The 69,140-nt window shown below is 50.6% G+C and overlaps 5 protein-coding genes and 1 pseudogene across 6 annotated transcripts in view; 5 read left to right on the forward strand and 1 right to left on the reverse strand.

The window, feature by feature from the left end:
* The first annotated feature begins 2,830 nt into the window (after positions 1-2,830).
* Positions 2,831-6,626, forward strand: LOC104342964 (keratin, type II cytoskeletal 75). Its single transcript, XM_009946724.2, has 9 exons — positions 2,831-3,325; positions 3,756-3,970; positions 4,284-4,344; positions 4,465-4,560; positions 4,824-4,988; positions 5,283-5,408; positions 5,784-6,004; positions 6,274-6,308; positions 6,415-6,626. Exons 1-9 carry the CDS (start codon positions 2,831-2,833, stop codon positions 6,624-6,626), a joined length of 1,626 nt encoding a protein of 541 aa, XP_009945026.2.
* A 431-nt stretch (positions 6,627-7,057) lies between these two features.
* LOC104342971 (keratin, type II cytoskeletal 75-like) lies at positions 7,058-15,241 on the forward strand (annotated as a pseudogene).
* A 1,921-nt stretch (positions 15,242-17,162) lies between these two features.
* On the forward strand, positions 17,163-25,317 carry LOC104342972 (keratin, type II cuticular Hb2-like). The gene is given in 11 exon segments (XM_009946732.2): positions 17,163-17,214; positions 17,626-17,680; positions 18,470-18,785; positions 18,787-18,859; positions 18,862-18,926; positions 19,524-19,701; positions 20,545-20,646; positions 20,649-20,740; positions 21,077-21,202; positions 21,586-21,797; positions 25,260-25,317. Coding segments are annotated over 11 exon segments (1,329 nt in total).
* A 293-nt stretch (positions 25,318-25,610) lies between these two features.
* LOC104342973 (keratin, type II cytoskeletal cochleal-like) lies at positions 25,611-29,163 on the forward strand. The gene is made up of 8 exons (XM_086478690.1): positions 25,611-25,934; positions 26,404-26,612; positions 27,116-27,176; positions 27,433-27,528; positions 27,801-27,965; positions 28,122-28,256; positions 28,620-28,838; positions 29,125-29,163. Exons 1-8 carry the CDS (start codon positions 25,611-25,613, stop codon positions 29,161-29,163), a joined length of 1,248 nt encoding a protein of 415 aa, XP_086334816.1.
* A 5,479-nt stretch (positions 29,164-34,642) lies between these two features.
* Positions 34,643-45,239, reverse strand: LOC104342974 (keratin, type II cytoskeletal cochleal). The gene is made up of 9 exons (XM_086478693.1): positions 44,835-45,239; positions 43,856-44,064; positions 41,233-41,293; positions 39,943-40,038; positions 39,025-39,189; positions 38,774-38,899; positions 37,309-37,529; positions 36,740-36,774; positions 34,643-35,943 (listed from the first exon to the last, which is right to left on the reverse strand). Exons 1-9 carry the CDS (start codon positions 45,231-45,233, stop codon positions 35,756-35,758), a joined length of 1,500 nt encoding a protein of 499 aa, XP_086334819.1. The 5' UTR covers positions 45,234-45,239; the 3' UTR covers positions 34,643-35,755.
* A 13,962-nt stretch (positions 45,240-59,201) lies between these two features.
* The window catches only part of LOC104344153 (keratin, type II cytoskeletal 80), a 14,796-nt gene continuing 4,857 nt past the window's right edge, over positions 59,202-69,140 (forward strand). Inside the window, exons 1-3 of one of the 2 annotated variants that reach the window (XM_086478694.1) lie at positions 59,202-59,528; positions 63,064-63,278; positions 68,476-68,536. In XM_086478694.1, the coding sequence (XP_086334820.1) occupies positions 59,202-59,528; positions 63,064-63,278; positions 68,476-68,536 (603 nt within the window). The remainder of the gene's footprint in view (positions 59,529-63,063; positions 63,279-68,475; positions 68,537-69,140) is intronic. The other variant, XM_009948216.2, reaches the window with a different exon arrangement.

Below are 69,140 nucleotides of genomic sequence, written 5' to 3' on the forward strand. Positions count from 1 at the left end.
TGTACAATGGAGACAAGATCTTCTACTGAGAAGGTGGAGAAGAATGGGAGGAGGTGTCGCAATTTTAGATGTGGTTCTGACTAATCGGGAGAAATTAATTAGAGAAGTTAAAAGCAGAGCATGAGCTGGCTGAAAGCTACGGAGTGACAGATCTCATTGCTGGAAGATCAGCTGAACAAATAGATGCGATCAGAAAAAAAAATCCCCAACCCTCACCCCACGTATTTCAATAAGCTCAAGTAATGGGTAGAGAAGCACTCCTAGGAAAATACTCAGAGAGATGGGCAAATAGAGGGAAACTGGCAGTGCCAGGATTTCCTTTGAGACCAGCACATGCCCATAATTTTCTAGGATGCTCTGAACGCTGCCTGTTCCTCTCTGTATCCCGCAGGAAACTTCTCAAAAACTTGCAGGCTTGGCTGTGGGTCTGCTGGGCTCTCCGCTCCTGCTCCACCACCTCTACCTGCTGAATATTCACAGCAGCTTCCTAAGAAGGAGGAATATCCTCACTCTGAATGGCAGCCTGGGCGAGGTTAAGTAATGGTCTTCCTCACTGCTGCCCAAACACAGTCTCTAACCAAAGAGGATGTAAGGTACATAGCCAACAGGCGCGTCGGACGGATGCCATCCGCTGCATCAACACCTGGGTCATAACGCAGAGGTTACGAAGCCCTTCAGCTAGCATGGGAAAGGCTGGGGCCAGAACATTTGTTCTCCCAGGGCACCCCTTTTTAAGCAAGATACAAAAAAAAAACGCCCTGGCAAAGGTTCGCATCTCTGGATACAGGACCAAGGTACAGCTGCCCTTGCTCCGGAGCAGAGCTCTGGTCACCACATGCGTAAGCTTCTGCATCCAGTCCTGCTGGACAAGTTAAACAGATGTAGCGATGACCTGGGGCTTATATTTCAGTGGGAGAGGACAGCCCTCGTTAATTCTAGCACAGCCCAGATTAAAAACTTAGTCAAAATGAAATGAATGGTGCCTGCACTCAGGGGCTTGAATTTGCAATGCGTGGAGGGAACTGATTGCTAATTGCTACCCATAACATTTTACAGAGTTCTTTAGGACAGACAGTTGGTGGCTTAGTCACAGAAGCTCTGCTCTCTTAAAAACTGCTGCTTGCTGTAGTGCACAGTAGGTGAAACACTCCCAGAACAGTTATTTTAGCTTCGTTCCAGGGTGTGTAATGGAAACATTAGAAGAATAGAGAGGAAAATACAAATAATAATAATAAAAAAAGCGTGGCTGAAAGGCAAAAAGAGATGACAGGCGCCTGCAAATTACTCTCCTGGGACCTTCTGGTCAGACTCACTTGACTGCCTGGCCTCCACACGTGAAATGGTGAGCACAAGCGCGCACAGGAAAGATGCATCTGCGAACACCCACTCCCCACCCCAGTGCCTGCACGTGTCTCTCTAGTGGTTGGGAAAGCGACGACTTCCCAGTGACACTCTGCAGGTGGGCTGCTACCTGCTCTGGTGAGCAGGCAGTCAGCTTGGGCATGGGCATCCCCAAAAGGGACATACCTCGGCAAACTCAAAGGGCTGCGGGGTCCGAAAGAAGCGTGTCCATCCCTGGACATCCAGACGAGACACTGTGAGTGACTTTCGAGCATCTTGCCTGCTCTAGGCTGAGTGTCCATGGGCACAGTGCTACCACACAGCATGCACAGGGCGAGTCAGGACACCGTGGGTCCTCCACCAGAGAAATGCCCTATTTGACTCTTCCTGGGTGCTACGAGGAATAAGAGTAAAGGGAGTTGTCTGTGAACAATGCTGTAAGCCTGGATCCCAAGCACTGAGTTTCCTTGTGAGTAAGAGATATCAAAGGGGGAAGACAACAGACGTGGGGAGAGCAGCCTGGGAACAGGCTTCACACTGTGTAGAGACAAGGTCACCCCATGAGTCAGGAAATAGCCCAAAAAAAAATCTGTGAAGGTGAAGCCCTGAGAAATTGCCAACTCAGGTTTCGTGTCGTCACAGACAACGGTAACTCCCTCCCAGGTCGTATTCTGATATTTCATCATTTGCTGTCAGTCTGAATCAGGATGAAACGTAGACACTTTTCATAGAAAGAAAAGGTCTGAAAATACTTTTCATAAAATTACCTTCCCACTCCCCAGCTGGTTTTTGACAGCTGACGGTGCAAGACTTCCACCAAGGCCCCATCACCACCTTGGCTTTCCCTCCATCACCTCTTTCTCCCCTCCGCATCAGTTCTGGTTTAAACGACTCTTGTTTGGGCATGAGAACAAGAGTCCAGAATTTCCAACAAGTTGGGGCCTGAGGTGCTGATGCCCCGCTGGGGGTTTACTCAAAACCACAGCAGCAGGAAAACACAGACCCGCAACAACAGATTTCTCAGACCTCGGACCACTGCACCGTGAAACAGTGTGCCTTTACGCAACGGAGGGATTGATTCATCCGTGAAACAGAGATGAGCGAGCGCTTGCCCAACACGGGGCACCATCTACTGTAGAGGTGAAAGGAGGGAGTGGGAAAAAGATGGCTGTGAACAAAGGTTGAGCCGGCAGCATTTAGTGTTTTCTCAGATATTTCGACAGCCAGATCATGACCATCACAAAAAAATGCACCTCCTGCACTTTGTGAGTGCTTGTGCTCACGCTGAACTCACCGTCCGCCTTGCTGCTGGGTGTGCCGAGCCCAGTTAATCAGTAAGATGAGCACCACGCCAGACCCATCCCCAGCCAGTAAGGGTATAAAAGGGCCAGTCTCGACCTGAGGGAGCACAGCTTCACCTTCCTGCCTTCATCCGCGTCCTCGCCGCTTCAGTCCTTCTACTGCTCTCACCCTGCTCGTATCAGCTGAGATGTCTCGCCAGTGCGCTGCGAGGAACCAGAGCAAAACCGGCTTCAGTGCTGCTTCTGCCTTCATCCCAAATGCCAGCAGCACCAGCTTCTGCTTACGTTCTGCATCCCAAGGTGGAAGCTGCGGGACCGCTGCTGGGTATGGAAGATTTGCTGGAGGTTTTGGAAGCAGGAGCCTCTACAGTCTTGGTGGATGCAAGAGGATCTCTGTAGCTGGAAGAGGTGGTGGCTTCTATGGACCTGCAGGTTTTGGTGCTGGCCCTGGGATCTCCTGTGGTTTTGCTGGTGCGGTTGGTGGTGCCTTCGTGTTTGGTGGTGGCATGGGTGGCCCTGGATTCCCTGCTGTCCCAGCTGGGGGCATCCATGAAGTCTCAGTCAACCAGAGCCTCCTGAAACCTCTCAATCTGGAGATTGACCCCAACATCCAGAGTATCCGTAAGGATGAGAAGGATCAGATTCAAACCCTCAACAACAAATTTGCCTCCTTCATCGACAAGGTGAGACATAAGATTTCTCGGTCATGCTGTGTTGATCCTTCAGTGGGGAAGCACAAACAAGGGGAAGTTGTACCTTTGGCAGCGATTTTGCTCTTCCTGCACTGCCATTTCTAACATCAGCAGCCTAGGCATAAAACCTGAGGGGTTCCAGCTTTGAGACCGTTCGTCCCTCACATTAACGCTGAGAGGAGACCAGCCAACAGGGGGAAAACAGCGATAGAGGATGTAAGGAAGCAGAGTTTGCAAAGAGAGCAGGAATGCTAACCTCAGATGTGCAATGCTTGCTCGCCGGTATAAACGGTCAGCTTTTCCCCAAGGGCCGAGAGCTCCCATCTTTCAGCAAGCGAAGCCTTGCAGGATTGTACCTTGCCTCCCTAAGGAAAACCATCCTAAAATCACTGTTTCTGAAACATCTCCTTTCTCTGTCCAGGTCCGATTCCTTGAACAACAAAACAAGGTCCTGGAGACCAAGTGGGCCCTTCTGCAAGAACAGGGGAACAAAACAGTCAGAAACAACATTGAGCCCCTCTTCGAGACCTACATCAGCAACCTCAGGAGACAGCTGAACAGCTTGCTGACAGACAAGGAGAACTTGGGAGGGGAGCTGAACAAGATGCAAAGCCTTGCTGAGGACTTCAAGAACAGGTAAGTCTATCCGTTTGCGGTCTGCCTGGAGAGCAGGGCGGGCTGCGACAGACGACAGCTCTCTGTTGCATCCGTGCCATCCAACAAGGAAAGCAGGCCTGTTTGCTGACGTCACCTGAGTCAGGCCCAGGTTAAGTTTAACACGAAACTTATTCAGCCTCACGTACCCACGGCTACAAGCCACAGGCAGAAAGTTATAGGGCTAAGAGACCAAGGTACAAAACTGCACATATGAAAAAAATAAGAGGCTGGTCCTGAAAATAAATAAGTTTTTTTTACAAGCCTAGAGCAACCCTCCATTTCCATCCCGCAGATACGAAGACGAGATCAACAAGCACACAGCTGTCGAGAACGAATTTGTGATCCTGAAGAAGGTGGGTGCACGCACACTGTGCCTCCCAGCCCTGCGCAAGCACAGCAAGAAACACATTGCCCAGCTTTTCCTCTGCTTCTCTGAAAACCACTTCATTTTTGTGATGTGCTCTCTCTTCTAGGAGGTGGACGCTGCCTACATGAACAAGACAGAGCTGCAAGCCACGCTGGACTCCCTCATGGAGGAGATAGATTTCCTCAGAGCTCTCTATGAAGCCGTAAGCACCAGCATCTACACCCTTCTCTCAGTTTTCAATGTCCTTGCCTTCCTTTCCCACTTTAGAGGCTCAGGACTGATTATTTTCCGCTTGGTTGCACTAAATAAGTTAATGTTTCTTCCATTTCACCTGCTGTCTTAACCCTGCCTGAAACTCTTGGAAAAATCACTCTGTCCACCCAGGTCTATCCTCTAACTTGGGGGGTTTTCTCCCTCTGAGCAACGTTCGTGTCTCACCCACCGAAATACCCACTGCTTTTGCAGGAACTCTCTCAGATGCAGACCCAGATCTCCGACACCTCTGTCATCCTGACCATGGACAACAACCGCAGCCTGGACATGGACAGCATCATCGCAGAGGTCAAAGCGCAGTACGAGGACATTGCCAACCGGAGCCGGGCAGAGGCTGAGTCCTGGTACCAGTCTAGGGTGAGCGTCTAGGAAGGCTTCTGCAATGGGAAAACCACACTCCCTTCACCAAATCTCCACTCCCTCCCCCAAATCTCCACTCCCTCCCCCACCCCTCCCAGAAGGTGCATCCCAGTGTGATTTTTGTAGCACAGGATGTCTTCAGATTTCACAAACCTCTAAAGTTTGGAAGCGCTAATTTGGGAGTGAGAACGTACGCATACTTCTGAGTGCAAACACCCACGGGCCCACATCCTGCTTGGCTCTAAAACCAAGGTATTTTACCTTGACTGGTTGTTCCTCTCCCTGTGACAGTACGAAGAGCTGCAGGCTACGGCAGGCCGGCACGGGGACGACCTCCGTAACACCAAGCAGGAGATCTCCGAGCTCAACCGCCACGTCCAGCGGCTGCGGTCTGAAATCGACAGCGTGAAGAAACAGGTAAAAAGCAGCATAAATGCAAAAGACTTAACTCTTGCTGTGGTCTAACCTCTCGGTTGTCCAGCCAGCTCCAGGGAACAAAAATAAACGCAGCTCAGTGAGTTCTGCTGGATCAGGAAAGAACACAACAGCCTTTATCTCAATGCAGTAACGTCACTAAAAGTAACTTCACGCAATATTAGTAAACCTAAGGAGACGCTAAGAGGTGTGGCGTTAGATGAAATCCAGGTTGTGACCTGGCACAGAACACGGATCAATTCGATGATCCCGAGGATCACACCTACAGATGTTAGCCCAAAGCATCTAGACCTCAGGGTACAAAGAACTGGTCTATGTCCTAGATGAGGAATGCCACCACTGATTTTTCCTCCACAGTGCGCCAGTTTGCAGACAGCCATTGCGGACGCCGAGCAGCGCGGGGAGCTGGCCCTCAAGGATGCCAGGGCCAAACTGGCCGAGCTGGAAGCAGCCCTGCAGAAAGCCAAGACAGACCTTGCTCGGCAGCTCCGGGAGTACCAGGAGCTCATGAACGTCAAGCTGGCCCTGGACATCGAGATCGCGACCTACAGGAAGCTGCTGGAGGGCGAGGAGTGCAGGTGGGTGCGATTTTATATCCCAATTTCCAGAGGGGCAATGGAGCCGCAGACCTTTGTCAGGTTTAGACTTCCTGCATTCAGAAGACCTGAAACCTCTTTAAAGGCAAGCGACGGCCCGTGAAGATGAGCTGTTTGGAAGACGGCAGCCTTTCGTGCAAACTTTCTGACTTCCACCAAAAATACTCCAGGGAAATTCTCCTGTCTTTTCAACCAGCTCCCATTCATGGGTTCCCCTTGAGTTCTTACTGGCTCGTTTTTCTCCCCAACAGGCTCTCTGGAGAAGGTGCTGGCGCAGTGAATATCTGTAAGTAACTTTTAAAGATAGTTGGGCAACTTTTACACTTGTTTCCCTGCTACTCAGAGCCCACTGTCTGTGGATGCTTCTAAAGAGGGTGTTCTTCCTCTTGCAGCTGTGACCAGAACTTCTGTAGGAACGGGATATGGAAGTGGAAACTGCCTCAGCTTTGGAGGCAGCAGTGGTGTTGGAGGTGGGGTCTGTGCTGGGGGAACGGGCTTCAGCTCTGGAAGCGGACAAGGCACAGCCGGGTCGTGCGTGGTCGGTGGAAGCAGTTCCAGCACGAAGTACGTCTCCACCACCTCTTCAACCAAGAGATGCTATTAAAGTCAGACATCAGCACTGCTAGCTAGTGTGTGCCGAGTTTCCTCTCGTATTGTGTGCAATCCTTACCCCTTGTTACTTGCAAAAAGATTGGGAGGTCAAAGCTGTCTGTCCTTATTTATATAAAACATGCCATGCTCCTGTTTGTTCTCTGAAATCCTCGTTTCCCAGTGTTTGTCTAATAAAAGGCACATGGAATGAATTCTGTCGCGTCCTCCTTTTAATTCTAATTACTTTATAGGACTTTGGGGATAAGAGTGGTTGACATAGCAGCATACAGCTGAAGGTAAAGAAAAGTCAGACACACAGGAGTCGTCCTTCCTCTGTACCCTCTGCAACTCCATGGACACCTCTTATATCCAACAGAAACACCACTGGATGTCCCATTGCCATTTGTGCGAGAAAACCTTTATAGCATCAGTATCTTCCACAGGATGGGCAAATATCTACTCTTCCTAGTAGGCACTAGAGAAAACCTCATTCCACCTTAATTTCTATATTACGGCATCTCAGCGTTTTCATGGCACCTTGATCGTGCCCAAACCCCTGTAATCTTTCAAGGTTTTATGTGATGAGTCATGTAGGGATATAAAGCTGATTTTTCCCAAGAAAGCAAGTACTTCAGCTCATGCTGTTCTGTACATGCAGGAGCTGCAGGGGCTAATAAAATGCCGTCACTGCTGTTACCATAATTAGAAATGGAAAATTAGAAATGGAAAAGACCCGTTAAACCCCCAAACTCACCCTCTTTTGGAAGAATAACATCCCCAGACATAGGCCGTGAGATAAAGACCCTGAGGGTAAAGAAGGTTTAGTTCCCCTTCTCTGATCTCCTGGATAGCAGTAACAAGAGACAAATTACAAAAGCCCCAAAGCTCACGTTAAGGAGAAAAAAAAAAAAATTCAATGCGCTGCGATGACCACAGCAGATTGTGCTGGTTCAGTCTCTGACACAACCCTGACGAGTGACTAAAGCGCTAGAGGTAAACGTGACGCACATTAAGCGCACGCCGACTCCTAGCCTAAAGAGAAGGCAATACAATAAACCTCAGCTTTTCATTAATCCTCCAAATCTAAGCACAGTAACACACCACTGCGAAGGAAGTGCCTTGCCCTCTTCAACACCTGCCCATCTTTCTCCGGCATCTCTGGACCATATTTCCACTGACACCAGCAGAACTGGTATTTAGTTTGTTATTTAAACAGCATCAAACAGCCATCTGATGACCTGGACTTTTATAAGTCAGGCTGTTTTCTCTCTGGGAGACCATAAGTATCTGGGGGGACTTTTAGCTATCACATCATTCAGCATTTTGCCTAAGCAAAGCACCCAGGCTCCCTTTGTAGCCAACAGAAAGGCACAGGTATCTCCCAAATCATCGTCTTTACCAGAAGCACCTCTGTGCAGATGACAAAGATGAGGAGTGCAGACCAAGACATCTAACTTCTTGCCTAGATCAGGACAGGTTGCTCCTACCCCAAGATGGCTGGCAATCGGGGAGCAAAGTCAGGTTTTTTCTTTAGCAAAGCACGTCAAACTGGCATTTTCAACATCTCTGGATTCCCTCTGGTGGCAACTTCAGGCCCATCAGCATTAAACTAAATGGGCACTGACACCACTAACCAAGTTAAAAGCAAGCCCAAAGGGAACTTCTGGATGTAAATAATCTTTTTTTCCGCACCAGTAATCCCCACTCTGAAAAACACAAGTTAGAAAATTTGGTTAGTTTTATGAGCCTGAAGGTTGCCAGCCCATTCCATTAGTGAGTCTGGTGATTAACGGGCTGGGAAAGGTGGCCACGTGCCAGCATACCAAACCGATTAGCTCAGGGCAACCGAGCTTCGGTCCTCTGCGGGCAAGCCCAGCTCTCCGAAAGGATAAAAGGCAGAGGGGACTCCTGATCCAAACTCCCAAAGATTTCTACTCATCCACTGTCTCGTCTCATTCCCCTCTGCTCTTGCCACCAGCGAGTGATTGCACAGAAGTCAGTTGGCATTAGGTCAGCAGGACTCACTGCTTCTGCCGCTATGCCGGTTAACCGAAGCAGCTCCAGCTCCACGTCCATGTCCCACAGCAGCAGTGGAGGCGTGGGACGGATCAGCGGTGGTTTTGGCAGCAGGAGTCTTCACAATCTAGGGGCAAGCAAGAGGATTTCCATAAGCAGAGGGTATTGTTCTGCTAGACATAGTTATGGGTCAGGTCATGGTGGGGTGGCATACAGAGTTGGTGGAGCTGGGTTTGGGTTTGGAGGAGGATGTGGCCCTGGAGGTACTCAAGAGGTCACGGTCAACCAACACCTCTTGGTACCTCTTCACTTGGAGATTGACCCCAACATGCAGAGGGTGCGGCAGGAGGAGAAGGACCAGATCAAATCCCTCAACAACAAATTTGCCTCCTTCATCAACAAGGTAAGACACTTCATCCTGCCTGGCATGTTTGTCATTGCCTCAGAGTAGGGTCAGGATTGCTCTCAATATCATAAATTTACTTCTAAATCCTTAATGCACAGAGTTAATGATTTTGTTCAGCTTGTTGCTGCCATATCCACACTGTCTATACAGCTCGTTTTGTCAGCGCTCTATAGACAGTCTGGATATGGTGCAAATTATTTTTCCAGGTTTCTCTGCAGCTGAATACTGCTCCTTGTTCCCAAATCTTCCTACCAATGATCTTTTGATGACATGCCCATCCAAAGCCCGCTTTAAATTACATGAAAGAAAACCAAGAACCACCTCACATTAAAGCCCCCATCTCATGAAAAGTGAGGCAGGTTTTGAGTTGATGGTGCCAAATGATTTAAACTGTTCTGATGGGTTTCAGGTCCGGTTCCTGGAGCAATAAAATAAAGTACTGGAGACCAAATGGAGCCTCCTGAAAGAACCAAAAATTGTGAAAAATAACCTTGAACCTATATTTGACGTGTACATCAGCAACATGAGGAGACAGCTCGAGGCTCTAGGAGGGGACAGGCTGCAGCTCAGCTCAGAGCTGAAGGCTATGCAGGATGCTGTTGAAGACTTCAAGATCAGGTAAGCAACACACACACAGAAAGAAACCCGTCCAGTTTTTCTTCACTCTATCTTCTACCTGGATGAGTTAGAAGACCCAAGGCAACCCCAAAGCTGTGAGACCTCAGAAACGACTGAAGTGACTCTGTTCCCCTCACTTTAGCTGCTGTATAAATGTCAGCAGCAGCACTCTCCCCCTTGCGAAACACACACAATTGTTTTGCAGGGACAGGTGAACTCTTTAAAGCTTGCAAAAGGCTCAGACAGTCAGGCATCCACAGGCGTTCAGGAGCAGCTCCTCAAAAGCTTCGTCTGCCCAGAGCTTTCCAAATGATTTCAGGTCCCGAGCAGTCATTTTAACACAGACCAGGATGAAACCCAAATCTTAACAAGACTATTGAGCACCCTGAACACTCACATTTCTTACTGATGTGGGTTCCTTTCCAGGAGAGAAAAATTGTCTAAAAAGAAACATGCATGTGCTTAAGTGTTTTTCTTTTTCTTTTTTATTATAATGTCTCTTAATATCAATGCACAGGATAGTTTTAGTACTTCTAAAAGTCAAGAGTTAGCTTCCACTCCATGGAAAGCCACTGAAAGCTTGGCGAGGGTTTCAGCTCAGCTCATTAACTCTTTCGGCCGTTCGGAGGAGGTGTTCCCTCTCTCATCCACTCACTGCACTTTGGAAAAACATCTGTCAAGCGCTAGTGTCTGCTACCGTGCCCACAAGGGATACACGGCTTAATGGACGTGAATAAGTAAGGAGCTTAAATTGTCAATCTGGAACCAGAAAAACGAGAGAGGAGAGCTAGGCGCAGGCTGCAATTCAAAACAAGGACACGCGCCTTCTGCCAAAACCCCTCTGCTCTCCCTTTCTCGGGAGATCATGTGTCTGACACTTTCTGCCACCTTTACCAACACTGCCTTGAGCCCGAAAGTGGCATCAGAACAGAAACGACTGCCTCGGGGAAGAACAATCATCATCCACGGTCTGCTCTGAGACTTCTTCTTTACGGTTCTCTGTGCCTTCAGAACAGAAACGTTTAACAGAGAAAAAAAAAATTAAAAAAAATATCGGTCCTGTGTCAGTTTAGCCAAGCAAGACCTCAGGGTCTGCTACAACGCAGCCATCTGGAATTCCTTAATTCATTTTAGGATGAGATAAATGACATTCCGGAGATAAATATCCTTTTCTCCATCCGCTACAGAAGAAACCCCAAAGAACTGAGCTTAGCCTAAACAGCCAAGTTCCAGGGAGCTGACTTCAGATGCATCCCAGCAGTAAGCACAATACTGCTACTGATTAACTGGGTCAGAGAGTGTCCTCCTCCTGTTCTCACCACAGATCTACGGTGAAAGAACTTTTAAATTTTGAAAAGTAATGCCAAACATTAGCAGAGTCTGGAGCAGCAACAGAGATTGCTCAGCTGAGAGAAGACCCTTGGGTACGCCACGACTTCTCAACTTCAGACCACAAAGCCTTTGACAACCTGGTCACATCATAGAAGAGGTTCAGACTTTAATACTTGGCCTGCGTCTGACAAAGTGGCAAATATTCCTTCTGGCTCCAGATCAGGGAATCTTTGGGCAAAAGCTCAAGTACGTCATACACGTTGCTGGGCAGGGACCATCACCTTGCATTGCGGCCACGATGCCCACACCTACCAAAAGGACGTCACTGCTTCTGGCCCCATTTCCTAGGAATTCGCTCTTCTTAGGCTTATTTATTTTAAACTTTGTGGATCCCAAAGTAACCTTCCTAATGCTTTGCTCTTCTGAGTCAAATACTAACCCATACAGCAATTAGAAGTTAGACGTACGCCAAATTAGTTTTCCTCTTCTACGTGGCTAAGAGCTGAGAGACCCACAAATCTATATACAGGCTAGGACTTCGCTTAATGGAAATGATTTTAAGGGTTGGATATTCCTGATGTGAAGAAATCTTCCCCCATGAAAGGGTCATGAAAGGCTAATGTTTTATTAGCTGCACGGACTCCTTCCTTTGAACTCCTGTCTTTCATCTCCCCCATTTAATCATTTCATTTGAGCTGGGCATCGGTCCACGGCTATTGCTGGTTTTTATCCTTTCCCAAGAACGGGACTGCGTGGTGCTGCTGATCCAGACCTTGGCTTTCCTTGCCCATGCCATCATCCTCCCTCCTCCCCGGCCATCCCCAGCCCTCCCGAAGCCACCGCGGGAGCTGGCGTCAGAGATCCCGGCTCATCTGACTAACCCGGGTGTGGCGGTGATGAGCTCAGCTACGGCTCCACCCAGCCCTCCCGGCCTGAGAAAATTTAGAGAGTACATGACTCCCATTCACAGCAAAAACTTCTGGGAGGATAAAACGTGCCTTTAATGAAGGCCTGCAGCTTTTCTACATGGCCTCCTTCCACCACCTAGCCCAAGGGTGCCGTCTTCCTATCATAATCGGCGAGATACACGTATCTAACAACGCTATGGCTAAATATTCACTGATGTAGCAAGGACGTAGCATCGTTAGGCAGCCGTTTGTGTTGTTCCCTCCAAAGCTCTATGCATCGGTGGTAAATGCCCCCCTGGAACAGACTCTTTAGTCTCTCCGCAAGCACCCTACAATGAACGCGTGGAGGAGGGATTTCCATACACTTACGGTGGACGGGGGGGTAGCAGTACCTGTACAGGGATGCTCATCTCCCCTTCCCAACAGGTATGAAGAGGAGATCAACAAGCACACGTCTGCAGAGAATGACTTTGTTTTGCTCAAGAAGGTGAGGCACCACCAACAAAGAAGGGACACACTTTTTAAAGGCAAAATGTATTTGCATGCAAATAACCCTCTTTATCCGGCAGTGCCAAGCTGGGCAAGGCATTTAGAAAACGGGTAGTCATCCCTCCTTGAAGCAGAAACACCCAGTTGTGCCAGTGTGTCAGTCCTTGGCAATAGCTTGTTCTTGTTTCAGGCCCCTCATCCAAAATTCAGGTGAGTCCTGGTCCCCCAGGTACCAGTCCAGATCTGGGTCATCCATACCTTGTCATCACTCCACTAGATGCTCTGCCATTTCTGCAGCCTTTCTGTATCCAATCCCACCTTCCACAGCCCTCCTGGTCCTCCCTGCAGGAGACACAATAAGAAACTTCCATTATTTCAAGCATTGTCCAAAATACCTGTCTGCACTGGTAAAAAAAGGGAAACTCAGTGGCTTCCGACATGTCAAAAATTGCTTAGATTTATGGACATCATCCCTCCCTCGGCCCCCTACAAAGGTGGAGGGAAGAAAACAGTTCACTCTTGGATCTGTTTAAAGGCACAGGGGTCAAGAAAGTCTTCAGCTCTGGTCTGTCTCCAAAGGTTCGTACTAAATGACAACTGGTCCTTGCACAAGGACGCAGAGAGGCAAGGTTTGGTTCACTACCTCTGTTGTCGTGGTTCCAGGATGCAGATGGCACCTACGTGAACAAGGTGAACCTGGGGACCAAGGTGGATGCACTGACAGATGAGATTAACTTCCTGCGAGCTCTCTACGAAGCAGTAAGAATCTCTCAACTTTCCCAGTTTCAGTATTTCCCCATTTTCCTGGGACCAACGGGATCAAACCAGCCTGCGAGCACTGTTCAGAGCTGCAGGTCCTCCCCATTCCTACCCCTCTACCACACATCATCGCTGGGACAAGCACAACAGTGAAACGTTTGGGGCTGAGAACGAAATTTGTTTGACTTACAGGAGCTGTCTCAGATGCAGGCCCAGATCTCCGACACCTCCGTGGTCCTGTCCACGGGCAACAACCGAAACCCGGACCTGGACAGCATCATCGCAGAGGTCAAAGCGCAGTGCGAGGACATCGCCAATCGGAGCCGGGCAGAGGCTGAGTCCTGGTACCAAAGCAAGGTGAGGATGTGAAAATTAACCACGTGAGCTAGAAAATATTTTATTTGGCATTTCACAAAGGCTATTTCATACTGGCGAGCGCAAGCAGAGAGAAGACGGGAGTAGGGTGTAAAATCAAGTCGATTTGTGTAGGATTTCGTTTAGTTTCTGGGCAAGTGAAAATGCCATTTTGACAACAAGAGATAGAGGAGCATAAGGAGATAGAGGGAGGAAGGAAATATGCTAAAGCTCATGAGGAAGAGCTTGGATTGAGTACAGAAAGAGACAAAAGACCCAGTCCAGAGAGGATCAGAGCAGGGTCAGCCTCTACCAATGAGTTCAAGCTCCCGCCCAGATCTGACTGTGCCCTGGTGTCCCATCTCCCTGAACACCTCAGTATGAGGAGCTGCAGCTCATGGCTGGCCGGTACGGGGACGACCTCCACAACACCAAGACGGAGATCTCGGAGGTGAATTGCATGATCCAGCAGCTCCACTCAGAAATTGAGAGTGTAAAGAAACAGGTACGGAGTACAGGACCCCTCCAAGCATGGGGGCACCTCCATCTCCACTGCCTTGCTGTACCCTTGCAAGGATGCCTGGAAATCAGGGTCCAAACCCACTGAGCAGTCACCAGACCTATTTCCCCTTCTGGCAGGGCACCAGTTTGCAGATGGCCATCGCAGATGCTGAGCAGAGCGGGGAGAAAAACTGGCTGGCCTGGAAGATGCTCTGCAGAAAGCCAAGGCCGACCTGGCCCAGCAGCTCCGTGAGTACCAGGAGCTCATGAACGTCAAGCTGGCCCTGGACATCGAGATCGCGACCTACAGGAAGCTGCTGGAGGGCGAGGAGACCAGGTGGGTGGCTCCCCCTGCAAACCAAATAATATCCAAACTCATAGATGTTTTCACATTTGCCTTGCAACAAGAGAGGGAAGGGCCACACAACCTTGCGTAGGATAGGGGTGTGTTTTCTCTGCAGTTACAGGTGTCATTTCAATTCCTGTCGGATGCTCATCATCAGACCTTAACGCCCCAGACCACGCTGTTATCCAGTGTCCCCAGTGCCAAGCTGTTGCTTGAAATTGTCCTGAATAACAAGCCCTTACCTCTCTGTCCTCTCTTCCAGGCTGGCTGGAGAAGGTGTTGGCGCAGTGAATATTTGTAAGTAATCTGGCGCGTAAGCAATAGATTGAGTATTCATTGAATTATTCCTTAAATGTACCTGGAACTGAGGCTGAGACAATGAAAATGAGCTACACGGCTAGTAGTTACCAGCACAAAAATTCAGCATTTGTAGTGCTCTGTGGGACTGGGGAGGCCAAAAAGCCTGATACATCTTTTCTCTGACCAGCTCTGAACTTGACAAATTTTTGTACATTGAGACTGTCCAGACATCCAAGGCTACAGGATAGGAAGAAAAGCCAGAGAATAAGATGCATGAAATACAGGCAGTGGCAGAACATCCAAGAAAAACCATGAATGTGTGAAACTAAAGGTCAAAATTTCTTTGTACTGTTCCAAAGAAACTAATCCCCTGCCCGTGGTTTCCCATCACAGCCGTGGTCTCATCCGGAAGCAGCTACGGAGGTGGGAACACGCTGGGCCTGGGGTCAGGCTTCAGCAACAGGCTCAGTGTGGGGGGAAGCGGTGCCAGCCCCAGCAACGGGAACCGCCTGGTCGGGGGATTCAGCTCCGGCGCGGGAAGCAGCTCAAGCATGAGGTTTGTACCGAAAAGCACCACCAAGAAGAGCTACCAGAGCTAAGTCATGGCAATACTCAGCTCACCCGGAGCAGAAGAGGTTGAGCACCACCTCCTGCTGCCCGCACAAACCAGAGAGTCACGCTTATCCCCTTCCCATTATGGGGAACATATTCCCAGCGCTACTTACTGGCTTGGGAGAGATGCCTCTCCAAGTCCAGTTAATTCCTCTGCGTAAAGCCTCACCCAGCTGACCAGAAGCCTAGTGCTGCTCGTCGATGAGCAATCAGTCTTCCCATTAATGGGTGCCATCGTTAGAGCTCAGCTTGCGGCTTCCCAGGGCTCCCCCTTTTGCTCCAGTGCCCTGGTGCAAACCCAGAGTCGATGCAGGGCTTAGCTTTACACCAGCGTACATGAAAGCAGAACAGAAACCGGGAGGTGCGTTGAGACCACAGCCTCTTGTGTTCCCCCCTGATCCACCCTGCTCCCTGCTGCTGGGCTTGCTCTCCCCAGAGGCTTGAAGAATTCAAAACAAAGCGTCTTTCAATACAGACACAGTTGCTCTGTTTCCCAGTTCCTCTCGCATCGCTGTCGGTTCACTCCAGGGCTCTCTAACTCTACCTACATCCAAAAAACGCCACCTTCATTTTCCATAGGTGAAAGGGATTGGCTCTCTAGAATGTCCAACTCCTCACTACATATTATTTAAGCCAAAAGACCGGGTAACCTACAGGTTGCTAGACCTTGTCTCAGCAGCAAGCCATCAGCCAGAGTGAGCTTTAAGTAGAGATAGGGGTTAAAAATACAGGAAAAACAAAAAGGAGAACAGCAGGGTTTGGTAACATAAATTTTACATAACCTGGAAAAACATCTCTGGTTTTAATGCCTTTGTTCTTAGCTTCCCCCCCCCCCCCCCCTTGTCTTTTTATGGAAGGAGGAGGGAGGCAAAGAGAAGGGATGGAAAATCATGTGCCAAAATGTAACTGGCTCATTTCTGCTCCCATTCAACTGCATGAGTTTTATGAAATTTCTTCAATAAACTGCAATCAAACTAACCGTGAGCAATGTGGGGTTTCCGTGCCGTTACACAATTCACCTAAAAGTGTAATTTTAGAATAAGGTTTAGAAGATTCGCCATAGGCACTCACTGTCACTCAGAGCCTTTCCATCTCCTCCTCCCCATCTCAGTCCCAGAGAACAGGGGGAAAATTAAGTGTATTTGAGACAGGGGTCACAGAGTGGCAATATCCAAGTGCTTTGGGAGGTTCTCCAAGTTGCACAGCCAACAGAGCAAGACCAGAAGGTTGGGCTGGTTTCACCTCGCCATAAACACCTATATCCAGGCCAGCCAAAGGACAGAAACAGTCAATTTTGGGTCAAAACATTTGTTCTCCAGTAACACCTCCCTCCCTCTGTGGGACTGAAAGCGCCCTAGGGAGTGGGCTGAAGATGTCTGCATGGCAGGAGCACTCCAAAAGGTGCTTTAAAGGAAAGATGGATCCCGCTAATCAGAGCTCAACTTCTGGAAAGGTTCATTCCAGACCTGCAGCTTGTGCAGGAAAAACGGGAGGGATTTATCTCCATCCCCTCTCCAGAGCCGTCAGGCCAAGAGCTAAACAAGGATGCGATCCCAGGGCAGGGAGATGCTCCTGAGCCGAGGTTTCTGTTGGGTCAGCAGATCGAAGCTGGGCTGGCTCAGACAAGCTGGCAGTACTGACCTCTGCTCAGGTCTGTAATTAAAAACCCAAGAGAGAGAAAGGGAGAAAAGAAGCCAACGTGACTTCTTCCATTCCACGGAAGATGCCAACTATCACATGCAGCAGCTGTTCTCCAGCATCCAGGACCCAATCATGAAAGATGCTGAGCACTCTGAACTCCTTTTAGGCCGAGTCCCAAAAAGTGCTTAGCACATACAACTCCCACACAGCTTTACCCTAAAACGTTGTGCGGCCAAATGAGGCAGGCCAGCTTTCAGGCTTGCATGCATGAACTTCTCTCTGATCCTCTTCATGGAGCAGAACATGTTCTCAGGCCGTGGTGAATGCCAAGAAAATCACATAAAAGCAAATGCACCTTCAGAAAAGGCTGGGATCTTCAGGGTTAAGCTCTCAGTGTTACGGAGGCAATAGAATTAAGAGGGTTCCCACCCATGGCACACAGCCCTTTTGACGTTTCTGCAACGACGGGACTGAAAAGTCACCTATTTCATTTCCTAGGAAAGACTTACCTGCCTTTCCTGCATCTTTGTCACTCTGAACCCGCCTCCTTTGCTGAAAAATAACCAAATAAATAGATAAATAAATAAATACAGCCCAAACTTACATTCACAGGGATTTGCCAAACAATTTCACCAGAAAGAAAAGACCAAGCTCAGTTCTCCTGTAAGCTATTCCCCATGGAGGTGTCAACCTATCCGACCAGTGTCAGTCACACTCCCCCCAAAACTAGGGAGAACAACAGACTCCCTTCTTCAGGGCATTCAGCAGAGGAGAGAAGCACACAGGTAGCTTGAGAGATCACCTCGATCTGTTAAACCTTTCCCTTTGATTTTTCTCTGGTTGGTGCAAAGGTCTGAGCTGGAAAATCTTTCATGCATTCTCCTGCTCTCGCACCCCCTTCCGCTGCGCCCGTTTTCTGCTTGTAGTGACAGACCAGCAGAGCCCTAGCACCAAGAAATACGCTCACACGGGTCCATCTCCAGTCCCAAGGGAATTAGAAAACTGTTCTTGAGGCCAACAAAATTACAGAGGTCAAATGAAAGAAAGAAAGGAGTAAATTACAGAATTAGGCTAACAAAAGGAGCAACTCTGATGAAAGGCTAACGCAGCACCAAACCAAATCAGCCCCAGTGTTTGGATGCCTAGAATATTCCCAGAGGTTTAACTCAGATTCTTCTTTTCCCACACGTAAAACAAAGCAATGGTCCTTCCCTTGCTCCCAGTGCCCTGCAAACATCAAAAGATTGGTTCTGCTTCTCTCTTTCATGTTTACTACAAAAAAAGGGAGGTTTGTAAACGCAGTTTTTATGGGACCAGGGATTCCCTCCCATTCAAATCGAGTGGGATATTACCAAACAACCTAAGCTCATAAACACCTTTTTAAATGGGTCTTTTGGGGCTGGTTGTGCAGCCAAAGCCTGTTTTCCTGGGACATAAAAAGGTGAAAGCTCTGCTTCTCATTGCAGAGGGTTTCTGGCTGGGTTAGTTCACGTGTCTCCTGCTCCTGCGTTCAGCTGCTCCCTCTGCCTTCTTTCCCTTTCGAGATGGTCTTGACATCTTGCCAATCCTACCAGAGTTGGGGGCAGGAGGAGTTTCAGCTCTTGCTCTGCTGTGATCCCCAGAAGCGTGAAGGGAGACGCTGTCAGCACCACCACATGCCAGGGAGGCGGTGGTGCGGGGTGCCCCAGGCTGGGATGCTTCGGCAGCAGAAGCCTCGGTGGCCACGCAGGCTGCAAGCCCAAGCCAGCGATCGGCGGCCGTCACCTACCGCGGTGTGGCTGCAGCCCCTCGAGGATGGGGTCGGGCTGTGGAGGTGCTGCCTTTGTCCGCAGGGTCGGTGCAGCCCTGGGGGTCTGCATAGCCATTGCCGAGGTCACAGTCAAGAAGCATCGGCTCCTCGAGCTCCTTGAAGCTCCGGCCGCTCAAGCTGGAGATGGACCCAAACCGTCAGTCGGTGAAGGAACGCTAAAGAAGCGGATCAAGACCCTCAAGAACAAATTTGCATTTTTCATTGGCAAGGCAAGAGAAGAGGTGCCCGGCTCAACGGGCGCCGCAGCTGCAGAGCCGTAACAAGGTGCCGTACGGCCCATCCGAGACAAGGAACACAAGTGCCAAACCAACAGCAGCCAAAACTCACAGCCTGACTCCGCAGGATGTTTTAGGGGTTTTGCAAGGAGGACATTTTGCACCGCCTTAAGAGTAAAAAGGCGCATTCAGTGGTAGGCAAGAAGGCATTTTCATGCTCCAAGAGCACTGCAAAGCAGTCTTATTGCAAATAACAATCAAGCTTTGCTGCTACATGCAAAGCTCATTCTCTAATGCCCCATTTTTATATCACTTCAGTAGAATTACTGCTGACTTATCCCAGTCTCCTTCGGTGCTGAGTCTAACTTGGTGCTTTCTGCATAACAACAACCAGGACATTTGTCTGAGGAACCTTCTTAGGAGAAGACGCTTCCTGACAGATCTTAAACGCTCGCCTTCTCCATTCACCTGATACCATCCTGAATGACTCACAGATTTTCTCCCTCAATTTGCCAATTCTGGGACTGTAATTGTTCATTTCTCTGTCACCAGTAGAACAAATCACTATACTTTGAATGCTTTACTTCTGGGTTTCAAGCCCAGCGCCTGGAGCAACAGAACAAGCTGCTGGAGACCAAACAGGGATTTCTATGGGAACAAAAGCGTTACAGGAGCAATATCGAGCCAATGTTTGGAACTTATACTGGCAACTTGAAGAGGCAGCTGCATGTTCTGGGAAGTGACGGAGCCAAGCTGGAAACAGAACTGAGCACCATGCAGGGTATCACGGTATCATTTCCTACAGGAAGCTGCTGGAGGGAAAAGAGAGCCAGTGGGTGCTGGTACAACCCTGCAGGATGCTCACACGGAAGATTACAAGAAACAGTAACTTTAAAAAAAGATAAAAGCTCCAAAACCAGCACTAGAACTGATCTCGTCTAATTATTGGGTGGCAACTGCTGCACGAGATGCAAGATCTCCTCCAGGTGTATATGTGTAGGACTTGCACCAGCATTGTTCTCCATGCCAAGGTTGAGCATTTGGAGGTGGTAGAGGAAGATTAGATTGATTTTCTTGCTTAAGCTGAATAACGAGGAGCAAAATGACCTTTTGTCTTCTCCTTGCAGGTATGAAGAGGAAACCCACTGGCAAACACACGCAGAGAATAAGATTACGCACGCAGAGAATGAGATTGTTATCTCAAAAAGGTTAAGAGTATTTCAAACCAGCTCAAATACTTATTCTGGGCTTTTAGAATGAAGAGCAGCCAATATCGCTGGAAAGAGAGGATGAGACTGCCTCTCACTCTCCAGAGACTCTAGAGGGACCTAAAGGCCAGCTTTTGGGAAGATTTAATTAAAAGAGTTGAATCCCACCTTAAGTGAGTCAGTTTTAGCCAAGCTTCTTCATTTGGGATGTTTGTATTCCCCAACGGGTCAACCCCCTTCTTTCTCTTTCTCTGTCTCTAGTGATTTTTTCGTCTTCTGCCCAAGAGGATAAGACAGCAAAGCAATTCAATAGCATGGTAAAATTTGTGTCCTTGAAAAGAGCAGCCCTAAACTGAGCTGGAAGCCAAGGTAGAGCGCACCACATCTCCTTGTCCCCATGCCACGGCGATCCGCAGGGAAAACGCCCCCAGTGCAGACGACCTTGCTGCTGCCCCAAGGAAATCACGCATCCCCCATGTTGGATACTTCTGTTATTGTGCAAATGGACAACGATGAAGCCCGGACGTGGATGACATCACCGATGTCAAAGCTCAACATGACGACGTCGCCAAAAGAAGCCAGAGCGAGGCAGAGTCCTGGCGCTACAGCAAGGTGAGTCACGATGGACACGCACAAAAGTAGTTAGGTCCCACTTCTGCTATGGGCTCTGCTTCTTCAGGCTTCCTAATTCGGGTTGAATAGGCTTTTTAAAGGTCTGCTTTCTTAGCCACCTGTTGTGTTTTCCCTATTGGGATACATCCTCTGCAAATGCCTTCACACACAGTGCTGCTGCTGTGTACATGAGTCATTCGTGTCCCCCAGCGACAAAGGTTTTTGCCTTAAAGCTCAAGATCCGGGACTGCGGCCCCAGAACCCCATAGCAGGTTTAATTACTGACTCATCTCCTCACTCTGGTATTTACTTTCATCGTGTTTTCTCTCTCCTTAGTATGAGGAACCGAGAGAAACCACTGGCAAACACCATGACAGCTCACGTAACACAGAGAACGAAATTGTGGAGCTGAACTGGGTGATTCAGAGACTTACTGGAGAATGTGAAAACACCAAAGCCCAGGTAAGGATGACTCAGGGGCAATAATGTGTCAATTGCAGCTCCCAGGTTGTGGCTTTCCAGAACTCCTCTGCTACAGCAAGTAGCAATAAAGCCAGTTTTGATGAAACACATGTCAGCTGCTTAAGACTTGCCTATAATCCGGAGCGCAGAGCAAACTGCTCTGTTACGACTAATGACTGAACTACCATGAGTAGAGACCTGCAGTGAGAAGACAACACATACTCAGCTAGGCAGAGAGAATCGTCCTAGAGTTAGAAGTTTACCTACGGAGCGTGGAAATACAACAAAGTGCAGGCGGATGAACACACAGACAGATTCAAGAGCTCTGAACTACTCAAAGCACATGCAAATAAGCGGCAGCAATGAAAATCTCCTACCTGCAGAGATGCAAACTGGAAGGAGCCATTGCTGAAGCCGAGGAGCACGGGGAAGCGGTTGACAAGGATGCAAAGTGCAAACTCGCTGAGCTAGAGGTATCCCTGCAGAAGGTGCAGCAGGACACGGCCTGCGAGTACCAGGAGCTCATGAACGTCAGGCTGGCCCTGGGCATTGAGATCGGGACCTACAGGAAGCTGCTGGAGGGAGAAGAGAGCCGGTGGGTGCTGGTACAACCCTGCAGGATGCTCACAAGGAGGAAACAGTACCACATCTAACCCCACAACCACCTTTCACAGTCTGCCTGATAAGCCACCACCTCTGTAAGTGCAGCAAATCCCACTGAGACCCGACGTCCTAGGGAGTGACACTTTCCAAAGCGCTTTCCAGCATTTATGGACCCAAACACATTTCAAAGTCAAAAGCTCCCAATGCACTCAGGCACTTCGGTTTTCCCCCAAATGGAAGACCTTGCGTGAATAAAGATAACATCTTGTGCAGCCTGAGGTCTTATCAAGCCAAAGGCTTGGCCACAGTCGTGCCTGGCCACCTTTGCCACCCCGGCTGAAATGACTGGGTACCTCTCCGTACGCCAGCTAATTGAGGGGACCGAGGGAAAGCCCTAGGACAGGACTTGTTCATGTGCACACACAGAGCCAAAGCAAAACCCTTCCTCTGCTCGGGAATGACACCAGGCTCAGGAAAACTTCCTCACAGGCAGAAGCCACAGTCTAGTCATGGCAGGTCCAAGGCACTTGCCTGGCCTGCCGGCCGATGCCCACATTCCCAAAGCTGCCAATTATTGGCCAGTTATAAGGACACACACTAAATATGGACTTTGGCTTTTCACATCTCCATTTTCCCCATCCCTCTAACGCTGTGTGCAGATGGTGGCTGCCCCGTGAACATTTTAAGCACCAGACAAATCCCTATCCCTCCTAGTCCCCCCGGATCTACTCTGCAGGACTGAAATACCGAGCTGCAATATTTTCTCTGCAGCTGCGTGCTGACCCCCAGGAAGAGTCATGTGCAATACTCACCCATGCTTTGGTGGCAGCTGCTCTTCCAGCAGCAGATCCCTATTCAGAAGCGGAGATCTAGAGACCAGAGGAGACTTGTGTGGCAAAAGCATCACTGATTCTGGAGACATCAGTGTTCTTTGTACCACCATGGGAGGATACAGTGCTGTGAGTGGGAAGAGCTCCAATCTCGGACTTGTGTCCTCCTAAAGTTCAAAGTACTAAAAAAACAACAAGCATTTGAGAGGAGGGCCCTCACTCCACCAGTTTGTATCAGCAGCAGGCTGCTAACAGCACACACAGAAAACACAGAGGGGATTTTAAAGCTTTCAGACCAGTCTACGTTGCTTATTCCCTGTACCATTCCCTACTGTTACAAAACTTGCTCTTTTCGGTACCTTGTGCTGTAGGTTTACAACTTGTCTCTTCCCAAAGTTTGCCCGTTCCTCCTGGGTTGCGCAGGTCTTGCAAAGCCGGGACAGCAATGCTGTTTGAAAAAGGCAGCACGCAGTCAGCACAGCATATGTGTTAAGGAACCACTTGCCTGGGAAGATAACTGGGTCAAAATCAGTAAGCGATAGAAGTTTCTGCTCCTCCAGCGGATGGACACGACCGCAAGGAAAAGCTAAAAGTCAAAGGGAGCAGAGAAGTCTTACCTAGATCATCCAATTCCTCTGTGAGGCTTGTTGTTTGCCTTTACCTGTTTTTTTTCCTATTTCTCCCCAATAAACTGACACAGTAAATCTGAGATCACATGCTATAGCTCCTCTTTTCAGAGTTACAAAACACACAGTAATGAGACAATTAAAAAAACCGAGCCCAAACTCAAATCAAGGCCGAGGCCATCTCTCATTAGAGTCCCCACAGCATCCACTGGCTTTTGGAAAATGTGGGGTGCAGAGCTGGTCCATGGGAACAGGGAGGGCGGTGAGGAGATCAGGTCCCAGCACGTCACCCACCACTCTCCTCCAGTGTCCATCATTCAGCGAACATCACACCTTGACCTAATCCCCTAAAACCAGGACAAAAGAGGTGGGGGGCAACTCCCTGGGGCCTGAAAAATCACCGTGGAATGACAGACCTGCTAGGAGTGGCTACAGCCAGGCTGCGTGAAAGCAGCTGGGGTGCAAGAGGTCACGGGAACAGGAACAAAACCAGGCGATATTTTCCTGCTCTGAAGCCTGTGGTAGGCTGGGAAAGGAGGAATTCTCCCATTAAAAAGCTTTTCCAAAACAAAAGCTTTTTTTTTTGTTTTAAAAAAATTACTATTTTTCCATTAAAACAAAAAAAAAGCAGCACTTTCTCACATCTCACTCCCAACACTCTCAACCCAATTTGAACTATTTGCCTTCACTGAGCTAGCTCAAAACATCTCAGGTTCTTTTGGAGTCCGTTCAACAACATACTCAGCTGCCTTTCCCTGTCGCACTGCAGAACCTGCAGCTTTATCCACGGCCCCTCTCTCCCTTCGGGTCAGGCTCCCGGCAAGCCCAGCCTCATGCAACCCCTGTCCTCAGATTTCTGTCCAAAAGCGCTGTACGGTTGTGTCTGGTGACAGTTGTCGCATCAAAACCAGAAAGTGTTTCCTAGGATGACAACGTGGAGAGAAGAGGTGCAGCCAGAGAGCCATAAAATACAACTACAGTCTGGAGCAGCATGGTCTGACACGTGGGGACTGAGGACAACCACAAGATTAACCCTTGATCTTCTCAGGGCCTGTTCCCCTAAGGATGTCTGTGAGCCAAAGCGTCCAAGAGCTCCCAGGTTCCCGAGCGAAGCTGGTAATTCCGGCTCGCAGTTGTAACCGACCACTGAATAGGGAAAGAAATGCAGTAAACAAACCAAAATCATTAGTTTGAAACTTCCACCCTGCCCCTATGAAACAAGCTGCCCTCCCACGCAGCGACGCGGGCGCTAACGCTATCCCCGTCCTTCCAAGGACCCACGCATGCGTGTGACCAGCAAAGCCAGGAAGAATCCCAGCCCTGACGCCGCAACGAGGGCACTTGCCCAACATAGGAGGCGAAGGACCACGCCTGGCCCTGCCCCAGACCAGGTGGGAACCCAGCCTCCAAGCTGAGGGGAGGTTGGGACACCAGTTTTCCGAGGATTTGGTCAATAAGACCGTCTGCAAAAGCTACCATGTTCCAAGCTTTGGGTTCAATTTCAACTAATCAGCAATTCCCCCCAAATAAATCACCATGTTGGAAAACACTCATATCGGCGACCTGCAGAAAAACCACCTTGAGAAATCAATTTGGCCCCACAGAGGTTTCCCTCTTACTAAAACACGATGCCTTTTTATAGGCAGAACCCACAAAACGTGGTCACTTACCACTAACCTGCCTGCAAGACTTTGTTCATTAATTCTCAGTAAATTCATGTTCGTTACTGACAGTTTTTATTAAACAGCAGGCTGAATCACGTGCTCCTTCAAAGCTCTTACTTGCAAGCTGAGGCACCAGCAAAACGTAAAGATCTTTGATAGTGAAGCATTTTATGTTTTCAAAGTCTCAGTTCCACTTCATCCAACCTATGAAAAGGGGAACGTGCAATTTTTGCCACGTCTCCTGAAGACAATTCACCCAGCACGATTCCCCTAATTTTTGTTGCTGTGACCCAGGACCTAAATATGACCCCTCTGACTTAACCGCATTCTTCAGACCTTTATGGGGCAAATATGCTGCTGCTTTCGCTGTCGGCAAGCGCAACGTATGCTAAGCAGTTCACATTCTTTGCATCATAAACATTTTGTGGAAGTTTCACGCAGCCTCGCCCCGTGTTCCACACAAATAAAAGGAAGAAGGTGCTCCTCTGAGGTCAGAGGGAACTGCACCCTGGAATCTGCTCCCAGTGCACTGCCTGTACCAATCCCTCTCCCACCAGCAACCATGGCCTGCTGCTCCTGCGGCATCAGCTCTGGCCACGCCGTCAGGAATTTCAGCTCTTCCTCTGTGGCTCTTCCCAGGAATCGATGGAGTTTCAGCGCTGTCTTGTGTCACTGGGGTGGTAGCATGGGCTACCGCGGTTTGGGTTACTTCAGCAGCAGAAGTCTTGATGGTATGGCACGCTCCAGGCCCAGAATAGCTGCTGGAAGATGTCCTCCTCCGAGACATGGCTTTGGTGCAGCTGGCACAGGGTTCGGCTACAGAGGCGCTGGCTTTGGCTACAGGGTTGGTGGAGTCTCCAGGCCACGCATCATCACACCCATCACCATCGACAAGCAACTGCTCCAACTGCTCGGACTGGAACTCGGTCCCAACACGCAACCAGTGAAGTACCAAGAGGAGGAGCAGATCAAGACCCTTAACAACAAATTTGCTTCTTTCATTGACAAGGTGAGCTGAGAACCCCTCCCCAGCTCCGGTTCGCAGGCACTGGAGTCCAAGTGAGGTGTCTACCGTGGAACCCTGGTAAGACAACTCATCTCAGACATTGAGGGCAACTTGCATTAGGGTGCCAGTTGGGCACCACGGTGTTCATGAGCCACTGGAGAAGCTTCAGTGTCCAGGCATTACTGCTCAGATCTCTAGGCCTGACTACAGGGAGGGAACAAGATAAACCAGTTTCATCAACCTTCCAGCTCCTTCCCATCCCCAATTTATTGGAAATCTCTCCTTTCTAGGAGTGCTTATGTTTTTTGTGCATTTCCACATGGGTGGCCCAGAACAGAAGCACACCGGACTAGGAGACGCCGCATTCACGCGTACCAAGAGCAGGAACGCATCTCACCGCTGTTGAATGGACAGTGGCTCTCATGAGCTTTCAATCCTCACCTCGCTTCCTATTTTGCCTTCTGGGATTCAGGTTCGATTCCTGGAACAGCAGAACAAGGCGCTGGAGAACAGGCAGAGCTTTCTGCAGGGTCAAAACCACGGCATGAATACCACCACGCCCGCGTTAGAGGCTTATATTGGTAACTTGAAGAAGCAGCTGGAAGCACTGGGGTGCCACAGAGCCCAGTTAGAAACAGACCTGACAGCAGCACAGCAGATTTTGGAAACCAACAAGAAAATGTAAGTAAAAAACAGAGAAAAGAGAATGCAGGGCTCAAAATGTTGTTCGAGATTTGTAGAGAGGCAGAGACTGAACTTTTCATGGGAGTAAATGGTTCCCAGAGAACTAGTAGGTAGATGGAGAGATCTACCAGGATCTTGGTATATAAAACAAGGTCCCAATTTACCGAGAGACGGAGGAAACAGAGGATTGTCTCTCTTCCAGGTTCTCTTTCTCTCCTTCCTAATTCAAGGAACTAACATTTAGAAATGTTCAGCAGCTGTTTGTCGTGGCAGAGGTCAAATGAGAACAGTCCTGCTGCTAATTTGCAAAGATGCAGAAACCCCTCTGAACACGTGTGCTTTCCCATGGGCTGGGAAGCAAGACCAAAGCATCCGAAAACACTGTTCGGGGAGAAGGGAAACAACTGAGGAGTTTCACTTCTTGAAAGAAGGCCTGCAGAAACCCAAACAAACGTGTAACTGTGCTGAACTGCAAGAAAATCTCCCGTTTTCCCACGCAGGTACAAGGACAAACGCAGCCAGGGGACGTGCGCAGAGAGTGAGTTTATTGCCCTGAAGAAGGTAAGCACGGGGCTGTTTGAACTCTCCTCTCCAGGCCGAGGTCTTTGGGGCGATTTATTTCCCAAAAGCATCACACAAAACAAGTACAAGCAGGAGCTGGTGCTTGGCTTTGCTTGAACTCAAATCAGCAGCAACTGCGTCATCGGGAGCTGGCGCACAGTCACGGTACCAGCACCGAAAGTCCCTCACCCCAAGGGTAGCCCTGAGTCTGCTCTCACTAACAAACTTCCTCCTTCTCTCCCCGACGCGTCTCCAGGACGCAGACTGTTTTTTCTTCAACAAAGCAGAGCTGGAAGCCAAGGTGGGAAGCCTGAAAGAAGAGGCTGAATTCCTGAGAATGTTACACAAAGAGGTAAGAAGCCTCCCTGCTGTCCAGCCATCCTTTGCATTTCCCATCTGGATTTTGAGGCTGCTTATCCCAAAGGAGAGAGGAAGAGGGGGGGTAACGCAGGGCAGCAGTCACCCCTTGTGGTGAAAGGTGAGACTCAGCAACTCACCTCTGCATGGTCACGGCAAAGGGGGGACCAAGTTGCACCATGTGGGTGACACACCAGCTTGGGGCTGGACTGGGGGCGCAGCAGGACCAGCATCTCTCCGACCAGCTTAACCCCGTGCTGCCACCAGGAAATCCACCAGCTGCAGGCCCAGATCCCAGATACTTCCGTGGTCGTACAGATGGACAACAGCAGAGATCTCGACTTGGATGGCATCATTGCGGACATCAAGGCTCAGTACAAGGACGTGGCCCACAGGAGCCAGGCAGAAGCACAGGCCTGGTGTGAAAGCAAGGTGAGAAAACCTGGCAGAGGGTGGGTTTGGGTGCAGTTTCTCTCTTCAGACCAACTTTAAACTCACAGAAACACCCCCCACTCTCCTGATTTGCTCCGATTTAACTCAAAGCCTGTGTTTTTGGGATATGCAACCATGTCTTTTGGGCTTTTTTAGTTTGAGAAGCTGCTAGTCGCTGCAGGCAGAAATGCCGACAGCCTGCGAGAGACAAAAAACAAGATAGCTGAGCTGACGTGGATAGTCAAGAGACTGAACAGCGAAGCCAGAAGCGCCAAGGACCCGGTGAGCACAGCCAGGTCTGGTTGTTTCAGCAGGGCAGAGCGCGAATTGCTGTTCCCGCGAGCTCCCACACCCAAATTAAACGGTGCTGTAGCACCTTGCAAAGAGCGTTCATGAACTTGGATTCTGCTCCAACTAGGGCTGCATTAAAGCCCAACTCGTGCAGTACCCGGAGGCAGGTGAGGTTACAGCATCCCATCCCCTGTGAGCGACACGAGGGAGCACTGAACCTGCACATCCAGCCCCCTCTGCCAGAGGGGACTGCGTGTCCATGGGCTGGAAGCGCAACCAGACCTTAAACCCATCTCTTGATAGTTTGAAGATAGCAAGGGACAGCCAAGAGTGACGGTGTCTCGCCCCTTGCAGCGCTGCCAGCTGGAAGGCGCTGTGGCCGACGCGGAGCAGCACGGGGAAACGACCGTCAAGGATGCGACGCGCAAACTCCGTGAGCTGGAGACAGCCCTGCCACAGGCCAAGGCAGACCTGACCCGGCAGCTCCACGAGTACCAGGAGCTCATGAACGTCAAGCTGGCCCTGGACACGGCGATCGTCACCTATAGGAAGCTGCTGGAGGGCGAGGAGAGCGGAGAGCAGGTGAGCGACAGACCCGAGCAGGGCTGCACAAGCTACTGTAGGCGCACGTGTTGAAAGGAAAAACCACCGGGCAGGGCTCTTTCAGAGCTGCCGTGCTGCCAGTCAAGCTGATGCGGATCAGTTCTTCCCATCAGTCCTAACCAGTGCAAACCCACCCAAACAGCCAGCCCCGCTGCCTCCAAACAGCGAGAGACAGGCTAGAGAGGGTCAGGCTCACATCTGAGGCTAAAGGGCTTCGCATCTGAAAGCGGACTGAGAACACGCAACCTTTTCCCATTCCCTGCAGGCTCTGCGCAGCAGGCGGCTTCCCCGTCAACATCTGTAAGTTGGAGTATTCACCTTGTGCCAAACTCGGGCATCTGCTGCCTTTTCTCCAGGGAATTCCCCAAGCCAAAACGCAGCTTTGCTCTGCCTTTTGCAGCCGCTTGCCCTTCGCAGGGAGGTCTCACCACCGGCCCAGAGCCCGGCTTTGCAACAGCCCCTGCGTCAGCCAACTCGTGCTGGACCAGCAGCGTGGGTGCCTGCGGCACGGCGGCGAGCAGCTGCAGGGTTAGCAGCCGGAGCACCAGGAGCTCCCACGTGAAGGTGGCGTCCGTGATCAAGTCAGCCAGGAGAAACACGCAACGAGCTACAGATCTACGGCGAGGCTGGAAACAAAGCAACACGCACACCTTTCTGCCAACACACAGCAACAGCCAAGCTGGAGCTGGTCTGCACCCAGCTCCCCCAGACCGCGTGCCCATCTTCCGTCACATGGGGATACAAAATCCAGAGAGGTCTTTTCTAGGCTCAAGAGTTTTGCTATTCCTGCTAGGGAATCTAGGAGCGAGAAGGGCTAAAATCCTCCTCATCATTCCCATCATGCAGTTAAAACAAGTGCCTTTGGTGTAGTTCCCTGGTCTTTCCACTCCTACAGACTCAAGGATTAAAATGAAGTGGGAGAGAGAGAACACCTTCTACCTCAGAGTATTTTCATTAGAGCTTTATCCGGTCCAGTTACCTTAGCAGCTCCCGCGCTGGATCAACCTACTTTTATCAGTCAGCCTTTTAGACAACACATACACCCCTGGCATGAGCAGAACTCACCCAAAAATGGCCCAGCTTGCAGCTTCCCTACACATTGCATCAATTTCATTGATTATCTGCCCCAAAGGATAGATCCCAAGGGCTGTTGCTGTTTGAAGGCAGTTTGCTTATGTACTTGCATTACCTGTTTTGAAATTGATCCTCAATTTTCCTTTTTCTTCCGGGTTTCTAATGGTCTGGCTCATCTGTTGCCATAAATACAGTCATAACTGAAGGGTCTGGGGTCCAGAGTCTGCTGTCAGGTATGAAAGGAGCTGATCCATCGATGTCTGACCCCAAGACACAAAGCTCCTCTGAGATCTTGTTCAAGGGATCCAAACCCAACCTTAAACCCATGGGACCAGCATCAATTGCCTTCCCAGGCATCCAGTACCTAGCACACCGAACTGCTAGCTCAGTCCATTAACCCTGTTTGAAGGAAAAGGAGAAGTAGTGATTGATTTCTAATGATCATGTATTTTACCAATGGCTTTTATTCTAGTTTTAGTCTTGCATCTCCAATAAATTGACATAGCAACTCAGTTACCTTCATTCAACACTTTCATTTGGGGAAAGGGGGGGTTAATTCTTGCTTCTGCTCCAGGATCTCTGTAAGCCAGAGCTTACAGGGGTCTAAAGCAGGCACAGGCCGAGCCCTCCAACTGCTGGGAGCTCTTCCTTCCTAACCCAGACACGGCACCTCAATGGTCTCCCAGAGCCCCCAACACATCTATTCTCCATGCACATGAGCAGCTATGCAAGGAGAGGGCTTCCAACCTCTCTCCAGAGCCCCACTGAGTCCAAGGCACAGCCCTCTTCTTCCTCACACCTGCACGCAAGGAGCAGACTCCATTCCACCCAAAGCTGGGTGTTTACCACACAGCTGGCTGCCAGCAAGGCACGAGAAACAGGTGCTTCCCAGGTGAGATGCCTTCATTAGGACAGGGTGGAGCCCCAAATGACTTTTCCCCCAGGAAAAACAAACAAACACAAAAATTTAGAGGGCACTGACTAAGCAAAGATGCACTAGAATTTGCATAAAGCTAACTGAAACTTTTTATTATCATCATTGATTGCTAAATCCCCTTAAAACCCTCACCAATTGCCTCGAGTTGCCTGGGAACTCCTCAAAGCCAGATACCAGGAGCTGCTGGGTGGTTTTACACCCCCTTGTCCTTCCTCTCACCCTGGAGCTCATTGCAGTGACCTCCCCCTCAGGCAAAGCAGACCCAACTCCCAGCCCGTGCTCATACCTCTTCCCAGGCTGCAACTGCTCCAGCGCAAGAGCACAAAGCCCCACCACCTCCAGCAAGAGGCTGGAGGACCTCTTTTCATCTCCACTGCATGGGGTGTTGCCCTTTATAACCTCATCAAGCCAATTAGGCTTCCCATCAAGCTAATTAGGCTTCCCAGGTGGAAGCCTTCCCAGGATAGGAGTTGTCTCCCCCCCCACCTTACTCCTCCCTGCCCAGTGGAGCTGGGGACTCAGCCCAGCCCATACTGGTTTCGTGCCCTTTAATTCCTTTTAAACCCAAGATGAACATCTTAACCAACCTTGGAGCAGGGGTTTGGCCTCAGTAATTACTGAAAAACTGATGGAAACTGAAGCAAATGCGGCTTAAATACCAGGGAACCGAACAAAGCTCCCAAACATCTGCAGCCTTCTTCCCAGGCCTGGTTGCATCCAGGTCCTTGCCCCTCCCCGGCCTCAGTTTCCCTATAGAGAAGAACAGAACCTACCTCCTTTGTAAAACCCTCTGACATCCGTGGACAGAACCATGCCGCCGATGGCCTCAGTCCTGTTATTACAGTAACACACGTCCGACCTCGCATCCCAGCTGGTGGCACCGCAGTGCCACGGGGGTAGGCGGATGGAGCAAAGCGGCCGCATCCTGCAGCGCAGCCCAGAAGGGAACACCAGGGATGGTCAGCGGGCGCACAGCAATCAGCTGGGGCACTTAACCGGAGAGAGAAAACCAGGACAACTCACTTGGATGGGAGAAATACAGAAGCCTAGAGCAAGCAGAGAAGGCAGAAACACTCAAAGAAATACTGCTTAAAGTATTAGATGAAAACTTCCAAACTGTACTTAAATATTATAAACTATAATTCCTGCGCATTTGACCCTGCACAAAGCAAGAGGCAGAAGCTGAAGCGCTCTGAGCCTGGGCAGGGATAGCTGGGCTTTACACCTGCACGGAAACCAGCAATGGTGTAAGAAGGAAGAAAAGCAGTTTCACTGCTTTACGAGCTCAGGAAGCAGCAAAACTTCCTTGTAGCGTTGGCTTGGAAAGAGGAAATACTGCTGACCACCCAGATGAAGTTACCTGGGCATCTTTACTGCCTGTGAGTAAAGCACATGCATGGAGCCACCTGCCCAGCCATTAACACACTCTCACCAGGGCAGAGCTGTTAAGGTGTTTAACTGACATGATAATAACTGAGGTGTTTCAGGGATGAAGGCAACACTTACAGTGAGGGAGCTGTACTGTGGAAGGCTGAAACCACACAGCTGAGTACAGACAGATGGATGTGCTCCTGACGGCGTAGCGTTACCTGCCTAAAAGGTAACAGGAGGGAGAACGGGGCTGGGATGTCTTGTCCTTACCCTGCCCCAAAGCATGAACAGAGCAGCGGCCCTGAGGTGGCACCAGATGGGTCAAAGGACTGGCTCATTCCAGGAGGAACTGCCCTCTGCAATTGCCTTTCGCTCTCTGCTGGGCTCCATCTTTCCCTCAACTCACATTTGCAAAGCTGAGCGACCTCCAGCTTTCCCTGAATTCTTTGAGCCCAAATTCACAGCTCCTCCATGAACCACAGGAGCTTGCCGGGTCACTCCGACATCCAGACCAGGCGCGTTCCTGGCCCCGCACCAACATGAACATCCTTTGTGTATGATTTTATGCACATTTCAGATGTTTGTTATTCTTCTTAGTCACTGCTACAAGACAGGGAGGCCAAAAAATACTGCGTTGTGGGTCGTTTGACAGCTTTTTCTACCTTTCAATACCTCCGAGGCCTGCGGGCTCCCATCATCGCTCTTTTTTGCCTCTATTCTCTCCGGCAGCGACGTCCTGCCCACCAGCACGGGAAGCTCAGCTGCTGTTCAGACGCGCAGTGGGAGGCAAAGGCTGGCACCCAGGAGACTCAGCCCAAGCGTCGAGAGCTGGGTGATGGCTCTGCCTGCTGAAAAGTGGGCGTCAGCACCGAAAGCAGCTCAGACGCTGCTCAGTCTGGCAGCGGGAGCGCTCCGCGGTGGAGGGCTCTGGAGCGGGTGGGTGCTGGGTTTCTCTGGGTCACATCCGTCTCGTTTCTCTGGAAACGCAAAAATCTCTGTTGCAAAGCTGCTGCTGAAGCTGAATTATTTCTCCTTGCAGAAATTGCACTCAACAGGAGACTCCCAGTACACCTGCTCTTACACCAACTCAGGGCACTTTGCCTTTGTAAGACCAGCATCCCCTCTGAAGCAGAGAGATTAAATCTCGACCAGCTCCACCTCACCACTCCACCTCAGACTGAGCCAAGACCGGAGTCAAAGACTGAGCAGAAAGAGCATCCGTCTCCACGGACTCACAAAGACGTTTCCCAGCATTTCCTGGAGCGTGCAGATCCCCTTTTCCCCATCACCACCGTGCAGCATATGTGGTTCTAATGCAGGAAAGCTGCAGCCCCACGGCCTGCAAGCGCCCCCTCCCCAGTCAGCGCTGTGTGCCTCCCACCTGGAACTTCAAGAAGCAGCAGCGGAGCCCTGCTGATCTCCTGGAATGCTCAGGGAGACAGACCCACAATTCATCGTGACAGCAAACAGTGGCCCCTCCTGCCAAAACCATCTGGGCAACAGCTCCCTTTTGAGCTTTTCGTTTCAATTAACTTCAGGGGATTTTTTTTTTTTTTTTTCATTTTGCTTTTTGGCCACGACATAAAAGCCATGAGCTGGGTGTGCCGGGCTGCTGATAACATGGCTCCGCTGGGCACCCTGCCTGCCCTCCCTGCCTGCCCTCCGTGCCACGTGCGTAGTAAAACCACACACAGGCTCAGCACGGCGCTTGCTCAGGCACAGGGCGCTGGGCTGTGTTGGGCACTGGAGCAACGGGGTCTGGGCAACCTCATCGCCATCCTCACCCTCGAGGAAACAGCTTTTCTCAGTGACAACAAAACCTCTGCCTGGTCCCAGGCCCGCTGGGGTGACGCCTTCAGCAACCGCAGCCCCAGCAAGGGCTTGCAAGGCCTCTGCACCGTGGCCCTACCGGAAGAACGGGAGCAAGCCCAAACCACGCTGGAGTGGGCTCTTCTAACCCCACGCTGCCCCAAAAGGAGCAGGAATGAGTTGTCCTCACGCAGCAAGGCCCACATTCACCTCTCCAAGCTTTGGCCACGTGCAAGGGAGGCGTCTCCTCCAAAGCGCAGCTCCCCTCGGCTCGGCGGAGGAGGGACCGGTCTCGGTTTCAGTCCTGAGCAGGGGCTGGGCTGAAGCCAAGTGCTCGAACAAAACCGGTCCCATCATCCCACTGCCCAGACTTGGTGCAAAGCAGGCGGGTAAAGTTCACCCAGGAATGAAAGCCTGTGCGGGCAGCAAACCCTAAGCCCTGACCATGACCACAGTGTGGCACTGCTCCAGCGGACAGAGCCAGGAGCAGGCTCTGGAGACAGGAGGAAGGGGCTAACAACGGACGTTCTTCCAGAGCTCCTGAGCATCCAGGGCAGCACCGACAAGGAACTCAGCTGGGACTGAAGCAGCATGCAATAGGGAAACTTTATTAACGGCCTCACGACAAGGTCTCAGACCACAAAGGCAGAAAACATCAACCAAAGATACGCTGCTAGGACGTGGATGAGCATGCAACACAAAAATTCTGTGCAGTTCCTTTGAGTTATTTATCTAACAATTCTTCCCACTGCGGTAACGACCCAATTATTTTCCCTGGCATGTTTACATTGAAGACACATTTTGGCAGGTACAAGCAGTTATTGTAACAACGCATCAACAAAACAGACTTTTTCCCTAGCTGTAGTAAAGGCACCAGATATCACTAGATACGCTTGGAAATATATGGTGGTAAACAGAGACAGCCAAGGATGGGGGATGTTATCTCCCATTTTACTGTGCTACTTAAAATTTTAAGCAACTTCATATCCCTTAAGGTTTGGGTAGGAGAGGGAATGGGTGGGGGAGCTTGTTTATGAGTTACTTCGCTATAAAAGGGCCTGAAAGTAAATCTGTCTGCATCGCCTTTGGTAAGAAATCAGCCTCATCCAGAGGAGAATTGCTGAATTCCATTTCTGAGCCCATTTCCAAAGAAAACAAGGAGAAACCCAAAACAGTTTCACTGTTTTCTTCTTGGTGTACTTTTAAGAAAACAAACACAGCCTGAAATCTTAACAAGGGTTAGCATTTTCTGAGGAGCCTAAGGGAATAAAAGTCTTCCAAATCATATTAACAGGGAGATAATCTTCTGGTCTCTTTTGCAAAACCACAGCAGAAACGTGGAACAGCTTGCCACTCAGATGATTGCTTTGCCCTTCAAAGGGTGAAATCCAGCCCTGAGCAGGGGGTACCAAGCGCACAAGTAACAAAAGGTTTATCCCGCCTGCTTCACTGGATAAATTTCACCCTACAGGCTTGAACCTGCTCTCAGTGGAATGGTTCCCACTAAGTTCAACAGTGCAGGATCAAGCCTTAGGCGTGATGCGGCAGGGTCAGGTACTCTGGTATGTCTTATCCCAATTCATTCATCACTGCAGAAATTTCACAGCCAATTTGTCCTATCAAAGGCAACACGAGCAACAAGACTTTTCTTTCTATGGTTTCCCTCCTCCCCTGTAACGGGTACCGCTGATCTCCTCTCTTGTAGTTACTTCCTGAGGCTTCTCCTGCTGGACGAGGTTGTGGTGATGGTGTAGGATTTGGAGCCACCCCCAGAGGAGAAGCCGAGCGCACCGCTGCCCATTCCTGCTCCCAGGCCAAGGCCTCCTCCGATTCCTCCTCCCAGAAATCCGCTGGAACCAGCATAGCCACTTCCACTGCTGGAGCTGACCACGGCTGTGGCACAGAGAGAAGGAAACCAAACATAAGCACCAGGGAACTTCAAACCCAGCCTGGCACCCTCATGAAAAGGGTATTTTTTAAATCGCAGCAACCAGATGAAAACTCTCTACCCTCTCCTGCGAACCACAGGGCCTGGGACACTCATCTCTTGTTCCACTTTGACCCAGAGCATTTATCCTCTGTGCTACGGCAGGTGCACGTGAGGGCTGAGCAGCACCACCTCCTTCTCCATCACTCAGTCTGGCTCAGGACCCCCCTGCAGCACGGAGAACCCCATACCCCACACCATTCAGCTCCTCTGAATGCACCAAAGAGGCTGGGGGCATGTTGTTCACCAGCTGTCAGCGGCAATTATGTGGATGAAGAGTAGAGCCACTGGTTTAGAGCTGTAGGCAATGTCTCTGAGACACCAGCATCTGTCCAACGTCCGGGCAAGGTGAGGACGCAATGCTTCCCAAGCTGGAAAGACACCCTCTAACGTCACCTTTGCACCAACCTCCAAACCAGGCAGTGCCTTTTCTCATGAGTACATTTTTCTCCATACAAAAAAGAGAAAAAAGCTCAGTATTTCCCCAAGTGAACTTTCATACAGGTGAGTACGAGCTGAAGTCTGCCATGGAGCCAACGGCACTTTCAACTTCTGTCTCGGGGGGGCTCCCATCTAAGAAGGGGGCTAACTGGCCAACAGGGCACTGCGAGGCCCCTGCGTGCAGACCCAGCTGGTCCCCACCTGCCTTTTCTACAGGCATATGGCTACGAGCAACGATTATAAATGACTAAATCAACTCACAGATGTTGACGTTGCCAACTCCATCACCAGCCAACCTGTCGGTGAAGAAAAACACAAAGGCAAAAAGGAAGAGGACGGGTTAGACTTTGCATTACTCAGTCTTCCCCCAGGGCCTCGGCACTGAGGATGAAGACAATGGCAGTGAGTTATTACTGCTGTTGTAAATAATTCAGACAAGATAAGTGTGCCATCCAGCGCTTTGTTCTGGCCCTACATTTACAAGCTCTGTTATCACCTAGGGGGGAAGGGGGGTGCTGAAAGAGCCCCGAAGCTCTGTCCTAATTCCCTGGGGATTTGAGCCACTTGGAAATTTTCTGCCACAGCATCAGACATATGATGGAAAACGACATTTTTCTTCTTTGCGTATTTTCACCAAAAGAATCAAATTTTCCACAGAACTTCCTGTTCTTCAGCCAAAGCATTTTCAGGACCAAAAATCAGTTTAAAACGCAAGGTTTTCTCTTCTGTATTTCCTTGCAGAAATTGGAATTGGGCCCTCACAATGTCCCCAAGTGAAGGGAACAAAGGGCTGGACTGTTCCTCGTGTAAAACCCACACCTTGCACCCACCTGCTCTCCTCGCCCTCCAGCAGCTTCCTGTAGGTCGCGATCTCGATGTCCAGGGCCAGCTTGACGTTCATGAGCTCCTGGTACTCCCGGAGCTGCCGGGCCATGTCCTGCTTCGCCTTCTGCAGAGCTGTCTCCAGCTCCTCCAGCTTTGCCTTGGCATCTTTGATAGCCAACTCACCACGCTCCTCCGCTTCAGCGATGGCTGCCTCCAGCTTGGTACGCTGCAGGGACAGAGCAGGGTACATCAGTGGGCATGTCACCTCCTTGGTGGAGGACACTAGCGCCCGTGGACTTCTGACATCTATTGGCCAGAACATCTCTGTGTATCTGCAGAGCCCTGGAGCCATCTGCTCAACTTAAATCCCCAGAAGTTCACGGCTACATATCTTTTGGGGCACTGGATGGAGATCAGCCTGCAAAGGAAGCTCATCTCATCCCAAGACACGTTCTCTCAAAAGGCAGACCCTATTTCTCTCCACCGGCTACGTTTTTGGAAGACTTTCTTCAGGTGATCCTCAACTTCTCAGCCCACCCACCCCGCACACAACATTCAGGGTTGATGCAAGCTCAGGTTTTCTCCCCTGTTATGCCCCAGAGCTTGTTCAGAGCCAGTTGGTCTCCAGCAAGCTTTGATGTGAGGCAAGCGTGGACTCGAGCAGACCTGCAGTTAACAAACAATGCAGACCTTCCCCAAAAGCATCCCTGTGTGGCCACGTCAAGCTGGCAAGTCTAACGCACCCTCAGCTGTGCCCCCTGCACCTCCAAAAGAGCCCCACGTTTGGCAGGAAGGGTTCACAATGAACATATGTGCTTTATACTCTCATTCATTATTCAAGGGAGCTGCACTGGGTCAGCTCTTTGCTTGCAAGTGTGTGTTGAAGCCTCCCTGCCCTGAAACCAAATAAACACAAATGGATGAATCACGATGGCTTATCTCCAGCTTTGTGCACCCTGGTTATTCACAGCCGGGTTTCAGCCCTGAACATGGTCTGAACCACTCACTGGTCTGGCTTTCACCAGCCGTTTGATAAAGCGATAACAGACCCTGGAGAAAGCAAACAGAACTCCCATACGGCTCAAAAATTCTTTGATGTGCCCAAACATGGTGTTCCCTTCTGCCAAAAGGGAGTGGACAAAGATCCCAGAAGCGCGAGGGCGCGAGGAATGTGCGTGGCTGGGAGGGAGGCCACCCGCAGCCTTGCCCTTTGGAAAGGACTCTGCATCACTCCCCCTTCTGCGCTCCCAGGTCGCTGGAGGACTTGTTCTCACCTACAGTTCAGCTGCCTCTCAGCATTACACTGCTCACAACGGTTTCTCCCTCCAGCAGAACGGGCATCTTTTCAGGTGAGCATGGCAGCCACCCCCAAACCGCTTCTACAGATGTTGTGTTGCGCCCAGGTCCCTGCCCCGCTTGCTGCGGCCAAATCCACTGCTCTGCAGCAGGAGAATAAGGGCAGCTCCTCACCTGGGCCTTCGCATTTTCGATTTCACCCTGCAGCCTCTGGATCACGCGGTTTATGTCCGAGATCTCGTTCTTCGTGTTGCGCAGGTCATCTCCGTGTTTCCCAGCAGTGACCTGCAGCGCCTCGTACTGTGACATAAAACAGAAGGAGCAAAGGATGGAGCCAGGCAGGCAGTCAAGGAGCTGGCTAAAATCTCTCCCACTCATAACACACAGGAGAGGCTGTAACTGCCTTTATCTCTCCCATAACTCACCTTGCTCTGGTACCAGGACTCGGCCTCTGCCCGGCTCCTGTTGGCAATCTCCTCGTACTGCGCTTTGACCTCTGCGATGATGCTGTCCAGGTCCAGGTTTCGGCTGTTATCCATAGACAGCACCACAGAGGTGTCAGAGATCTGGGCCTGCAGCTCACGAAGTTCCTGCCAGTTGCATTAAAACCAACACCATTAATCACTGACTTTTAACGGCCTCTCTTTCGGAAGCCAATTAAAGAGAGAATCTAAGAAGAAAAGGGAAAGGGAGGCAGACAAGAATTCAATCAAATCATTCATTAATTAGAAGGAAACCAACTGAGTCACATCAGCCTTGCAAAGCACAACGCAACAAACAGGAGCAGAAACGGAGCTACTTCTTACCACCCGCATTTTGACAGCAACTTTACCCCACTCGTGAGATAAGAACCCAACATGAAATGCTACTCCAAGAAGCTTGAGCATCAGCTTCACAACAAAGCGAGGGCCAAATTCCACCACCTCACCCAAGGGTGCAAATGTCCAGTTCAATCAAACTCTTATCTTCCAAATAATGGGCAAGATAAACGAGTCTGGGACAAGGAGCTTTCCTTTCTTTCTCTCACACCGCACACAAACACAAACCAGCGCTACAGCACTGGTATAAAACACGGGTTTTACTTGTTTTCACACTAACAGCGTCAAAAAAATAATGCATGCCCTGGCCACATTCGCAATAGATCCATCTCACATCCCAGATAGGGAGAAATCACTGTGACAACTCACAGGATTATTTCTGCTTATGCAAGGGAAGGCTCCATGTCTCCAACATCCTTCCCCTCTCTGGAAACACCACACTAATTTTCACCGTCACCATTCGCTGTTCTTCACCCACTGGGGGTGCCACGCTGCAGCGGCCACAAGAAGCAGGAAGGGCCTTACCGCTTCGTAGAGACCCCTCAGGAAGTTAATCTCATCCGTCAGCGCATCCACCTTGGCCTCCAGCTCCACTTTGTTCATGTAGGCGGCATCCACGTCCTAAAAACCAGTGATAATCCATTGAGATTGCCATAGCGCGGATGACTAAGTCCACCCAGCCTCTGATGGCTCCAAAAGCAGCCATGAGCCCACCAAGTTCCCCAGGCTGACTGCTCTCGGTGTCCACCTGCCCAGTGACCCACCATGTCCTAAAGACTACCTACCAGTGTACGAAATACCGCTGGTGTGCAGGATCCCACATGTTCTGTAGGGTCCCCTGGACTTGTGTTTGCAAGACAGTTGTCAGTTTGGACAGTCAGGGGAGGCCTTGGGAAGTGTCCCAAAGAAAGATACAGCCGCAATCGATGATATTCACGGGGTTCTGAGCTGTTAGAGAGTGGCGTAGGGGAAAGGGACCTGGGGGTCCTGGTGGGCAGCAGGATGACCACGAGCCAGCAATGTGCCCTCGTGGCCAAGAAGGCCAGTGGCATCCCAGGGTGGATTAGAAGGGGTGTGGTCAGTAGGTCCTCCTCCCCCTCTCCTCTGCCCTGGTGAGGCCCCATCTGGAATAGTGTGTCCAGTTCTGGGCCCCTCAGTTCAGGAAGGACGGGGAACTGCGGGAAAGAGTCCAGCGCAGAGCCACAGAGGTGATGAAGGGGGTGGAACATCTCCCTCGTGATGAACGGCTGAGGGAGGTGGGTCTCTTGAGCTTGGAGAAGAGGAGACCGAGGGGTGAACTCATCAATGGTTATAAATATGTAAAGGGCGAGTGTCAGGAGGATGGAGCCGGGCTCTTCTTGGTGATGGCCAATGACAGGACAAGGGGCAACGGGTGCAAGCTGGAGCACGGGAGGTTCCACGTGAACATAAGGAACAACTTTTTCCCTGTGAGGGTGACAGAGCCCTGGAACAGGCTGCCCAGGGCAGGTTGAGGGGGTCTCCTTCTCTGGAGACATTTAAAACCCGTCTGGACGCGTTCCTGGGTGACCTCTGGCAGGGGGATTGGACCAGATGATCTCCAGAGGTCCCTTCCAACCCCTAACATTCTGTGATTCTGTGATCTGGCACTCCTTCCCCGCTTCCTACAGAGACTTCAGAGCCTACACTGAGGCAGCCTTTAGCCAGAAATGAGAGCTGTAATTCTCGCCTGCAGGTCTGCGGGCACAGCGGTGGCAAACACGAGTATAGGGGCAAAAGGGGCAGAAGGGCTGCAAACAGGTACGATCAGTCCCAGCTAATGTCCCCGGCACGCACCTTTTTGAGCACCACAAACTCGTTCTCCGCTGCCGTGCGCTTGTTGATTTCATCTTCATACCTGCCAGGAAAAAAGGGATTGGTGTGAACTTAGAGCCTGGGTAAAAGGAAAAAATGTCACAGCGAAGAGTTACCCTAATTCCCTTCTCGCTCCCTCCATCTCCCTCCTTGTGAACCACCTCAGCAAAGCCCACAAGTCCCCCAGGCAAGCCAGCCACAGGCGGAGGTTCGCTGCACCACTGCAGCACGTGTGTTACTTGCACAAGAGGCAGCAGCTGTATGCCACAGTTCCAGGGTACTGTCTGGATGAACCGATGCTGTTCTGGTCCACACCGCCATGACCACTAACCTGGAAAGCATTCCTCACCCATGCTTTCCCACATTCATTAAAATTCACTGCACTTAAGAAGATTTCTGCTCCTTGTCCTCACTTATAGACAGCGGCAGGATGGCAGTCTAGGTCCTGAGGCTCTCGGCTTTTTCACTAGTCCCTTGAGAGAGCAAATACAAATGCAGAAGAGACGCAAGGAGATTCAACAAATTCCTCTATGCTGTTCAAAGCACCCGCTAACGCTGCTTTTGCTGTGCACTTCCTTATTACAGACATTCGGGGACATTTTGCAGGTGTCAATCACATGCCACTGTCCTGTTAAGAGCGGAGTAGAATTATTCTCATGCTGGACAAAGTGGCTATGCTTCAAAGTCACACCAGCTTCCAATATTGGCTACATCCCTTCCTTAGGTGTTCACCTTTGGATGTAATGAGCAGATAAAAACCACGCTCTGGTGACTTTCTAGGAGTTCCCTGACTTGTACCACTTGCAAGCCTGGATCTCAGAGCCTGCCTTACAGCACTCTGCGTACAGCCAGCCTGCTGAAACAACCCGCTGCATGAATCCTGAAAGTCACCCAAGGAACAGAGCAGGAACCACTTTTTTCTGGCTGTCTGGGAATTGCTGTCGCCAAAGTTAGAGCACTGCTCCGTTTATTTACACAGGCCCTGCATGGCTAGCACTGTCATCTGCTTTCCAAAGCACGAGCTACTTGACTTCCAACAGCCTTCATGTTCCTCCCCTTCTGCTCCGCGCTGGAAGCTTGCCCATCCACACCGGCATAAAGGGACGTTGTCCCTGCCGAGGTCACCGAGCTGCATTCTGTCGCTACTGCAGAGTCATATGTGACCTGGGAATTGCGCGCTCGTGCTGCGTACGTACAGCCGCCGGTGCAGAACGGATAATCAGAGACAGGTAAAAAGACTGAATTATTCTACAACGGTTTGTCAGATTCCTCATTTCCTGGGGGAAGCTCCACCAAGCTGGATGACGAACCGGCAAACCATTCGACACTCTCCATTAACTCCTGAGGCGCCTGGGGAAGCCCAGTGCACCGTCACACCGCGGCGTGCCCTGCACCCAGCCACGTGGGCAGTGCGAGCGCAGCCTGCTCCTACCCTGGCTTACCCTGAACCACACCCTCAGTCAACGCAGCTACTGAACAAGGGACTGAATCTCATCCCCTGGAGCCTCGTGCATATAAATCTCCTCCCCTACCCCAGATGTAAACTGAGAATTGCTGCGTCAATTGAGCATATGAAAAGAGGCAACAGACACGTCCCGAGCTAGTCGTGTTTCAGGGACTCTGCTTAGAAGGTGAGGGGTTTTTTTCATGTAAATGGGGAGAAGCAGGTTCTGAACTCCAGTCACTACATCCTCGCTCCCTCTGCTGCGCTAGCATCTTCGGCTCCTAATTCCTGCTTCCCTTCTCTTAGCACCTAGAGGGTTTGGCTTTACGTGGACCTGTAAAGCTGGAGGAATAAATCATGAACCTGTGCACCCTGCATTCACGTGGGGGACACTAAAACGAGGGCTGTAATTCCTCTGGGTGCAAACCAGCTCCTTGCTGCTGCCTTGCAGAGGTGCAAAGTGCAACTGTGGATGAGCCCAGAGTAGAAATAACTGAGCAGGGTTGGGGGAAACATCCTTCCCATGCCCTTCCTTGGGAATCACTGGCTATTGACTTTCACTAACCACACCCTGGGCATTATCAGATCTGTTTGTTTTCAGTTCCTGCTTGATCCAGTCTGCCAGCAACCTCTTTTCTTTCTTTCCTTTTTTTTTTTTTTTTTATTTCTTCACTAAAGGCATTCCCCTGTAGAGCTGGGTTGGGCACAGGCTGGGACAAAGGCTACTTTCTTCATAGGACTCCTCCCAAGCAACACAATTTGGACTGAAAAGTTGCTTAAAAATTGTAGGTCACCTGCTCCATTACCCACCCACAAAACCAGCAGCAGTTCGCCCACTGCCCACCAACCTGCTGAGCTCCCATGGGGTTCCTACAGACCCAAACTGGCACGTCCAACCCAAAGTACAAAGCCATCCCTGAGGAGGCCCCAAAGCAAAGCCAAGGGGATGGAGCCACTGAAGACCATGTGGGAACAAGGTGCCAGGAGCAATGAGCAATCCAGGCAAGAAAAATCCAGGCAGCTTCCCTGGGCTAGACACCAAACTCATGGCTGGGAAAAAAAAATCTCCCTCCCTAGCAGAAAAGCTGGGGACATCTCTGCCAAGTTACTGACCAGCCTGCCAGCTCAACTACACCGTTAGATGGGAAGATTATACGTTACTTGGTCTTGAAATCCTCAACAAGATCCTGCATGTTCTTCAGTTCCCCCTCCAAACGCCCTTTGTCATTCAACAACCCATCCAGCTGATGTCGCAGGTTGTTGATGTACATCTCAAACATGGGAGCAATGTTATTCCGAGTGGTCTTCTGGTCCTGGAGGAGGCTCCATTTGGTCTCCAGCATTTTGTTTTGCTGCTCCAGTAACCGGACCTGGAAAGCAACCAAGGGGTCATTTGTGAAAGCAGGAGGAAGGGGGAGCTGACACTACAGAGTTTGGATCCTGGGGGAAGGATGGCTGCGGATGGCATCTCAAGAATTTAGATTGCTCACAGGAAGCACCTAAACTCTGGAGGGTGATAAAGACCACGAGGGAGCACTGCTACTCTGGGGCTTGGCTTATGACTTTAAGGCTTTGTATGAATTAAAGATAAGCAGATTCTGCTTGCTGACCCTTGACAGAAGCCATCCATAGACCTCAAAGTCAGCCAATTACTCAAACTCCAGGTCTGGATTCCTCGCGTTTTGAGGATGCCAGAGCTGAAGTTTACAGAGGACGTGGGATTAATTAGTGCAAGACAGTAAAGCTAGAGGTTCAGGGCAGTGCAAACAAACACAGCAAGCTCTGATTTATGCGAAGATCTGTTCTGCTGGGACGATTACTCTCCAAGAGGCCCCCTCCTCCCTGAATTTGGTGGTGGTGTGCTTGGGTGCAGATCTGATCTTTAAAGCCTGCGCCCACATCATGGGCAATACCAGCTAAACGGTGCAAAGCCGGCCTAAGCAGCACAAAACACCTTACTGATGGCACCGCAAGCAGAGCTCTGATAAGAGTTAGTGGATTGCAGTGGGGAAATCACACGATGCTCTTAAGGACCTGATCCCGAGCCCATTTGTGAATCCCCCACAGGATTAAGCAAGCTTTGGGTCAGACCTGCTTTTAAGCAGTGTCCACAGAGCTATCAGTCTTTCCAACATCTCACCTTGTCAATGAAGGAGGCGAATCTGTTGTTGAGCGTCTTGATCTGCTCCTTCTCCTCCTTGCGCACCCGCTGGATGCTGGGGTCAATCTCCAGATTCAGGGGTGTCAGGAGGTTCTGGTTGATGGTGACCTCCTGAATGCCCCCAGGGCTGACAGCCCCACCGAATCCCATGCCTCCATAGCTGTACCCAGAGCGAGCGCTGTAGGAGCTGCCACCTCCAAAGGAGATCCGCTTGTTGGCAGAGCCGAGGTTGTAGAGGCTGGAGCTGCCAAAGCCACCTGCCCTGCCTAAGCCGACACCCCCTCCTACTCCACGGGTCGAGGAGACGGTGCTGACCCGCACTTGGTTGATCCCTGGGACGGCCACAGAGCGAGAGCTGAAACTCACAGACCGGGACATGGCTGCTCCGAGGGTGCTTTCAGTATCCACCACCCTTCAAAAGCTCAGGAAAGCTGTGCTGGAGACAGAGGAAGTGAGCGAGTTCTCCTGACTGCTTCTCCTTTTATCCGTTAGAAAAGCTGGGCTTGGCCCAAGGGCAAAAGAAGGATCATTTTACTGCCTGGGAGAGCTGGGTGTGCCTGGCTGCCTTCCCACCCTCTGTCAACCTGCAGAATCGGAGCAGGCGAGAAGGGAAGGGACAGGACACACCTGGCGCCGTGTCCCCACACTTTGTTCTGCGCCTCCTTTCTCCTCTGCCGCATGGGCAGCCGCGGGACGCGAAGCACGGGCTCTTCTGGGCTCCTGTGGCAGAGAGTTGTAACAGGACAGGTCCAATCCCCGTTTCCTCAAGGCTTCTCCATTCCTCCCCGCTTGCCTAAATGGATGTTGAAACGAGGAGAGGGGGAATACGCGTTAATTTTTAACTCTATGGCAGAGCAGGTAGCTCTCCTGTGCAACAGCAGAAAGGAGACGAGGGGCCTCAGCTTAGCGCCAGGTCCAGCCTAGTTTAATGTAAACCAAAGCCAGCTACAGCCTTGGGGATATACACACTGAACTGCACCAGCAGCACCCAGGGAGCCTGCACCGTGCAGGTGAGCGAGGCTGGCAGATGAGAGATGCCGCAGCTGCCCCTGGACACCACGGTTTTGCCTTCTCTCTCCTGTTAGCACTAAAATAAAGGTGGTTTAGGTGGGTTGCGCCTAAATTGGGAAATACCCAACACGCCAGTCCACACTCCAAATGAGACAGGACAGGTTTCTGCTTAAATTTCTAGGTTCCTATGCAGAAGAGGCATAGACAAAAATTAGTTTTAGGGGCTTTCTGCGTTTTCAAATAGCCTTGGAGGGACAGATCTGTACTATCAGGTCGTAAATCCTCCATGAGATTTCAAAGTCTGGCCTGAATGTGTCACCCTTCAGCTCTTCCCCTCATCAGGACAGCAAGATAGCGCTGCCTACATACTCTGGCCACAGCCTATCCAAAATATGTACTTCCTTCTTTGCGGGAAGAATACAAGCTGGCTGGAGATCCCAGCTAGTAAAAGGAAATTCTCTTGCTGAAGGAGCAAAACGAGGAGATTGAGCCAGACAGAGACATATGAGGCAAGATTCCTCCCTGCCCTGCAAGCTGGCCCGGCTTCCACCAGCAAAAAAAATAATCCATTGAGTGTAAAGCAAACTCGCATGTTATGCACAGCCAGCTATACCCGGCGTGACGGCTGATGTGGACGAGCTAGGGATCATTTCGTCCATCCATAGCCAGCAACACGGCAGAAGCCTCCAGCAGCTTCACAGAGCTCCAGGTCCTTCCAGTTCACAGAGACAGGCTGCCCTCTCGCAACTCCTCTGGGTTGTCTTGAGAAGTCAGGGATTGAATCTGAATGGGTGGGTTAGAGTCCTACAGTCAGGCCACCACTGTAAGCCCCAGCTGCTGGATTTTATCAGGTTGCATTCCAGCCTCAACTCCTTTGTATCAGCAGACAGGGATTTTTTGCATGACACAACACAAACCAGAAAGCAATCCAGCCAGGTAAAATACAAGCGGGCTGTCAGATAAACTACCATAAAGGCAAAGCTGTTCTCAGCAGCCTCGGCAGAAACACCAGTTCAGCAGTAAGAGAACTGAACTTCACCCTGGTTTGCGCTATCAAGGGCCAGATCAATGAAAAGCCATTTTATAATCTTAATTACTGCCATGCAGCACCACTGATTTTAACTAAGGATAAGTCCATCTTCCATTCAAAGTTCAAGCTTTCTTTTCGGTACCATTAGCAACCCGGCCAACGCAGGAGAGACTCAGGAAAGCCTCATCTACCTTGCTGCTAAACGCTGCCCAGCTCCCAGTGTCGCAGCTAGTCACTTTAGATCCCTTGCATCCTGCAAAGTGAACATTCCCCGTTTGAAAGCGGTTTCAATTCAGGTTAAGTCACAGCAGGATGCAGAGATGCAGAGAGCAGAGTTTGCCTGTGTTGTTGGGATGCCATGGTAACACCACATAGTTTCACAAGGACTGGTACATACTTCCAAGCCCATGCGAATGACCCCCAGGGATTCAGGTTTGGTAACACAGAAGGCACTGTCCTGGCTGGTTAAACACCCTCTTGGGCAAGCGAATGCTTTCACGTTGCGACTGTTGTGCTTGGTGTCACCACAAGCCAGCCCAGCCCCTGCACACGCAGGAACAGCCCACCACTGTGCACTGATGCTCACAAAGCCAAGGAGAGAATCACAAATGACAAATCCCTCCAGAAACCCTTGGGAAAACAAACCAAGCTCTCAATTCCAGCCCAGAAAGTGAGGGGAAAAACTTTAAAAAAAAAAAAAAATCAAAGATGGTCTTGCCCTAATGGAAGATGAAGAAATCTTCGGAGGCGAGCAAAGCCGTGCGTTACGAACATATCATTACACTAATCAGCGTCTGCCTCTTGTTTCCACATCTTCTGTTGATATCCTCTGGGCTATCTCTTGCTGTGTGTTTAGATTGCAATGTTTAGACTGAAAGCTTTGTGGAGCAGGGAGTGCCCTTAGGTTTTGTGTTTGCACACTGCGGTCCTAGCTTGTGATTACTGCTCCCAAGCGCCTTGGAAGTGAGTCATAAATTAACTAGTGTCCTCACGACAAGCAGCGTCTTGGTGGGCTCACGACTGGGGCACCACAAGAGCACAACAGGGCACTCACAGGGCTGTCAGAGCGACGCTGTCAGGCTGTTATTCTTGTTAACACCCAAACGCAATGCCAACACAGCGGCACTTCCACCGCCGCCTGCAGCCAGAGAACTGCTGTGCTGAAGACCGACACCCCCCCCAAACCCCCATGCAGCGATCACAGCTCCCCCTTTCAGGATCTAAGTAGCTTCATTAATAAACATTTCCAGCTCATCAATAATTCCTGCAAATACAGGGATTGCCCCAGAGGGAACAACTTCTCTTACTGCCCCCAATGCAGGCACCAACAGTCCGATGCACGAACGAGCCATGTCAGAACGAGGCGACTACCTACCAGGAAGTTTTATTGATTTGTTTAGTCCTACCTCCTGTGTGACTCAGGCTATAAAGCTCAATATAATGACACAGCTCTTCAGCCTAGTATCTCAGCGACAGGAAAGCAGCTTTTCCAGACAGGTGACGGCTGGCTGATTCGAAGGATTCATTTGTTCCAAAGGTTGGTACCTCGGTACAGTTCATTGCCTTGCAACAGGAATCCTCCTGCTATAACTCGGGGCCTTACGTCTAATCTGAAGTTAATTGGTGTCTTTATTTTCCTGCCACTGCCCACTTCCAAAGCACTTAAATGGCTCTCTTGAATCTGGCACGATTCCCCTGTTAATATTAAGTCACCACCCTCTTAGTCCTACATGGAGTAAACTGAATGGGCTGAAATCCTCATGTATTTCATAAACAAGTGGCTTTCCTGAGGACTTGAAATCACTTCTGCGGCCTTTCTCTGCTCCAGTGCCCTTGGCACACGCACCAGTACCGTTTGCGCTCCCACTTCACGCAGTTTTACACGTGGAAACCGCGTTTTGCCGTCCACTCTCACAGCCCCACAGCTCTAACAGCCTCAGGTCTCAACCAGCGCTAGAGGCCGGTATGACAAGCCTCACCTAAAGGACACTGTGCCTTCCAGCTACATCTCTCCTTCTTGCAACAAACAGAACAGCCTCAGTATGAAAGGGGGGGCATCACGGGGACCAGTAGGAACAGCTGCACACAGCTTGCCCAGGGGACAGAGCCAGCTGCTGTAGACCAGAGCTCCCTGTTATCAAGGCTTCCAGCAAGCTCCTGTCCCTCCAGGACCTGCAGCTCACCTTTCCTCCTCCCTCTGCCCGCAACGCCGAGGCTGGGAAGCTCTCGCCTCGGCTCCTGGCTGCCTGGCCACTCCTGGGAAGCTGCCTGCTGCTGGCCCTCTAACCCACCTCTGAGAAACACCTCCACGAGCTCAGAACTGGCCCCGCTTGTTCTGTTCCCTGAAACCCAAAGAAAGCACTGCTCTGAACCCCAAGGCGTTTAGCTAACAGCACAAACCCACTCGCCGGCACCACCAGGAACGACTGGGACCCCCAAAGGAACTGTCCCCCCCTGGCTCCAGCATTTTCCAGGTGCTCAGCACAGCGATGTAGCTCCCCTGCCCCACGGAGAGAGCCCCACGTGCCTCCTGTCCAGTTTGCAGGAGCGTTGACACCCCACGCTGCGGCTGCAGCAACGGGAACCCCTGCACGTTGCCATGAGCTCCCGGACCAACAAGCAAACCCAGCCCACGCAGATGGGCTGCAGGGCTCCTTCCCGGGGGCACGGTGCGTGGGTGGGCACCAGCCCGTCAGAAAAGCTCTCCGTGCCTGACGCATGGTGGAGGCATTCCAGCTATGGACTTTCCCCCGCTCCAGCCTATTTTACATGCACTAAAGCTGTTTTTTTTCCCCCCTCTCTCCCAAATTACAAGATCTTAGGATGACACGAAATCATGAAGGAATAACTATAAATATAGTTATAATTATGTATAATCATAATTACATGGATAATTTTTACATGAAAGTTGAGAGTCACTCCCACAGCTAAAGCCTTAAGGAAAAACAAACAAACAAACTAAAACACTAGAATTGTCAGAGCCAAGGTGAAACTGCCAGCCCTCCTAAAGCCGGGCTCAATTTTTCTAGACATGGCACGTCCAAGAAGAGACCGGAAAATCCACGTTCCATCCCCACAAAAGGACTTTTGAGTCCTGCCTGTTGAATCTGTTGGTCTGTTCAAGCTCCCAACAGCTGATCTGGTCCAACCTCTGTGGATACTCACACGGTACAGAGCAGGCAAGCCAGGTCAGATCAGAGTCCATCTATCTCAAGCCAGTAATACACGCTGGCCAGCCCCAAAATACTGGGCAATTATAAAGTGATCCTTCCTCTGGCCATATTTCTCCAGCCTCCAGCTATTTAACACCTCCCAAATTGGAGGTTGCACCTTGACCAGCACGTTTAACCGCCGCTGATGGTCCTCCCTCCCCATTAGCGGTCCACTCCTTGGTTAAACTCATCCCTGCTCGCTGCAGCCTGTGGCAATGAGATTGCACAGGGCATGAGAAGATCTTCCCGTGTTCCTGCTTTAATTAGCTCAATTGCAAACTAATGTGCCCCATCCAGAGCAGACAGAAACCGTGAGGTCATCCCCCCTGCAGTCAAGGGAACGCGCCACCAGTTTACAGGAGCCGAAATAAAATGAGCGCAACAACAGTACGCAGCGTTATTACAGGAGTCTGTGGGCCTGATTCCCGCCTGGGTTGAAGGATAATGCCACAAAGTGCATGGAAGAAGGAGGGACAGAAACGATCTAGCGCAGTCACCGGCGAGAAACGTTCTTATCAAAACGTTGTTTCACCTGACGCAGTTTGGGCAGAGTCAATGGCACAACGCCACTTCACACCAACTGATCCTCCATCTCCAAGTCCAGGAAGGATTAAGGTCCTACTTCCCCCAAAATATTAAGCATCCAACATGGCAAACTCACCCCTGTTTGTACAGCCCTTGGCACAACGTAATTGTGGACAATGACTGGGTTTCTTAATAGCTACCACAACACAAATAACCATCTTTGCCCTGGTGACTACACGGGAACAAAGCTCCTCCGCAACCTCTGGTCCCAATTACAAATTCCAAGACCTTTTGCAAAATCAAAGCTGTCCAAACAGATCTGTTGCCCAATAAATGCGCCTAAGGAAGAACAACAACAAAGTAAAACACAGAACCATACGGGGTGTTTTATAGATAAACTGTCCTGCAGGCAGGAAGTACGTGGGAGAGGCAGGAGTAAAAACCCCTATCGCCTCCCTCCGCTCCCTCCGCACGGAGCGATGCGTTATCAAACACGTTGCTGCAAATATTCACTTGAATCTTCAGGCCATTGGACTGCAAAAACTCCATCAGATTCAGTGTAAACTGTCCTCCTGCTACGGAGGGGGGTTTGTACCAGCCAGGGTCTCCAGAGACGGTTTCCTCCTGGACAAGCACCAGAGACGCCCACAGCAGGGCTGTTTTCCGTGTGCAACTGCGGGGAATGTAACCCATTCAACTTGTGAAAATGGGAGCTTGCAGGATCTAACCAAAACAGCTCCACCTGTGAACTTACAAACAATTTTGTGAAAGGCAGAGAAGCAGAAAAGCAAAGGCAGAGGGGCTAAACCAAAGAGGCGTAGGACCTCCTCCCAGATGAGTCAGGAGAAGGGCAAAAAAAAAAAAAAATTCAAACTATTAGTTTGTTACAAGTACTTTATTATGGCTATAATCACCCAGCTGAGATTATTATCTCTGCTTACAGAGGGGCCAATTCAGCTCTCAGGGAGACAAGGGTTTTCCTCCTACAATTGCAAACCCAGAAAATACAGAAACAAGGAGAATCGTGCTCCCAGGATCTGGGCTTCCGTACTTCCCGCCCGTCTGCTGTCGCACCAGCCAGGTATTCTATCCCAACATTTGTATCGCAGCCAGCAAGCCACGCTGCTCCAGCACCCAGCTTTTAACTCAAATATGACAGAGCTGGAAGCTTCCAAAAGGAAGGTGCAACCCTCCCTTTCCTCTGGCCTTCTCCCACCTTGGGACTTGGTATCACGTTTTCCAGTAAGAGCAAAGGGCAAGATTGCAGCCTTGGACCTGATGGGCAGCCAAGCCCTGGCTGCTGATGGCAGCAGAGGGTGTGGTAGGTCTGTGTCAGGCGCCATCATGATCAATACACGCAACGATGACAATAATAATTACTATCTTAGCTGTCTGTGACATGAACAACTCTTCCCAGGTCTGTGGGAGGGGAGGGAAGATCAGGTCTAGCATTGCAAGGAGCTGGGGCTACCCATGGCCATGCCTGCTGCTGCTCAGAGAAACCTCCTGCAGCCCCAGCCCCCAACCGCCTCCTCCCCACGCCTGTCAGCACCCAAAAGCCACCTCCCGCCATCAGCTTTCCACGTTACACGAGGACAGCATGGGAGGAGGGAGGCTTCACAGGAAAAGAAGAGGAAAAATAGGGCCAAGAGTGAGAACAGGTCGCCATAACGCTGAGGAGGCTTCCTTCCCACGTCCCGCGGGCTGCCCAGCTCCTCAGTGCAGGGGAAGAGTTTTACCTGGGATGGAAAAAGGCGAAAGGGCCCTTCAAGGCAGGAAAGGGCTTCCAGGGGTTCACCAGGCGTGCACCAGGCATGAATCAGTCGGGCAGAATTTGACCCCAGGAGTTAAAACTCAGGATGAATCAGCTCTGGTACCAGGTTTAAGAGGGATTACAGACTCGCTCCTGGGCTTAATTCTGGTGTGGCCCTGACACACGCACGCATGTGGGGCTGCGTTGGGCCTTTGCAGGAGCACACGCAGCCCGGCCACGCCGCATCGTAACCGTCCTCACAAAGCCAAGATGGAGCAAAGCGAGCGGGCGATTCCCTCTTCTGCCTCAAGGTGCTGACTTGGGCCCGTGCCTGCGCCCCGTGCACGCTACGAACCTGTTGAGCTACGCTACGGGGCACACCGTTTGGTGCCAAAGTTTCCCTCGCAGACACGTCGGGACGGCAGGCGGCTCCCGACCACACGCTGCACTGCGAAGAGGAAGCTCCAGGAATTACCTGGTCCCCGGGGGCAACCCAGCACCAAACCCACGCACGCAGCAACTGCCCCTTTGCAGTAATTCAAGCAGTGACCAGGAGCAGAGCCGGGGCTGTGCCCTGCACCTCTCTGCCCGCGCCGCGGAGGCTGGGGTTGCATCATTTGGGAAGTATGCAGCACGACAAACCGCGCCAGGAAAGCTGTGGCGAGGTGTAGGCATGGCCCAACGCCCACTTTGCGTTTATTCCAGAAAGGTGTTGGTGGCACAAGGAGAAAAGTGGGAGACTGAGATCCAATTCACGTAAGTGGCTGGGAAAAAAAATAAACTCAGAAAAAAAAAAAACCCAAAACTTAGGCCTGACGATTTGGGCATGCAGCCTCCAAAAAAAGCACAGGCAGCCGCAAGTGAGGGGGCACAGAGGCACTGGTTCTCCGGCACAAGGAGCCCCCACCCTGATCTTTGTGGGATCCCACAGCAAATTGTCCCTCGGTTTGTCCTAACACAGCTGCCGCATCAAGCGGTGACACCCCCCCCATCTCCCATTCCCACCCTCACCATGCCCCTGCTCCCAGCTCGTGGCTCCCACCTGATGACAAATGCAGCAGGAGCCCAAATCCCTGTCCTCACGGAGAAAAAAAAATACACCCAAACACATCTCATCTCATGTATCGCCTCTTAAGGTTTCCAGGCTCACTCCCGCTACATTAATTTTAGAAGAGAAGCTGCTGCGGGCTGGGATTGCCACCAATCCCCACCTTGGGGCAAAATGATCTGTTTCTGCAATTCCCAGTGCAAACGTCCACCTTCTAACCCTCACTTTGATGTCTTAGGTCTTTTTTCCCCTCAAAAAAGATCCCAGTGTATTATAGCCTCAGAACCTGCAGGTAGATGGCCTCCTAAATAACCATGTAACCTCACTAAAGAGCTAAAGGTTCGCAGCACCCACTGAAACACAATGCATCATTCTTTATGCTGCAAACCATGTGAGAATGACACACAATGCAGAAACAAAACGCCTAATTAAAAGTGACACAAGAGGACTGAGCCAGATTGTAATTGGAGTGGTGGATACCGGGTGCTGTCTAAAAGGAATGAAGTCATTTGCTCAAATGTGGATTGAGAAACACCAAGCAGTAAATCCTCACATTGTGTATCTCATTTATGCTCTTTTTATAAGCAGGGACACTGAGAAAGGAGAAGCCATTTGCCAAAGTAACAAGACAGGTTATTAGAAAGGGAGCTGGCAACCTTCAGGCTCCCAGCATAGCTCAAAAGAGGGGGCTCCAAGAGTGGCTGACACAAGGCCAAGTGGGGATGATGGAGAGCCGAGAACACAGGGAGAGTCACCGACTTTGGGACAGCCTTCAGCTGAGAAAATAAAGCAGCGGTTTCTAAGATGGAGCAGACTCCCTTGATTTGGGAGATGATGCAACGCAGCTGCCTGGGGGAGATCTTGCGCCCAGCAGCTGCTTCCCCAGCCCTAGGCACCGCCGGTATCACCCAGCCTCTTTGTACAGTGGGAAGGGAAGAGCCTGCAGCACCCCAGCAGAAACAAGTGATGTCACCACCACTTAATTAGTCCTAGTTGAGTTGGGTTTGGGTTTTTTTTTTCAGTACCTGAAATTTCCTGGAAACTATGTGAGCAAAAGCGCAGCAGATGGGTTGGAAACCTTCCTGAGTGTGAAGCAGATGTAGGCACGTCCCGTCCTGCCTTCCAAATCCTTCTATAAATTCTTTGCAAGTGATGTCTATTCGGGGGGAAGTGGTTTAGATGGCAGAGTTTTAGCTACTCACTGCTTCACCCAGAAATCAAGAAGAAGGAAGGAGGGAAGGGGATGTGGATGGCGCTGGGCGGGCACCTACAGGAATGACAGGAGGTGGCCAAAATGGAAGTGTGACACTAGAACGTTGGATGAGCATGGAAAGAAGGAATAAGTGAAAGAGAGGGAAAGAGCAGGGATGGAGCGGAGCTAGGGAAGGCTGCAGAGCTATCCCCAACCATCCCCCAGCCAGGGTCCACAAAGACCCCCCCAGTCTGGGGTGAAATTCTCCTGGCTCCAGCCAGCAAGCCCAGATCCCAGCATGGGCAGGGGGGGGCTACAGTGCTCCCCTCAGTGCCCATCCACTGCCCCCCAGGGCTGGGGAGGGTCAGACAAGGAGAGCAATGGCAAACCACATGCGTGCCCAGATTAGCACACAGCCCTGTGGTCACTGGCGTGTCCCTGGCTGTCCTACCACAGCACTGGTCTGGGCATGTCTCCAGTCCAGCCCAGCACCTCCTCTTCCCCACCGGGCACTCCAGAGATGGGCTGAGAAACAAAGCTCAACTCAAGCGTCTCTGCAACCAAAGCCCCTCACCACAAACCCAGCTCTGGGCAGCATCGCTGGCCTCCAACCCCAAACAATCAACCCACCTCCAGCCTACGCCACAGAGCCGGTCAATGCCTCTCCTGTCACAGGACGAGGGCCAGCAGCCAAATTTAACAAAAGCAAAACAAACATTTAACAAAATAAGCCCTCTTATTATTTTTTTTTCAAGCCTGCAGTGACCTCAGTGGACTGAGCCTGGCTCTCTGGAACCAGGAACCTGCAGCTGCTCTGCCTTGTCCTACCTGTGGCCACAATATCAGCCATTCCCCTGCGATGTGTCATTTGGCTTAACGCACACGGTTCCCACTCCAGACACTCCTCGCGTGACTGATGAGGCTTAAATAAGTCCTGCTGACCCACTCATTACCTCCGCAGCTCTCTGCATCCCTCAGCCCTGTCTCTGTCTTGCTTAACCTTAATAATTCGGATTCCTTGGGGCAAATGCTGATTCGTTGTTTATGCTTCATACATTACCCATACTTAATAAACAGCAATTACTTACGGAACCTTGATAAATAAATTATTCTACTATGTGTATACAGATTGAGCCAATAACCCTAAAAGGTGCTTTTCCAGATGGCCGGGGTACATCTCCATGTATCAAGGCAAGGGTGGCAAGACTCTCTAGGTTTGTCTGCAAAGGTTTAAGCACCCCCAAGCCACCTCGTGATAGTTTAAGCCACCCTGTGCCCATCCCCAAATCTCAAACCTACCAAACCACCACACTGTAAACTCAAAGAAGCACGTTGCCTTGCTCCAGACATATCCAGAATGGGAGTTCCTGGGACAACTCAGCATCTTTGGATGGTGACGACTCCATCCAAATGGATCAGGAGACAAGCTAGACCAAGCTGCAAGGACACAGGCAGCAAGGCTACGGGAGCAGAAGGACGCAGCAGTTTAGCTGAAGGTGACTGGACCCTTCATCACACCCTCCAGAGCCTTCTCCAGCTTGTTACCACCTTCCTCTTGTCCCCATCCTTTTTGAGCTTGTTTTGCTGTGCAGCCAAGAAGGCTGGCACCAAATCTTAAAGCCCAGTTTTGGAGACCGGCCCCATTCCAAATCGAACCAAATACCTGGCTGAGGAGGAGCATTGAGAACATCATCAGGAAAGGAAGAAACACCCTGACTCAGCACTGCCTCTCCCATAGGGCAGGGAAGACAGCAAGGGAGAGAAACACATAGCAAGGCAAAGGAGCTCTCCCTTCTCCATCCTTGAAAAGACAGCACGGGGTGACAAGCTTCTGCACTGCTACAGGCTCCCACGATACCAAAGAGCTGTATCATTTTGGTATCAGGCTGTTGGGCATTGCCCTGGCTAGACTGAAGTTAGAATCCCCCCTAAAACCCAGCACCACGAGCGGCAGCGTCCCCCCTTGGCAAGCTTGGATCCCCACCTCACCCCTCTGCCTAGCAGGTGGGACAACAGGAGCTTCAGCCTTGGCACCTAGAACGGAGAGGTCAGAAAGCAGGTTAATCCTCTCTCTGGAGGCTCTTCCCACACATCCTCACATCACCTGCCAGCAGAGATGACCACTTGCAAACACTTTCCTTAGAGAGTTATTGCAAATTATACCCATCCTGCTGGAAGGAGGCAGGACTTTAAACAGCCTTGCTCATCTCAGAGTAGAGTAGCCCCAGCGCTCCCACTGAAAAATGGCTTTCCAGTCTCCCTTTCCCAAGCATAAAGGCAGCTTTAATCCCAAGCCATCATCCTTCTGCATCTTTCTGTGGCACAATGATTCGGTCCCTGCCTCCAGCATCTGACAGAGAGGATGTGGGATACAGTACGTGATGCTGTGCAGGAAGCAGGACACAAAAGGCATCAAGCGATGCGTTACGTAGATCTGATCATCTGGAGAGCTTTTTGGGCCATTCTGTACTGGGAGATGCTATTTCAGCCAAACTGGATATCCCCACAGGCTGGATCCAGCGTTAGACATTTCATTTCAAGAAAAAAAATGGAAAAATAACAAAAAAAAAAAAGGGGGGAGAGAAAGAATTGATGCTTGGAGGAGAAAGGAGTAGGGACTGATGCTCAAGCAGACGTGGTTGCTGATGCGATGACCAGCAGTGCGCTGTCTGCAGCAGTGCTTCCTGGGATCCTGCAGAAGATAATCGGGCAATATCCTGCCCAGCTCAGCACAGAACACTGCTCCCAGCCGCTATTAAATTGAACTGGCCTAATTTCACCTCTATCTCCTTCCCTCAGAGGGATCGTTCCTGGGGAGCCATCACAACTGCCCTCAGTACCAGATGAAGCAAAAAACCTGCCAGGTGACCCCATGACCTGATGCTAATCAGAAGCACTGATGTGCCTGCAACCACAAAGCCACAAACGAGCAGCCCACGATGAGACTGATAATCTCACCTCACCTTCCAAGAGCCATGAGCTTTGTCATCTCCCAGCCACAAATTCTGGTTTAATCCTTAAAATAAGTCATCAGGATTAAACTGAAATGTCCTGACAAGGATCCGTTGAGTGAGGGACTTGGTATTCAATGGATCATCGGGGAAACGCTTTCCCTGGAAAGGGTGTTTTGGTAAGAGGGACATGCTATGTGAGAGCACACTGTTCTTTGCAAAATACTGAAACTACGCTTGAAGAAAAGGTTAACCTTGCTGGAACGGGTCATCTTCCTTCTGAAGTCCTTCTTAAGACAAAAACTCCTACATCATCAGACATGTTTCTTGTTGAAGCAGGTCTGCGACAAATCCAAGCTTTGTTTCGCTTCACTTGGCAGGGAAATTCCCGTTTTCCAACGTGGGGCAGAACCAGACCAAAAACTAGCAGCTTTCCCACAAAAGAAATTCCAAAATTTGGCCAGAGAAGATCATCCCCTTTCCTGAGACTACCACAATGCCAACAGACAAAAAGAGGAAGAAACGAATGTTCTTCTGTCCTGATTTTTCACATGAGAAACTGAGTTAAAGCAGGAAAACGCTTTCAAGAGAGCTATGGCCAACACTGATTTATACCTAGGTCCAAACAGGTATTTAAGGGCGTGCCACCTTAGCTCCCTAGAATTCATTAAAAGACAGTGGTTTTTGGTGTCTCCAGCGCCAGCTTTTAAAGGGCTTTCAAGGAGCGGGAGCACGGCAGTCAAAGATGGACTTGGGCCCTTTTGAGATCCAACTCGGTGTCTAGAGGTTTTGAAGGTCTCTGTTGCGCCCAGACCAGATGACTGAATAACCTCAGGACCCTCTGTCCCCACACCCAGGGGTCTCAAAACCAGACCGATCATCCCTAAAACATTCAGAGCACCAGAAGCTTCCGTGATGTGCCCGTGTGGTCAAAGGAAGACCATGAGCACCTCTAATCACAGTGAGCTTGAGTTGTGTTTCCAAACTTCTACCCTTCGCCAATTCAGGCTCTTTCTTTAACATTTTAAACACTCCCCCACCTAAAAAAAAAAAAATAAATAAATAAAAAAAATCACAATTCCTTCACACATTTTGGCTGGAAACCAGCCAGGGGTTGAACCCAGGCTCCATGCGCCAAGCCCGAGTGCAGCAGCTGCGCTCAGAGCCATCCTGCCCAAGCTGCTGCAGCCCAGCACCTCTGACTGCTTTCTTCACCATTTAAGGATGAGGAAAGCAGCTGCTTGGGGCCCAGCGAATTACCTGTGAGTGATTTGTTTTTGCTGCGAGTGCCTATGCCCTCACCACACAAACAAGCTCCTGAAGAAAGGAGGGTACAGACAGAGGAGGGAAGAAAAAAAAAAAAAATAAAAAGCCAACAGGTTGATCTGGATTACATCAACGGTTACACCCTCCTCCGTTTAATGAACATAGGAGAACAGGTGCTTGTAATTCATTAGCCAACCCACGAGCTGAGGAGACAGGAATTAAGCCGACCAAACTCCTCAGCGTGCCACTACTCTCCTTCCCTTTGAGGCAGCAGCAGCAGCAAGAAAACTTCATCTCTTTTTTCCTCCCTCTTTCCCTCCCTTCCCCTCCCCTGGAGCTGCAGAGCCACAAGCCGAGCATGACTAACCCTTGCAAAGCCTTCACCAGTGGCTCCCTCTCCTCTTGGGAGGTGTCAGGGAAGATGAGCAGAGGAAAAGCAGCCAGCACGTCCCCGGATCGCCTGGGCCGCTGCAGTCCCAACGGGTTGGCCAGCAGTGGCTACAGCTCTCTCAGCCTCCATGGAGATGGTGGATACCAATGCTCCTCTTACTCCTCCTTCTCCATCGACGGGAGATTCCTGGCCCCCATTCACCTTGATATCGACTCAGACTTCCAAGCTATGCGGCAGCAGGAGAAAGAGGACATCAAGTTGCTCAACAACCAGTTTGTGACCCTAATTGAGAAGGTAAGGTGAGCTACTGAGGACCATGGTGCAGCATGGGGACAAGGATGGTGGTGGGGAAGTAAAAACTAATCAGTCTCTCAGGAGACTTATCAAGGCCTTCAGCTAATCATTGCCAGGCTCTGAATAGGAGGCTAATTACCCAATTAGTTATTCCTTCAGTGCTATCTGTTTTAACAAGGGCTAGCATCATCTCTAGGTGAAGCTGGGCCGCATGGTGGTCCGTGGCATCGGGCAGCCCATGCATCTCCTTTGCTGCGTCTGTCACCCCATGGGTGCCTGGGGAGGACCCACAGCCCTGCCTGAGCAGCAAAGGCAGGGCCACGGAGGCACGGTGCCGGATAGAGCAGGCCTTGGCTCCCAGAGTGGACAAACTGCCATGGGCAGTGACGCCGATTAAGGCGGCAGCTCAAATTCTTCTCTCTCTGCCAAAGAGAGCTGAAAATTCACCTCCGTAGCAACGTGGTGGGCAAGGAAGGCCCCCCACCCGCCTCCCTCCTCTGTGGTTTTTTTATTGCAAGAGGTTGCGTGCTTAGCCAAGAAAGTGTCGCTTTCATCTCTTTAAGATCCATGAGAAGGCAGAAGGTTTTCTCAAAGGAAAACAATTCATCTAGCCGAAGCAAGTTTCTGCAAAGCCCTGGTGCTCTGTAAACAGATGGTAATCTCCTAGGAGGATTGCTTCACTGCAGTCTACAATACAGGCACTCGATGCCAAGCTACTATGGCTTGGGATTTGTTTTGTTTTGTTTTAACTCTACCTCTAAGAGGACCTGAATTCACACCGGGAAGGAGAAGGGCGGGGGAACCATCTCCCCCAGCATCTATCCAAACTGAATAGTTGTGAACCAAACGCACCAACGCGCGCAAACAGGCACGCGGTGGTACCAGGGGGCTGACCCTGGACGGAGGGGCACGGCAGCCTCCTAGTCTGTGCTCTTCCAAGCGCAGATCTTGGCAACGTGAACTTGGAGAACCCTTGGTTTGGAAATTACCCAGGTGGGTTGCGTGGCCCATGCTGCAGGGCTGGTCCTTTGACTATCCAGATGGAGAGGTCGGGGTTTGTGTGGAAGTTAGCTCTGCTCAGAAACCAGACCTCAGCAGAAAGGATGGGGGTAGGGGAGATGGGACAAGGCCACGTAGTGACAGTATGTACGTGAGCCAGACCACGTGCACTAGCTTGTTGCGTGCAAACAGGGATGGAAGAAGCGAGAGCGCCTCAGGGTCTCCCGATAAACCCAATCCGGTGGCCTGCTGATAAGTGTGCATTACAGGGCCTGATGGACAGAAGATACAAACACCCCACCTCGGTTGGGTGGCTTTGACTTTAGTGCTAGCAGCTCCTGCGTTTAGCTTTGAAGGCTCTAGCTTCAAGTGGTACATCAAGTGGCAAACTTCAGCCATCTGCCTCAGGCCCTCATTCCAGAGGAAAGCAATGACACTTCCTTGTCAAAGAGAACTTGTCTTTTTAATCAGGAATTTGGATGGTTTCAAGCCTGAGCGGCTAATTCCTCAGATAATTGACCACACTAACTTTAGGAGCTTGCTGATGATGGTTTTCCAGCAGGCTGTTCCAGATCTGCTAGTATTTTTTTTTCCATCCAGATATGTCCAGGTGGAAGACGGGGAAAAGCCAAGTCACAGAGCCCCTGTTTGAAGCCCTACCTTTAGCCTGAGCAGCACAGAGGTAAAGGCCTCTGAGGACCAAGCTTTGGTCACTACTTCTGTGTTCAGGCATGATTTTTCTGGGAAATAAGGCCAGATCTGGGTGATTCTTCTGCTGCAAAGCTCACATTTAAAGACTTTGCAAGGAAGAATTTCTGCTAAGAGGGACACTGTGCAAGAAGCCCAGATGTAAGCAGTTCAGCCCAGTTGATGGGTACAATTTGGGAACAGCAAAGAAACTGGAGTTTGGGGGAGGGAGAAAAAAGAGCAGCTAAGGATCAGGAGCAAGGTCAGGAACTGAGACTTGATCTGAGGGTCAAAGATGGACTTAGAACAACAGCCAATGCAGGCAACCACCTACCATCCCCACAGCAAACAGGGAAGCTGCCTTAAAATGCGAGGCTGTTCCCTACAGCCGATGCACAGGTTGACCCCAGCCCCACTGGGAGATGCTCCATCTCACGTCCCCTGAGATGGAGAGAACAAGTGGCCCAACTGGCTCCTGGTAGCCCAAGAGGCCACTTTCTTGTGCCACTCGCAATGCCCCTTTTCTGGCTCTGCAGCAGCAGCACCCTCTGGTTCTCAGCCTCACGCATGCACAGACGCACACAGCGTGCCACTCTGGTTTTGAGCCAGGACAAAGCAGCCAGTCAGCAGACTGGTCTACTGATGGGATGTCTGCAGCCATGTCTTAAGGTATCAGGAAGGAAGGATTAGGTCTCTAACGGTGAGACCCAGAAGATCCCAACACTCACATCCCTTCTGCTGAAAACCGACTGCGAGCATCGGAGTGCTTCCGCTTTGCTTGCCTGCTCTCTGCTCCTGCTTCTCTCCCTCTCTCTCAGTGTTTTGGGAAAGATGCTGCTTCTCACCACATACATCCGTGCAGGGGTCAGCAGCTGGGAACTCTGCCTCTTCAACACACTGATGCTGCTGCCGCTTCGGGCCACAGAAAGTTCCAGTGAAAGCTGAAGGCCAAGCAGAAGGTCCAGGGCTGATAGCATCCGCACCCCACTGCTCCCACCGCGCAGGGCGTAGCATCAGCACTGAACCATCTCCGTGACAGAGCGGAGGACACTGTTGGAGGCAACAAATCACCAGCCAAAATGTCACTGAAAGAGTTGGGTTTTGTTCACAGAGAGGTAGCAGTTAGATAATTAATTGAAGTTAGCCAAGAGCTTTGAAGATGAAAACTGTTTAACACTGAGCACTACTGTTAAGATTGTGTTAGGAAAGAAGAGCACCAGATGCATCAAGCGGCAGGTGCATGAAAACGCAGTGTATCCCCTCTCAAGCAGACAGGCACACGCACACAGAGACCTCACGTGGAGTCCGTAATTATTTTGCTTATTCTCTAGAGTTCCCATAGGCCTCGGCTCCGTTGCTTTGCAACACAAACCAGGCCTCTGCTTCACTACTCAAACTTCACCACGGTGTAATCCTACAGATGTGAGAGGAGTTAGCTTTCTGCCACTCCAAGGTAGTAAATCTGACTTTCGTTCACCCCGGACACCTGGGCATGACCTGTGCTGGACTTCCAGCCTTTACTTCAGCATGTTCACAGGCAAAGGGGACCGGCATTGAACAGTTCTTATTTTTCAGGGATTTAATGAAAGATGCTTATTCGTTTTGATGCAAACATGTTCTATCAAAAAACTAATTAGCAGGCAATGTGTAAAACTTGTAAAAGTCCCTACAACCCTCCATCCTGAGGCCCAAATTACAGGAGATTTCTCATTCTTACCCAGAAATCTCTGCTGATTCCAGCAGCTTCTCGCTACTCTGAAGGTCTCCAGGTGCCTCCTGCCCTGCCAGGAGCAGTCAGCTTTGATTTTGGCTGTGGGTGTTACTAATATCTCTGAAACCTCTTCTGTAGGTCCAGTGCTTGGAGCAACAGAACAAGGTCCTGACAACACGGTGGAACTTCCTGAAGGATCAAGACAATTCGCACTCCGAGTCGGACATCAAGGCCATCTATGATCAGTACATGAGCAAAATGAATCAAGAGATGAAGGCACTCAACTACGAGCAGGAAAATCTCGAGTCCGAGCTGACAAAGGTCCTGAGCACCATGGATAACTTTCGAAGCAAGTAGGTGTCTAGCCCAGCTGGATATTACAGGGGGGAACGTGTTTCAAAGGCGTGTGCATGAAGAGTAGCGTGGGCTTGATTTAACACAGACAGTCTTTTATTCCCAGGAACAAATTCCTGGTTTGGTGCGCACAGAGCTGTGTATTTGAGAAGTTAGCGTCCTAGCCTCCTCCTGATTAACTAGAGATGAAAGGAAACCCATAAAAAGCGAAATACCAACGAGTGCAGGGCATCTGAGAAATGCCTCAGGCCACAGAACAGCTCTGGGGAACAGTATTATCAGGAGTGACAGCCACTAAAACAGAGAAATATTTATTCTACACACTATTACCACAAACCAGAACTTTCTCCCCAAACTATTTCATGGATCTAAGCTGCTTAGTATTAACAAACATCCCTTCCTTTTCCCCTTCACCCCACAACATTTAATGCAAAACTCTGCTCTGACGAGCAAGTCGGACTTTTACCCAGAAAACCTCCTGACAGAAAATACGGAGGCAGCTGAAAGTTTAAGGGAGGACCAGCTGCCACGTGCTTATCGCTGCTTTTGCCAAGAGCTTTGAGATCTTCAGATAAAAGCATCTGAGATGTGCCATGGCTCATTCAAGAATACAATGCTTTTCTTATTATCGGTGTCATTTGCATACCACAGATGAACCCACAATTAGACACTTTCCCTTACAGTTACACCCAACTGCCTACACAAGATCTCTGGAGTCCTCCACGCTGATCTGCAGCAGAGCACCATGTATGGGCACTGTCAAAACAGAACAGCGATGCTGAGGGACCACCCCTCCGCTGGCACCGATAGACATCACTGTAGTAATAGCCCAAACCTGTTCCTGGTGTACAAAGTGATGCATAAATAATAACAGTGCCCTCTCCAGAGAGTTTAGCCCAAGCATCCTAAAGCTCTTTGCATCCAGACTTTGATTAAACCAGCTCTCAACATGTCTGCAAATTAAGGGAAGGATCGATACCTCCACTTTACAGACATATTAATGGAGGCACAGCAGCTTAATGTCTCACTCAAGCTCACAGCGCAGAAACAGGCACTAGGAGTTTGGTTCTTGACCTTACGCCAAAATCGTTACGCTCGGCGTCCTTCCAGAAGTGACACGCTGATACCCAGGTGCCTAGAAATACCCAAATTCCTCGTGGTGGGCATCCATCTGCTCTTTAGTTAAATGTTGGTTTCAATACAAGACCTGGGCTCACTGATGCTTGCTTTGCTGACAGGTAGCGACCCCGAGCTTGGATCAAAGCCACAATATGGATTGTACCAGGTACTCCCTGCCCTAAGAAGGTGAAGACCTGTCACCCCTCTCTGGAGCACTTGGTCTTCCTTGCGCTTCCCTGAGGAAGTAACCGCTCTGTGGCCCTGCAGATATAAAAGATACTTCTTGGTTTATTCCCTGACAGTCAGGAAAACCCAGATAGGAAAACAGTTGGGCTGGTGGAGAAATGTCCCCTCAGTCACCCATATCTGCTCTCACAAGTTGTACTCAGTACTTGTCTCATTAACTGCCTACACCTGCCACTTCACTTACTTTTCAGCCTGATTTCTTAAGGATAAAGGCACTTAAACAGGCTGGCTGTGTGTTTCCCCTTACCTTTTGATTTCCTTGGACAGTTACTACCTAGTTGGATAAGAGAGGAATACTAGTCCCTCAAAACTAAAAGCGGAGACTGACTAGAGGAACAGGACCCACCCAACACCCACAGAAGATAAGGATGCAGCACGTGCACGCGCGCAGTATTAGACAGGGGAGAATCCACGACGGGCACCGGCGTACGACTAGCCCCGCTATCGGTCTCGAGGAGCGTTCCCGCTTTGCGGGACTACACCGCCACGGGAAAACAGCGTTGGGAAATTACGCTGCTCCTCAGAGCACTTTGCCTTCACTTGTGGAGCCTTCCCCTTCCGCTTTCTCCCACTGGTGAGCTGCAAGGCACAAGCCCTGACAGGGGTGACCTAAGCGGCAAACAGGCAAAACCCACCCTGCCGTTGGGCGCCGTTACCACCCAAAGCCAGTGCAGGTGGATTTCTGTGACAGGGACAATCCGCTGTGCTGCTCCCCGTGGTTAGTGATTCACGGGGAGAGAAACTGCTGCTTCTGCTGAGCCTTCTCCAGGCAGCAACCCAACCCCGTCCTAACCCACACCGGCTCTGTTGAGTCCTGCACGCCGCCTTCAAGAGGGCTGCCTCAGCCCAGTTGTTTTTCTGGAGCAAATGGTCTGCCTAAACCATGCAAATTTTGGAGGCTTCCAACTCCCTCTGGAGGTTTCTTTTCCCAAGGGAAATTTTTTTAGGGGGAGGAAAAGCTAGTAACTTCTCTGGCAAATTTAACTGGTTGCGCTCTCACCCAAGCTGCGGCACTCCAGACGAAACACGCCACGCGCACGGTGACCACTCACGCAGGCTGCTGCCCAACAGACCACGTGAAAACTGCCTGTCAGTGCCCCTCTGTAAGGCCCTAATCCATCTGCCTTCTCTATCCAGGGTCTGCTTTCCAAAAACCATACAGGAGATTTAAGTAGATGGGACACTTGCAGCTCCTTCTCAAATTAGTGACCAGCACTTCCAAGGGCAGAGAAGAATGGAGAGGGGAGAGGGAAGGGGGCTGGAGGCTGGCACGGGATCTCAAACTCTGCTTCTTCAGAAAGTCAAGCTAAAAATCAAATACCAAAACATACCCACATAGGGATGACTGCCCAGAGGCACACATCTGCACAAGTGTTTGCTTCAGCTGCCCACACACGTCATTTGCACGGGCAGAGATCCGTTTGAAAGAGAAGGCAGGGAATTTTTGCCTTTGCTGACCTACTCTGGTGTGGCACTAGGGAGATACCGCAGGAAAATATGCGGCATACAGCCCTTAGAGGATCCCTTTCTGAGCTCCAGGGATTGTCTTAGTCAAATCTTGCCGTTTGAAGACCAGGCAGACAACACCCCTCTACCTTCAGCCTCTACAGCTGGTTTTCAGCTACTTCCTGCCCCGTTTCCTTGTGCCACAAGAGGAAGACTGACTGAATTTTGTGACACCAGGCCCAGATCCATCCCACCGCTCTATCTTCACCCTAAAGTAGTCTGGAAGGCACATCCAGAGAGGAAAACAGCCTGCCTGAGATTTGGTTCACCTCTGATTTCGCTCCAGTGCCTATGGAAGGAGCCCAAGGCGACCAGACGCCTGTCTCAAGTGTGTCTTAAGTGCATGAATCGAGATGGGATGGATTTACGCCTTAATGCATGACTGCTTGAGGATTATCTCTAAGGAGATAAATGCTGTAATGTGTTTGTGGAATGCTCCATCCCCATGTGAGTCATCTCCGGGCCGCCAGGTCCCTCCGGAGCCATGCGGCGAGCACGTTTGGCTGGCTGGGCCTGCTCTCTTTCAGCCAGGAGTGTTGTTTGTTCAATATGCAAGATTATGTCAGCGCCCGGCAATGTGCGAAGCTGCTTCAGCAGGCTGGGACAGACTGGGATTGGGCTGAGATGCAACGAGGATGAAGGCAGAGTGGCAGGCTGTAATTACGCTGGCAGCACGGCTAACATTCCAGCTAAAGAGCAGAGAAACCAGACGGGTAAATCTCGTTAGCCACGCCGGCATTATAAAAGTAGGCGAGGAGAGGGCGAGTTTAACACCATGGGGGTACTCAGGAGGAACCTCGGATGTGCCTAACTATAGGCTGTGACTGTCGGATCCCCTCCCTGCCCTCACCATCCCCTCTGTCAAGGAAGGAACAGCTCCAGGGAGCTGGTTTTGATATTTCAGGTCAGCTCCTGAGCATGACTTACCCCCTTGCCCTGCAATGCAATTCCCAAAGCCTTCTCCTCTTTCCACTCCTAGGCACAGCTCCTCTTCCTCTTGAAGGTTCATGCAGCAGCAGGGAAGGCTCTCGAGGGTAACTGGAGTGATGATACACCAGACCAAACAGAATATGGCTGTGATTCCCAACGTTATCATCACCACTCTGCTAGCGATGCCATTTCACCTCATTCCCAAAGGTCTCAGCCTTTCCCATATCAATTTGGTGGCATCTATAAGTAGCACTGAAAGGCTTAATTCCAGCTGGGAAAGGCTACATGCCCATTAGGCTAAGAGGAGCCTGAGGTATCACGGAAGAGCTGGAAAGCCACGACCTCCCTGAAAGCACAACCTGCTCTGGTCCCAGAGCCAACACCCCCAAAGCGTGTCCAGCAGCACAGTGGGAGACACCAAACACCCATCACATAACGCTCCTGCACGGCAAACGAACCAACCGCTGCTGGCCACACACAAGGCCAAAAGAGACACCGTGGCTTCCTGGTCGGGTGCTTGCTTTCAGCAGCACCAGGGCTAGCCACACGCTCGTCCCAAGAGCCAACAAGGGCTGGTGCATTCCCTAAGCTACCCTCTTCACGGCTGCTGCTGGCCATCAAGAAATGCATTTGCCCCTGGACTAAGTCTGTGCTATCCTGACCCTGCCTTATCAAACCCGTTTTCAGACACCTGCAGGGCTGGTTCCTCCGCGGGTTATTTAGCCATCAGGACTCCACACTATCCCGTCCGGTTTTCGTTACCTTCTGCTCTGTGGGCACTGTTTTCCACAAATTGCTTTGCCAGGTCCTGCGTTACTTCACAAATTGCGCTACATTTAGGATAAGTTATGACACCAGTCCAGTATTCTTGGGATTTTCACAAGCTGAAGTTTTCTCCCTTGAGAAGACTCTCAGACTCGGGAAATTAAATGCTGAGGATACCTGAAAGAAACAGAAGAGGAAGGCTCAGGGTGAAAATTTAGAGGTCTTTGGGCATGCAACTGGGTTTCACAGAGAATAACTCACCACACCTCATTTCTCCGTGCCTACTCTCTCTTTCTGCGGCAAATGTGAGGTAACCTGAGGTTGCTTAGCCCTCAAATTAAATTAGAATTAAAGCTACCTCCTCTGTGCTCTGGGCCTCTTCAGAGTTAAAGCCCTCATGGTGTTACTACAGAGCAGCTGGCATGTGGCAGCTTGTTACCCTCTCTCTTGTCCAAGATGCCCACACCTAAAAGATCTCTCTCCTTGCTGTCTAGCGTACACCGAGGAGGTGGGACATTATAGTAAAAGCGGAAAGCTTCGAGTCCAACGCTTTTTGGGGCCAGCAACACAAGCACCCCAGAGGCTTTCACCATGTTCAATTTCTTACCACTTTTTTTTCACTCTCTGTAGATACGAGGACGAAATTCGCCTCTGTAGCGGCATGGAATACACCTTCACGGAGCTCAAAAAGGTCAGTGGCAAGAGAACCTTGTCATCTGGACAAGCTCTACACCAGCTCTGCACAGTCACAGAAGAACCTGGAGAGGCAAGATGCTCCAGGCTCAGCTCAGCCAGTCCAGAGCTAGCTCTTGAACCTTGTCCCACAGATGGTTTGTGGGGTAGTAAGGGCTTGAGGAGGACAGTAGAGTGGTGAACACAGCCACCATTTCAACAGGAAAAGTACAAGTGACTCTGGGCCACTTGTGGTGACAGGAAAGCCCCACGGCTCTTGGCAGAAGCGCCTGGGGGGCAGACCATGCCGGCACCCAACCACGTTGCCATTGCGCTGGCCAAACCCAGCCTAGGGAGCGGGGGTCCGCACCCCAGGACCCTCCGAGGCAATACTTCTGCTCCCTGGCATGTTTTCCTCTCAGAATGACGTCACAGGTTGAGAAAGGCTGGAAAATGATAAATGTGTTTGCTTTTGCTTCCTGTTGCACAGCCACGCCCTGGTTAAACATCCCACCCCAGAAGTAGCTGCATTTGAGTATCAGCTGCGATGGGAGGCTTTGTGCACAGACTTTGCATTTTAAAATAAAAATAAAAATAAAAATCCAAGGTGCAGGAATGCAGGG

Source organism: Leptosomus discolor, chromosome 27 (assembly GCF_034619465.1).
Source record: "Leptosomus discolor isolate bLepDis1 chromosome 27, bLepDis1.hap2, whole genome shotgun sequence".
Lineage (NCBI taxonomy): Eukaryota > Metazoa > Chordata > Aves > Leptosomiformes > Leptosomidae > Leptosomus > Leptosomus discolor.

Bases quoted from the DNA above. Each gene is read 5' to 3' on its own strand.
- LOC104342964 (XM_009946724.2), top strand. From the start codon at position 2,831: ATGTCTCGCCAGTGCGCTGCGAGGAACCAGAGCAAAACCGGCTTCAGT. The intron at 5,409-5,783 runs GTAAAAAGCAGC...TTTCCTCCACAG, and splicing joins TCGACAGCGTGAAGAAACAG to TGCGCCAGTTTGCAGACAGC. The intron at 6,005-6,273 runs GTGGGTGCGATT...TCTCCCCAACAG, and splicing joins CTGGAGGGCGAGGAGTGCAG to GCTCTCTGGAGAAGGTGCTG.
- LOC104342973 (XM_086478690.1), top strand. From the start codon at position 25,611: ATGGGCTACCGCGGTTTGGGTTACTTCAGCAGCAGAAGTCTTGATGGT. The intron at 27,966-28,121 runs GTGAGAAAACCT...GGGCTTTTTTAG, and splicing joins AGGCCTGGTGTGAAAGCAAG to TTTGAGAAGCTGCTAGTCGC. The intron at 28,839-29,124 runs GTGAGCGACAGA...CATTCCCTGCAG, and splicing joins GCGAGGAGAGCGGAGAGCAG to GCTCTGCGCAGCAGGCGGCT.
- LOC104342974 (XM_086478693.1), bottom strand. From the start codon at position 45,233: ATGTCCCGGTCTGTGAGTTTCAGCTCTCGCTCTGTGGCCGTCCCAGGG. The intron at 40,039-41,232 runs GTGCGTGCCGGG...ACTGGTTTTTAG, and splicing joins AGTTTGTGGTGCTCAAAAAG to GACGTGGATGCCGCCTACAT. The intron at 35,944-36,739 runs GTGAGTTGATTT...TCTGTGCCACAG, and splicing joins AGTTGGCAACGTCAACATCT to CCGTGGTCAGCTCCAGCAGT.